General features: G+C 60.6%; 4 protein-coding genes across 4 annotated transcripts; 3 read left to right on the forward strand and 1 right to left on the reverse strand.

Moving 5' to 3' along the window:
- The first annotated feature begins 601 nt into the window (after positions 1–601).
- Positions 602–1846, forward strand: LRRC61 (leucine rich repeat containing 61). The gene has a single exon (XM_062568633.1). The coding sequence runs from the start codon at positions 677–679 to the stop codon at positions 1457–1459; it is 783 nt and encodes a 260-aa protein (XP_062424617.1). The 5' UTR covers positions 602–676; the 3' UTR covers positions 1460–1846.
- Positions 1847–2215: 369 nt separating this feature from the next.
- Positions 2216–5358, reverse strand: RARRES2 (retinoic acid receptor responder 2). Its single transcript, XM_062568634.1, has 5 exons — positions 5091–5358; positions 3827–3931; positions 3396–3500; positions 2897–3036; positions 2216–2426 (listed from the first exon to the last, which is right to left on the reverse strand). Exons 1-4 carry the CDS (start codon positions 5253–5255, stop codon positions 2923–2925), a joined length of 489 nt encoding a protein of 162 aa, XP_062424618.1. The 5' UTR covers positions 5256–5358; the 3' UTR covers positions 2216–2426; positions 2897–2922.
- A 6103-nt stretch (positions 5359–11461) lies between these two features.
- On the forward strand, positions 11462–27918 carry LOC134137620 (zinc finger protein 721-like). Its single transcript, XM_062570836.1, has 7 exons — positions 11462–12967; positions 15336–15444; positions 16209–16322; positions 16588–19327; positions 24879–25218; positions 25969–26804; positions 27711–27918. Exons 1-7 carry the CDS (start codon positions 12944–12946, stop codon positions 27715–27717), a joined length of 4170 nt encoding a protein of 1389 aa, XP_062426820.1. The 5' UTR covers positions 11462–12943; the 3' UTR covers positions 27718–27918.
- Positions 27919–37873: 9955 nt separating this feature from the next.
- Positions 37874–60524, forward strand: LOC134137621 (uncharacterized). The gene is made up of 10 exons (XM_062570837.1): positions 37874–40129; positions 41367–42095; positions 43385–43516; positions 44677–44870; positions 49102–49159; positions 49805–50701; positions 56086–56096; positions 56377–56481; positions 57442–57487; positions 59213–60524. Exons 1-10 carry the CDS (start codon positions 39601–39603, stop codon positions 59857–59859), a joined length of 3348 nt encoding a protein of 1115 aa, XP_062426821.1. The 5' UTR covers positions 37874–39600; the 3' UTR covers positions 59860–60524.
- Positions 60525–67296: the final 6772 nt, after the last annotated feature.

A 67296-nucleotide genomic window follows, 5' to 3' on the forward strand; every position in this document is an offset into this window, starting at 1 on the left:
AAGGGTGCTGAGCCTCTATACAGTTCTGAGCCTCTGCAGGGTGCTGAGCCTTCATGGGGCACTGAGCCTCCGCAAGGTGCTGAGCCTCCACAGGGTGCTGAGCCTCTGCAGGGTGCTGAGACTCCATGGGGCGTTGAGCCTCTGCAGGGTGCTGAGCCTCCATAGGGTGCTGAGCCTCCATGGGGCATTGAGCCTCTGCAGGGTGCTGAGCCTCTATGGGGCGCTGAGCCTCCATGGGGCGTTGAGCCTCTGCAGGGTGCTGAGCCTCCATGGGGCACTGAGCCTCTGCAGGGTGCTGAGCCTCCACATGGCGCTGAGCCTCCATGGGGCATTGAGCCTCTGCAGGGTGCTGAGCCTCCATAGGGTGCTGAGCCTCCATGGGGCATTGAGCCTCTGCAGGGTGCTGAGCCTCCACAGGGCGCTGAGCCTCCATGGGGCGTTGAGCCTCTGCAGGGTGCTGAGCCTCCATGGGGCGCTGAGCCTCCATGGGGCGTTGAGCCTCTGCAGGGTGCTGAGCCTCTATGGGGTGCTGAGCCTCCATGGGGCGTTGAGCCTCTGCAGGGTGCTGAGCCTCCATAGGGTGCTGAGCCTGCCCCCTCTCCCCGCAGAAGCGCTGGGGCCGCGGCGCGGCCGCCCCCGCCGTGAGCCCGGCGCCCCGGGCGGCCTCGGCAGCGGCATGGAGGCGCGGGCGGAGAAGGGCGAGGAGGCCGAGGGCGGGCGCATCACGGCGCAGCTGCTGAAGGCCAGCACGGGGGAGTTCGCCCTGGAGTCCATCCTGCTGCTCAAGCTGCGGGGCCGCGGCATCGCCGACCTGGGCTGCCTGGGCGACTGCGCCAACCTCGAGTGGCTCGACCTCTCCGGCAACGCCATCTCCCAGCTGGGCCCGCTCGCCGCCCTCAAGTCGCTGGCCGTCCTCAACCTCTCGTCCAACCGCGTCTGCAGCCTGGAGCCGCTGGGCTCCTGCGAGAGCCTCCAGAGCCTCAACATCGCCGGCAACCTGGTGAGCAGCCTGCAGCAGCTGCAGTGCCTGACGGGGCTGCGGCGCCTCGAGAGCCTCCGGCTCCGCGACGCCCTCGGACACCTCAGCAACCCCGTCTGCGCCGCCGGCGCCTACCGCAGCGCCCTGGGCGACATGTTCCCCGGCCTGAAGGCCATCGACGGCGAGCGGGTGTCCGGCCGCGGCAGCGAGCTCTACCAGCTCTGCAAGGACCTCGACAGCTCGCTGGGGCGCTGCCCGGCCGCCGCCGCGGAGCCGCCCCGCGCGCCCAAGCCCTGGGTGGAGGAAGGCTTCTGGGAGGTGCGGCCGGCCCGGCGCAGCTCCATCATCGAGGAAGCCTACCGGCAGTTCAGCGACGTGCTGCGGGAGTGCCGGGAGCTCGGCCAGCGGGCCGACGACACCATCGCCCAGGCGGAGCGGGCGCTGAGCCTCCGCGCTGACCCCAGCTCCTACGTCTTCTGACCCCCGCCCCGGCGTCAACGCCGCTGCGCCCCGCAGGGAGAGACCCCCGCCGCGCACCGCCGCCAGCCCCCGCGCGCCCCGGCTCGGTCCCCAGCCGAGGGGCTCCGAGAGGAGCTGGAGCAGCTCCGAGCGTTCCCGCTGCTGTCCACTGCCCAGGCATCCACCGGGATGCGGGAGGACTGCAGCTCCCGGCCGGTCCCGGGGCACGTGGACCCCGCGGGGCCTGGGCTGCGCACCAGAGCTCCCGTCCCTTCGCACGGACGCGGCAGGAGCGGCGATCCGCTTCCCCGGCGCCGTTAGGCCGGAGGAGCAGCCGTCCGACGAGGCGGCGAGGAGGGACGAGGCCGCCGACGGGGCGCGCGAGCGTCGCCGGGCCCGGCCGCCCGGGAGCGGGGGCCGCGCAGTAAAAGCGTGCTCTGCTCTGACACCCCTCTCCGCTGCTTCGTGCGGGGCCCTGCCCGCGCAGCTCCAAGCGGTCTGCGGCTCTCACCTCTGCCTGCTGCCGGGCTGGGACCCGTGGGTCCGCCGGCACCTTCATCCCTCCTTCCCCTGGGGCCGGGCGGGGGACAAGGCCGGCATCGGGGAAGGGTGTGGGGCACGCAGGGGTGGTGCGTGGTGCGTGTGGGGTGGTGCAGCCTCAGCAGAGCAGGGCTGGCCCTGGCAGAAAGCGCCGGGCTGGCGCAGCGATGGCGCGGCGGCATGGGCTGGGCCAGCCCCGGAGCCCCACAGTCCCGGGCAGAAATAACAGCAGCGACGGCCGGAGGCAGAGCCGGGGTTTACTGGTGCGTGCGGACACCGTCTAGGCAGAGGTGGGCAGGGAGGAAGCGCGGGCAGCGGGCGACCTTCCTTTCGTTGCACAGTGCTGGAGGGCAGCAAGCTCAGAAGGGCCGGGCTGGTCCCCCTGCGGCAGCGTCCTTCATCCAGGCCTGCATCCAGGCTGGCGGAGCCGGACCCGGTGCCAGCCGGCCTGGGGAGAGGAGACGCGGGGAGGTGCCGCGGGCTGGGAGGAATCGCCCCTGCGCGCGCGCACCGAGCCCTGTGCTGGGCTGCCGCCGGGGCCCGGGGCCAGCTCACCCGGAGGAGGCTTAGCCTGCTGCAGATACCCCGGGGGATTTCCCCCGGGCCAAGGGCAGTCCCTGGCAGGGCCGCCGGGTCCTGCGCGTGGACGGGGACCGGTCTGGCTCCACTCTTTGTGGACAAGCATCCAGCTCTCACCGTCCCGGCGCACCCCGAGCCCACGATGGCCCCAGAAGGGACCGCTGGGCCTGGAGACCCAGCCGTGCGTGTGCTCGTGGCCGGGAGGAGGCTGTGCTGCGCGCGGCACCGGAGCCGGGCAGGAGCCTCCTCGCGGGAGCAGGCGGCCCCTCGGAGGAGGGCGCTCCGCGCACCGCGCGCCCGGGGCAGCCGGGGCTCCCGCTGAGCGGCCCCGGCACGTACCGTGTCTGCACACGGGCGACGCCGGCCTAGGCTGGCAGCCCCTTGGAGAAGGCGAACATGCCGGGAAGGTAGAGCGAATCCGTCGCCTTGCCGGTCTCCTCCACCTCCCTGCACTCGGCTTCGTCTCGGTGCTTTATCTCCTGCGGGGCAGAGCGCAATGTCCCCGAAGGGCTTGGTGCTGCTGGGCACGTGCTGGCAGCGCGGGAGCGGGGCGCGCGGCGCTGCCCCTTGGCTCCCTGCCACGGGGTGTGCCGGCTCCCAAGCCCGTGGAGGCCTCGCGCGTGCCGGGGCACATCGCGGCCGCTCCGGCACGCCCCCGGGGCGCCGCTGGCACGTGTCTGGGCACCTCCGGGTTTGGCTCTGCGGGCGACGCGGGCGCGCGCCGGCACGCGCGGGCGCCGAGGAGTGAGCGAGCGAGCGAGCGGCCCGGTCCTGCCGCCCCCTTGGGCGCACACGCGCCCGCCACCCCCCACCCCGCGTCCCCCGGGGGGCAGCTCACCTTCACAGCCAGGTGGTGGCTGGGGCCGCAGTTGTAGTACTTGTCCAGCGCCTTGGGGACATCGCCTCTGTCGAACTTGAAACAAGCCACGCAGGCCGGCTTCCTCTGGGGAGGTAACACGGCCCGTCAGCGCTGGCCCCGAGCCCCGGCCCAGCCCCAGCCTCCCTTCCCCTCCCGGCGGCAGGACGCTGCTCCCAGAGCCCAGCCAGATGCCCTGGGCGCCGGGACGTCCCTCCCACGGCAGCAAAACCAAGGGCAGAGCCGGCGCAGCCCCGTCTCCGCTGCCCGGAGCGGGGAGGCGGCCGGGGAGGGAGGCCCCGGGGTGTCTCCGAGGGGGGAGGCGGGGGCGAGCCGCCGCGGTCCCGCGGCTCCAGGACCGGGAACCCCGGTCTGGGCACAGGGGGACGAGCTCCCGACAGCCCCGCGCTCACCTTGTTTTCTACCGTCTTGCAGTTCTCCTTTCTCACCATCCTCTTCCTGCAGGCTGTCTGCACAAGATTGACGCGCAGCTGGACAAACGTCCCCGAAGGGTCTTCCTGGTGCGAGAGGGAGAAGCTCCCCTGAGAGGCGGGAAGGGGCCGCACGGAGGGGCTGGGCTGAGGGAGCTGCAGCCGGCAGCGGATGAAGGGCTCCGCTGCCTGCGCGCCACGGCGCTGAGCTCGCCCCGCGCCCGTGCCGGTGGGCAGCACCACGCGTTCGGGGGCTCCGGAGGAGACCTGAAGCCAGGTTTGTTTGGGGGCTGCTCTGTGAACCATGGAGGCAGGGCGCGGGCAGGACTGAGGGATAGCCCAGAGCGCAACGGAAAGGCTAAATGAAGAGGAGCAATTTTAGGAGAGACGCCCGCCCCCCGCCATCGCTGCTGCTGGCTCGGTCACGGACACCATTTCTACCTGCAGCAGAGAGAAGGGATGGGACATCTGCGGAAAGGAGAGAGGTGGGAGCTGTCTGGGCTCTTGCCGCTGCACTCTGAACTCCTTGGGAACTCCTCGGGCTGTGGCGGTGCCGTGAGTCGGGCAGGGGCCGGCAGCGCCCGCACCACGACCGGGGAATACGCGCCGCGCCAGCCTGTCGCGGAGATGCAGGCATCTCCGAACCGGTCCTCTGCCCTCTCGCTGCCCTCCCCCCCTTGCAGGCAGCCCCCAGGGCCACCCAAGACCCGGCACCCCTGCAGCAGGGGACACAGCCACGGTCTCCCATGGGGAGAAAGCCCAGTCTCTCCCGGCTGTGCCTGGGAATCATCCCATGGCCAGGCACCCGGAGACACTCGATCCGCTTCTGGCCACGGCACACGGTTAATGAGTAGCCGAGCTCTGCCACTCAGCGCCACGTGCCCCCACCGATCTGCCCACCTGCCCCAGGAGCCCGAAGCCGACGTCTTTGCTGCAGAGCCGTGGCACCGGCCAGGGTGTCCTGGACTCGCGGTGCCCAGCCCGCGCATCCGTCCCTGCTCCCAGAGTGGCTGTGGGCCTGGGGGACCAGGCAGGGGTCTGCAGGGAGGCATCCGCAGCCCCACGGCGCGCTGCCGGGCTCCGGCGCCCTCAGACCCCTCCAGCCCCTGTGGGCCGCCCCGGCTGCTCGGCAAGGCTGCCACGCGGCCGCCCGCCTCCCTCCCTGCCTGGCCCCAGGGGTGCGGGGGGCGAGCGGCACCCCGGGCAGGGGCAACGGCGCTCTGCAGCCCCGGTCTCTGGCACTCACTCGTTCGACAACTCCTTCCACGGACTGCTCCTTGAACAGGAAATGCACGTTGCTCCGGCTGTGGAAATAGTCCAGCACCTCCTTCACAACGCGCTTCTGCAGCGGGGACTGGCTCGCGGCAGCCAGGGCCATGAAGCCCAGGGACAGGGCTACCAGGCACTTCATCCCTGCCGTAAGGGTCTGGCAGGGCTGTCTGACCTCAAAGAGCCTCACTGACGGACCCGCTGTTGATTTTGGTCTTTCATTAACTGATTTCCTGGGAACTGCCCCTTTCCGCCCCTGGGCCAGCCCCGCACTCTGCCTGTGCAGCCCCCCCGGCCGGAGGGACGGGGAGGAGGGGCCGGGCACGGCCACCACTGCCGTTCGGCTAGACGTGTGCAGATGGAGAGGAGGCGGGAGGTGTCCCAGCGAAGCGCCAGACGGCACACGGCGTGCCTAGAGCCGCCCTGCCGCGTCCAGCGGAGCCGGGCAGCAGCGGCTGCTCCTCACCTCCCTCCTCACCCCTCCAGCGCAGCGGCCGTCCATCAAGAGTCGCTACATCCCTGGATGCTCAGCACACGCAGAGCCACGTGCCAGCTTGTGAGCCAAGTGGGAAGAAGAATTCAGAGGATGCAGAGCTCCTGCCTTGAATAGAAGAGGAGCTTCAAGGCTGGTGATGGGGAGCCAAATGCCACCAGCTGCTGGAAAGGGCATCTGGGAAGCATCGCTCACGCCTGCCCTGCTCCGGCTCTTTTTCAGCATTTGCTGCCGGAGCCAGGACATGAGGGAGATGGTGCTTTGGTGAGGGAGGTGCCCGTGCCCGGCAGTGCTGCACCTCCCCGGCCCCCCAGCCAGGACCAGCAGGGCTCCGTGCAGTGGCATGGCGGGGGCAGGCTGTCTCCCCCACTCCACGGAGGGACGCAGGGACGTCTGCCCGCCCGCACCGCAGGCCGCATCAGAAGACAGAACAAACGCCCGCCCGGCCCCTTCGGCCAGCGGCGTGGCAACCACTGCGCCCTCCGCACCGTCTTCTCTGGCTCTGTGCCCTGCCGAGCACATCCCGCTTTGCGGTTTTCCCACCCTTTTTGGCAGCACAGCCTGATTTTTTCTGTGACTTTTTCCCAAGAGCTGAAGACCCAGTTTTATCTGAAAACCAAGACTCTCCTCCCAGGGAGCCCAAGCACACGGCGCAGCCCAGCCCGGCCGAGGCCTCCCGGGCTCTCGTCTCCCGCCGAGCACCGCGCGGCAAGCGGGCCGGGCCGGGCCGGGCCGGGCCGCGCCGCAGGAGGCCAGGCCCCGCGCCCCGGGAGCGCCGCAGGCCCGAGGGCGGCGCGGCCCCGCTCCCCTGCCTGCCCCGGCCCGCTGCCTCCCGCGAGGCAGGTGGGAGCCCGCGGGGGCGAGCGGCGCCAGGGCCGGGCCGGGCCGGGCCTCCCGGGGCGGGGGGCGCCGCGCCCGCCGCGTCCCGGTGTAACGGTGAATGGCGCCGGGCGGGCGGGGGCGTTCTGGCACATCGCGGGAAAATCTATGACGGCCGGGACGCTACACTGGCGCGCTGCTTCCGGTCCGCTCTATGGTTCCGGCGCAGCGCGGTCCGGGCCTCCCTACGGGTCACACCGCGGGACATTCCGGCGGCCCCTCCCACCCTCCGCCGCCCGCCGGGCGACGCTTCCCGGCAGGCGCCGCGCGGCGCTCTCGCGAGACTCCCGCCGCACACTACGCGTCCCGCCGTCCTTTGCGGGGGGCGGGGCGGGGCCGCCGCCGGGCCAGCGCGTGCCGCCGCCGCCGCTACGTCATCACGTCGCGGGACGTCGGCGGCCCGTGAGTTTCCCCGGGGAGGCGGCTCCGGGGCCTGGCGGGGGTCGCCATGGCAACGCGCCCCGGGCCGCGGGGCGGGGTGAGGGCCCCGGCATGGCGGGACCGGGCGGGGGGGGCGGCCCGAGGCCGCGGCCGGGCCTGGGCCTGGGCCTGGGCCTAGTGAGGGGCCCGGCCGGGGGGACGGGGAGGGGCGGCGGTCGGAGGGAGCCGGGACCGGGGATGGGCCGGAGGGTAGAGTGAGCAGGGGCGGGGGGCGGCGGGACGGGGACGGGGACGGGGACAGGGACCGGGGGAGGGAGCGGGGCGGCGCGACGGGGTCAGGGACCGGGGGAGGGAGCGGGGCAGCGGGGCGGGGTCGGGGTGAAGGAGCCGGGTGGCAGGACAGGACAGGATTGGGGTGAGGCAGCTGGGCAGCAGGATGGGGTTGGGGCGAGGGAGCAGGGCAGCGGGACGGGATGGGACGGGATCAGGGCGAGGGAGCCGGGCAGTGGGGTGTGATCAGGGCGAGGGAGCAGGGCAGCGAGACGGGATGGGACGGGATCGGGGCGAGGGAGCCGGGCAGTGGGGTGTGATCAGGGCGAGGGAGCAGGGCAGCGAGACGGGATGGGACGGGATCAGGGCGAGGGAGCCGGGCAGTGGGGTGTGATCAGGGCGAGGGAGCAGGGCAGCGAGACGGGATGGGACGGGATCGGGGCGAGGGAGCCGGGCGGTGGGACGGGATCGGGGCGAGGGAGCCGGGTGGCGGGACGGGATCGGGGCGAGGGAGCAGGGCAGCGGGACGGGATGGGACGGGATCGGGGCGAGGGAGCCGGGCGGTGGGACGGGATCGGGGCGAGGGAGCAGAGTGGAAAGAGTGGAAGGATGGGATGAGATTGGGACGATGGAGCAGGACAATGGCATGGGACAGAACCAGGGAATGGGCCAGAGGGCAGAGCGAGCAGGGGCAGGGGGCTGTGGTGGGCAGCGAGATGGGCCCGGTATGATGGGAAGGGACCAGGGACCAGGGGAGGGAGCGGGGTGGCGGGATGGAACAGGACCAGGGTGGGGGAGCCAGGTGGCAGGACAGGACGGGATGGGACTGGGGCGAGGGAGCCGGGTGGCGGGACTGGGACTGGGACCGGGGCGAGGGAGCCAGGTGGCGGGACGGGACTGGGACTGGGACCGGGACCGGGGCGAGGGAGCCGGGTGGCGGGACGGGACCAGGACCAGTGCGAGGAAGCAGAGTGGCGGGATGGGACAGGGTGAGGGGCCGGGGTGTTGGGATGGGGCGGGATTGGGATGAGAGGCCTGGGAGGGTTTAATGAGACAGAGACCAGCACAAGAGGGCCAAGGCCATGGGATGGATTGGGGCAAGGGAGCTTGAAGGAGACAATGGCAGAGGGATGAGGATGAGGGCACTGGGGCAGTGGGATGAGTTGGGGAATCGGCCTGAGGAGACCTGGACAGGGGGATGGATTGAGGTGGGAGAGCGGGGGCAGTGGGATGGGACAGGGATCGGGGTGAGGGGGCCGGGGCAGGGGTGTTGATCAGGGTGAGGAGGCTGGGGCAGCAGGATGGATTGGGAGGGAGCTGGGGCAGGGGTGTGGGACAAGGATCTGGATGCGGGGGACAGGGCAGTGCAATGGGAAAGGGATCAGAGTGAAGGAGCCAGGGTAGTGGGATGGGATGGGATGAGGGCGCAGGGGCAGTGTGGTGGATTGGGGTGAGGGGGCCAGCACAGAGACGGAGATCAGGATGAGGGGGCTGAGTCAGGGGGGCAGGCTGGCGGTCTGGGGCCTCACAGTGGGTCGGGTGAGGGGGAAGCTGTGCCTGTGCAGGGTGGAACAGGGCCCGATGAGCGGGCCGAGGCTCGGGAGGAGCTGGAAGTGTGACCTGATGCCTGGCAGTGCTGGGTGCCTGTAACAGGAAGGGCAGTGCTTGAGGGGTGGCAGGGAGCTGGAGATGAGCTGGGAGCGGTGAGCCTGCAGAGCAGCAGAGTGGGGCAAGCACGGGGCGCAGAGGTCGGCGGGGAGGAAGGTTCCCAGGGGTGGGGAGGGCCGTGAAGAGGGCGCCGGGGCGAAGCGAGGAGGGGCGTCGGGGTGGAGGTGACCCAGGAGGAGGCCGAGGGCGGCGAGGGGGAAGGCGGGCTCCCCGGCCACTGCAGCAGTGAGGTATGTGGGGCCGAGAGGAAGGAGGAGGGGGCTGCGGCTGCTGCTCCTGCCGCTGCTGGAGCTGGTGGAGTGTGGTGTCCCTCTGCGTGTCAGGCGAGGTGCCCCTCTGGGTGCAGATCTGGGTGCTTTTAACTGCAAACACAGAGCCCTGAGTCTGGGAGTAGTTACTCCCCTTTGGGAGGGGTGAGGTGGGGTCTGCACAAGGGTCGTGCTTGGATTTTTCTCTCTTGTTCGCTCCTTCTGCCATGACCTTGATCTCTCTTGACCTTGATGCTGTGCTGCTGTTTTGGGATTGAGCTATTGCTTCCAAAGTCAGCAGGACAGAACTTTTTTTGACCCAGATCCAGGTGAACTGATCTTTTCTGCTCACTGGGAAGTTCTGCTCAGGTTTTAAATGCAGAAGAGGCTTTTCTAGTGCAATTTGCCCCACTAAGGCACTGCTAACAGCTGCAAAGGCAGACGTGCTGCTGGAGGTGGTACAATGGTGGGTGGTGAGCAGGAACCTGGGGACGGATTTGAACACCCATCATCTGTGGGCAGGTGTCAGGGCAGCCTGCTGTGCAGCAGTGGCACATGCGTGAACTGATCTCCTGCGGGAAGGATGGCAAGCTCCGTTATGCCCATCGTGCGACACTTCAGCTCTGTAAAACATTGTTGGGGGTGTACACCGTCCCCTAACAGTGGCTTTCTGGCTTTGTAAATTACTGGTGGTGGCTGGCAGCCCAGCTGGCAGAAGCTGGGAGGCAGCCTTGGGAAAGGGGCACCCCACGTACTCCTCGTGCTCTCTTCCTAAGTATCTGCCGTTCTCGGGGAGCATGTAACTTGCCACGGCCCTGCTGCACACGCTTTCCTTGATGGCCCGGGCAGGGACATCCCAGCACCTGCGAGGACGGCCTCATGGTCTCTGTGTCCTCCCATGCCCTGCCACGGGTCCCGTACCACCGGGTTGGGAGAATTACAGCTCGGGAGCCCCACCTTGTTTCCCTGCCTTCGTGCTTTCCTCAGAGCTCTGGTTATGATGTATTTGCATTCAACGGACAGGCAAAAAGAGCACTGAGATTTTCTGTAGTATTAGAGGTCTGGTGTCTTACAGGAAGATACAATGAGTTATGAATGAACATTGTGAAGATTGAGACACAAATGCTTACGGAAAACCATGAAAATTGAACATAAAATGTATTTATCTTACTGACCAGCAGCCCTCCAAACTGCTGGAAAGTGCTGTGCTAGCAAACTTGCTTTCCACAAAATTGATGTTGTGCCGGAAATCTGCTGAGTGCAGGAGTCGGGCTTTGCGGCCTGAGCTTAGAAGCAGGCTTTCTTGGTAGGCTTTTTTCACTGCCATTGTGGTCGTCCTGATCAAAAGCACAAATCAGCTGTGAACAGTTGTTTTAAAACTCTCCCCTTAGTTTGTGGAGCGTGGCGAGCGCGCAATCTGCGCGGTGGCTCGTCAGCCTCCCGCAACTGCAGCAGCCCCACAGGTAGCGGGAAGAGTCCCGGCCCCCTTTCCCACCTGTCTCCGCAGCATTTGTCTCCTCCTCTCAGAGCCAGGCTCGTCGCTGGCTGCCTGCCAGCCGGGAGGCCGCTCTGAACCGAGCTCTGTTGTCTTTGTAAACAGATGCAGGGGCCGGGGGGGGGGGGTGGATTTCTGTGTTTTCATTACCAAGTTCTCTTGCAGTTGCTTTTTCCCACATTCCTCCCCGAAGTGACCCCTAAGTTCGCTTCTCCCCTCTCGTGCACTCTTTGCAGGCTTGGCCCAGGGCTGGGCAGGGGCTTGTCGGTGCCGCTGGCGCGAGGCGGCGTCCAGACCCCTGTTCCCGGCCAGCCTTGGATAAGTCATCCCCTTACACGTCATTACCCCGTTTCTTTGACTGTGACCTAAAGCTGGGTATAGAGCAGTCTCCAGGGAATTACGAGGTTCAGTTAGGCATGTATGCAAGGAGAAAAACAGATACGGAGACTCCATCACAGGCCACTCGTCCAGACTGATTTGCCCGTGGCCATTACCAGGCTGTCAGAGCCTTGTATATCTTTATATAATGGTAGGTGGCTAATGACTCCTGCAAACTGCGGTTTTGTGCCTGCAGTTGTGGCAGTTTTGTTCTGCTGTAGCCGTTACTCAGTGAAATTATCCCTGATGGTTATCTGAATCAGAGGATCTCAAGCCCTTTCACATGGTAAACTACCAGGAACAGTTCAAATCTAAATTGATTTTCGCATGGCATGTTTTCCGAGCTGCAGATGCCCTCAGCAGTGGAAATCCAGAAATGGTTTTGCTAAATAGGCTCGGGTGTTCATGGAAGCCTCCTGGTCAGCCCTAGGAGTGGGAGGGAGGTCCCTGCAGAAACTGTAGCCTGGCACACCTGAGTGAATGACACGTGACAGAAGGGAAAGCTGCCTCGATCAAGTCTAACAGGTCTGGCAGGACTTCTTCCCAGGGCTTTTAATTGCTCTCACAGAACCTGCTTTATTTTTTTAGCTCATGTTGCACTATTTTCATACAAAATTTCATGATGATTCTGATTTTTTTTTCTGAACAGTGTCCTTGAGGCATAAGCCTTGTTTGAGTATTTCTCTTTGAGGAAGAACAGTTTGCAGCAGCTGAAGATAACAAAATATAGAAAATATTGAGCAGAAAGCATAGGAGAGAGTTTTTGTTATTACTCGCTCTGGAGGAGCAGCAGCACGCTTGCAGCGCGAGGCAGGCCTCATCTCCGCTGGAGCACACAACACGCTGCGATGCCGTCCGAGGGGACGGGCCTGTAGCGCACGCCGCCGTTGCTGTCGGCTGCCTTTGATGTTAGAGTGTGTTGGAAATGCGATTTTTTTTTTGTAGGTGATATGAGATTCTAGTGATGTCCGTGGTGTCAGTCTGTCTAATTATCCCCTGCAAAGTGCAATTGCTTTTGAATCAGGCTTCACGTGCCAGATCAAAGTTGGACACATGCAAACCCTGGCTTTTTTAAAACATGATGTAGGATTCGTGCATGTGAGTGAAGGAGGGGTCTTACAATTGCTTTTAACTATATACATTTTCCCCTTAGAATATTGTATCCTGCTCAGGCCATTGAGAGAGGAGATAACAAAATAGCCACCTTTAAGAAAAGGCAAATGAGGTGTTCCTAGCTATTTTTCTCCATTCTGTGAGGTCAGGAAGACTCATTAAAACCAAAACCACACTGTAAGACTGAGCCAAATTGATTGCTGCATGCCTGCTGGGTATATCTCACTGCTCAGGCTATTCATGAAAATAAATTCTGCGGAGGGAGGCAGAGCGGAGCCTGGCTCGGCAGTGCCGTCCCCCGCCCCGCCGTGCTGCTGTGCAGGACCCATCTAGCCAAGTTGCGCTGGGGCCGTGCCTTTGCCATTCGCCCCGCTCTCGCTCTCGGGAGGGAGAGGCTCTTTCCCCGCTGCATCCCCCGCTCCTGGGAGCTGTAGTTTCCTGGCTCCCTCCCCTACCCCTGCAGCCTTAGGCTGCGCGCTGCATGCGGTAACAGGCCTCCCCGGTGCGGACTACAAATCCCAGTAGTGCTCTGTGCGCTGGCCCCAGGGAAGCTTTGCTGTAAACAGAGGCTCTGAATTCAGGCCAGACCCTGGGGTTAGCTCTGTTTTATTTTTTTTCTCTTAAAATAGCTGGAAGGAGGAGGGATACAAACATCAGTGAAGTCTCTCCCGAAGCAGCTGATCTCTCCCAGCTTTTCTCTGCTTGCTTCACTCCTGCGCATACCTCGCTGTTTCCCCCACTTACTAACTCTCCTCTCAGTCAACGCAGGGACCTGCAGCAGCCATTTGGAAGGAAGTTGAGGAAGATCTGAATGTGTGCCTGTGGTGGAAGGTGAAGGGAAAAGACAACAACCGCCCTGTGCTCTCCTGAGGACTGATGTCCTCTTCCTTCACAAGACTGGAAAAATGTCTGCAGGGGGTGCTCCCCAGGTATGGCCGGGGGGAGGAATTGTCAGCTGCTTGCTCTCTTGCCTGTGTCCGCAGACAGGAGAGGCAGTGTTGAGGGGTGACCTCTCTCTGCAAATTTTTCCCTGTTTTTCTCTGTCAAAGAATAGAGAAGTACACTCTGGGGTGGCTGGGAGGAACCTTTGATTTCTTCTGTGCCTTGATGTTTTTGTGGTGGGTGGCCTTTTGGCACTTTCTTGGGGGGGGGATGGAAACTCTTCTGGTGGTGTTCTCCTTTACTTGTTGTTTAGAAGTATCGTTATCCAAGGATGCTGCACTAATACTGTGCAAGTTTTTTTTTTCTTTTAAATTGCCACTTCCTAAAGTTGTTACAATAATCAGAACTTTGGTGTCTTGTGCCATCTGTTTTCTTTGTGCTCCTGCCAAGCTAAAGAGGAGTTTTGAGGGAGGGAGAGAGGAATTTTAGGGAGGGAAGATAGGAGGACATGATGTCAAGCTTCCCAGGGCTTGTTACAGAGGTTTCCTCCTTTGGTACTGATCCTGGCTGGATTGGGAAACTGCTCTGTGATCATACCCATCAGGTAACCCAGGCAGGAGATCCACTGGAGAAACTAGTGATCTCGTTAGAAAGAGGGTGGTAGGCATGTGGCTCCTGGCCTTAGCGGGCTCCACGTGAGGATTTCTGTCTGGGGATGCTGTTGCTGATGAGGAAACCGAAGCACAAAGGAATAGCAGCTTGCCTGTGCGGAAGCAAGTCAGTGGCAGGGTTGGAAATACCGCACAGTACCCTTGTGATACCTTCCTAGTCCTCTGCTCTAACTTCCCACCTGTCTGCCTGACTGTTTAGACAGCAAGTTCTCTGTCTGTACTCAGGTATGTCCCTTCCCTAGCTCGTTTTCCGAAGAAATTAGAGTTGTGTTTTAGCACGTTGAGTGCAGGGACTTAGGAACAGTTGTGTCTTCAGGCCCAATGTTATACACAGCTTTGCTATTCCAACTGCCTGGCTCTTGTGCCAGGGGGGCTACCCAGACAAAAACAGCCTCTCTCTGTCCTTCACCACCCAAAAAAGAAAAAGGAAAAAAAAAAAAAAAGAAAAAGAAAACCCCAGCTTTTCCTAACCTTTTGCAAGGGAAAAGGCCTGGGCTTTCTCCTGGTTGTGCTGCTGCGTATCTGGTGTGAGTGATGCTGGGCCAGGGCTCCTGCTCGTTGCAAATGCTGGTGATGTTTAAGGGTGTTAGGTTTTGTTTCTCCCCAGAAGAGCAGATGGAGTTAGTGAAATGGTAGGAGCCTTGCTGGGGCGTGATGAAGGAGAACAACTTGCTGGTGATCCTGTTGAGCAAGAAGCTCATTAGCTCTTGAAACGTGTGCAGGGCTGTAGAAGCAATGGTTCAAGGGGGTGGGAGTGCATGCTGAGGGTCTGGGTGTGGGTTGGTCATACCTGTACACCACAAGTCTGCCTCTGGGGCAGACCTCCTTGATAATGGTTTGTGAATGACAGAGGTGCTGATTTGAAAGGCCACTACATTCTCCTTCAAATCCATTTGCAGGAATCTGTTCCCCAAAGCAGAACTGGCACTTCCAATATGTGCAAGAAAATGCTTTTGCTCCAGGGCTTCCAGGGTGATGACACTGTTAATTTAACTGGTGCTCTCCAAAACTGCATGAGCAAGGACCTTCAGTGGTGTCCAGGGATGCCGCAGGTGCCGTCAGAATCTAGCCTGTGTATTTACACCTTTCCCAGCACAGGAGAAGGCTGTTTTTTGGCTGCCGCAGGCAACTGAGGACAGAGCATCCTGGATGGCAGGCGCAGTCTTTCCAGTGTGTGTTGCTTGGCAGGATGGTGGGAAAAAAATCCTGTTGCCTTTCAACTTTAAGAGCCGGGTGGTGAAAGCTGGCCCGGCCAGCAGGCTGCTCAGGGAATGATTGCTGATAGCCCAGCTTGCCATGCAGAGCCTGGCCTTAGCTGTGGTCACCGCGTACTCTGCAGAACAGAGTCGGTTGCACCCACCAGAGGAGGGACAGGAGGAGTCAGTGAACTGGAGATGTGCTACAGAGCCTGTCGGTCCTGCTTCACCTGTTCAGATCTACCTAGCTAGCGAGTGTCTCCTACAGTCTCCTGCCCCACTCAGAGGGGTTACCACAGATGAATCACTACTGCTAACCTGATGTGATTGCTGGCTGGGTGTGTGAAAATGTGGGCTATGGAGATTGTTCCCACCAGCAAAACTGATGTCCAGTTCCATCTCCTAAGGTCTTGTCTTTGGCCGTAGCTATCTGTTTATGCCCCTGACTAGCGATGCAGCTAGGTCTGAGCTGGTGAGATACTGAGCGTGTTCAACCTTTGTTAGCAACCGACCACCTGTTAAAATGAGTCTTTTTTTTCTTGGACCAGCCTGCCCACATCCTGAACCTGCTCCCTTATCCCAGATTGAACGAGGTGCCAAGAACTGGACATGAGCTGGATTCTGTTGGCGTAGAAATCCCATCAGATCCCTGCACAGGTGACTACCGTGAACAGCAAGCAACAGACGGGGTGTCAGCATGCAAGGCAAACAGATATAAGCTCAAATGCTTCACTCACTTGAGACAGATTTTTATGATACATTTTTGTATTCTGTGGAGTACAGTCAGTCCTGTGTTAGCACCGATTCACACTGATTGCTGCCAACAGCCACCGCCTCTTCACTGAGGCCGGGGGCAGGGTGGTGGGGAAGTAGAGGGTGAAGCACAGAATGTATGTAGGTGTGGGTGAGTGTGGCACAGCTGGGAGGAAAACCCCCAGCCTGGAGCTTGAGGCTGGTCATTCAGCCAGCCTCTGCTGCAGTTGCCCTGGTAGCAGTGTTTCTCTGGTAATGACTAAGACTTTCCATAAATTTGAGGTATTCAAGTTGTAATTAGTACATTTTTGTGGTAGACTTTGAAATACTATCGTGAATAGTGCCATATGGGATGTAAAGATACTTAGGTGAGCCTGTGAAAGACTTTGGAATGAAAATTGTTTTCCAAGGAATGGTGTTCTTTCCTCACCTTTCCCTTGAGTATACATTGCCGGGAGGAGGGAGTCTGATGCTTGTATTTCCTTTTATCTTTAATTACACTTCAGGCAGCAGAAGCTTAAAATAGATGAAAGCAATGCCCGGAGGCTTAGTTAATTTTAGCTTATTTGTGAATTAACACAGGCATCTCCAGCGTAATGATGTATATGCCAAATGCATGTTTTGCAGTGTGACAGTTCATGGTGACCAGCTCTTATCCCTTCAACCAGGCTACAGATTTTTCAAGCCCGGTGGTTTGTTCGGTATTAAACAGTCGGAGGAGCCGTACACTGAAGGCCAGCAAATGCAGGAGGAGAGCAAGATCCTCGTGAGCCCTTGTGCAGGTAGGAGCTTCAGACGTCTTCACAGAGGATGTGTGAGTGGTTGGATATTGGCCTTGACAGGGAATGTTCATCTTGAATGTAGAGACAAGGTGTTTGCAGCCAGTTAATTGCAATTTTGAATTGTTACTGCTGGCTGCCTGTGCTGCTCTGAGCAGTCAAGGGTGCAGTGGGCTCTGGGAAGGGCTTTGATCTCCCTGGTTGTTTAGGGTGTTATATACTGCAGCAAAAGACTCAAATTAATGTCTTGACTCTTTTTGAAATCCAGTTGAGCCTGGTCGAACAAATAAAGTTGAGCAGCAGGAGGAGAAGCCTGGGTGCACTGCTGGCTCCCTGGAGCTGTATCCCACAGCCACAAGCAGTTCCAGCCGCTGGTTTCACAGTGGGCAGCGTGCAGCTGACCGGGTGGGCATGGAGAGAGATGGTGCAGTTGGCCTCAGCCAGGTCTCTGCCAGGGTTGCCTGCTGGGTACCCCAGCTCGGGGCTGGCCCCTTCAGGTGTGCCCAGTGCGGGAAGGGCTTCCGCCAGAAGCAGAGCCTCATCACACATGAGAGGATTCACACTGGAGAGAAACCCTACAGGTGTGGGGACTGTGGGAAGAGCTTCAGCCAGAGGCCCAACCTCCTGACCCATCGACGTGTTCATACGGGGGAACGCCCCTTCCCATGCACGCAGTGTGGCAAGAGCTTCAGTCAGAAGGCCAACCTCCTCGCCCACCAGCGGATACATGCTGCTGGGGAGAAGGCACTAGCAGGGGGTGACCAGGAGGACGGCACGTCCACCAAGCCGAAGCTCCGAACCCAGCAGAGAAGTTACCAGGAAGACACCCCCTTTGTGTGCCCTGAGTGCGGGAAGAGCTTCCGGCAGAAACCCAACCTCATCACCCACCGGAGAATCCACACTGGGGAGCGCCCCTTTACCTGCTTTCTCTGTGGGAGGAGCTTCAACCAAAAGACCAACCTGGTGACACACTACCGCGTGCATACGGGGGAGCGCCCCTTCGCCTGCACCCAGTGTGGCAAACGGTTCACCCAGAAAACCAACCTGGTGACACACCAGAGCACCCACACGGACGTCCGCCCCTACCCTTGCGGACAGTGCCAGAAATGCTTCAAGGACAAAGTGTCTCTGAAAGCACACCAGAAAACTCATGCTCCACGCCAGCGGAGATGCCCCGGTCGGAGTCCGGCTACAGCCTTGCCTTATGGGACTGCGCCCACGCTGCACCAGCCAGGAGGCCCGGAACAAGAGACCCCGTTCAATCCTATGCCACCGCTGCCTGTTCAGAAGATCCCCGAAAACCAAGAGCTGTACTCGTGTACGGAGAAAAGCTTTCCCCCAAAGGAGCAGCTCCTGCCGCATCAGCAGCCCTCGCTGGGGGAGCCGTCTTTCCCTTGTGTGCAGTGTGGGGAAGGGTTTTGCCAGAAGGTGACTCTCCTAAGGCAGCAGCACAGTCCTGCAGTGGAGGCTCCCAGTGGGTGTGCGACCAGCTTCAGCCACGGTCAGCATCTCCTGGGGCACTTGGGGGTGCAGCCTGTCCTTGGAGATGGACCACCCCCTGCTCCGCCTGCCCCTGGGGCAGAGAAGCCCTTCATCTGTAACCAGTGCGGCAACAGCTTTGGCTTGTGGTTGTCCCTTGTGGCCCATCAGAAGAGTCATGTAGGGCAAAAGCCCTATCAGTGCCCTGACCATGAGAAAAGCTCTGGTGATGAGCTGTCCCCCAAAGCCCCACCTGAGAAGCAGGTGGAAGGGAGAGCCTGGGTGTGTCCGGAGTGCGGGAGAAGCTTTGTTCAGTACGAGCGCTTGGTGAAGCACCGGCAAAACCACAGGGGCAGAGGGCCCTACCGATGTGACGTCTGTGGGAAGAGATTCAGCCTGAAAACCAACTTGGTGACTCACCAGCGCATCCACACCGGGGAGCGCCCCTTCACCTGTGGCGTGTGTGGACGACGATTCAACCAGAAGGGGAACCTGGTGACGCACTACCGCACACACACAGGAGAGCGGCCCTTTGCCTGCACCCAGTGCGGCAAGCGCTTTGCCCAGAAGCCCAACCTTATCGCCCACCAAAAGACCCACAGTGGGAGACAGCCCTTCACGTGTCTGGAATGCCCCAAGCGCTTCAAGAGCAAGCTCTCCCTGAGAGTCCACCAGCGAGTGCATGCTGTGGAGCGGTCCCCAAGCGAGCCAGTCTCGGGGCAGACACCCAACATGCAAGCTCACCCTGGGAGCCCATATCCCTGCTCTCTCTGTGGAGAAACCTTTGAGGAGCATGGAGATCTGCAGCTTCACCGTCAGGGCCACGCTGGGGAGCGGCCGCACGCCTGCGCAGAGTGTGGGAAGCGCTTCCGGCAAAAAGTGAACCTCGCTGTTCACCAGAGGACCCACACAGGGGAGAGGCCGTTCCGCTGTGCCGAGTGTGGGAAGGGCTTCAGCCAGAAGGCCCATCTCCTCCGTCACCGCCGGACGCACGCGGGGGCCATGCCACCCTCTTGCTGCGAGGGAACCTGCCCGGCGCATCAGGAGGAGCCAGATGCCAGCGCTCCCCTGGGGAAGGGATCTGAACCTCCCAACATGCTCCTGTCCCCCTGTTCCAGGGGAGCTGCTCACGGATCACTGGCTCGGGAAGAGCTTCGGCCGGGAGTGCAGCCCCCAAACAGACCAGATAGCCCGTCCGGGGCAGCAGACATCCTTCTGCAACTGATGCAGGAAGATCATCACCTAGTGTCTGGCTCTCACCATCCGCAGGAGGGACCCGCTGGGCAGTGCCCCTGTAAGTGCGCAGAGGGTGGGGAAAGCTTGAGTGAGAAGCCAAATCTGCAGCCACAGTGCTGCTGTACTGACTGCATGAGCCAGCGGCAGCTGCTTCTGAAACCCCAGCACGACTGCAGAGCGGAGATCTGGTGCAAGTACGGCGGCTGTAGCAGAAGCTTTGAGGATAAGAGAGTCCTGAGAGTGCCTGAGAGAGCACATGGCGAAGAGAAAACCTCTCCGTGCCCAAGCTGCTTGTAATGTGTGCACACCTGAACAAACTGCCATAATCCTATCTCTGAGCAAGGGACTAGACCTTACTGCTCTTGCACTAAAGACACCAAACCTAAATAGGGCAGTGGCTCAAACCAGAAGCCAAATTGCTAACCAAATGAGGACAGTGCAGAGGCTGTACGGGCCTCGTGTAGGGAAAGCTGCAAGTCAGAACTTATGCTGCCTCCCAGGACATGGCAGTGGTAGGGACTCGGAGGACTGTGGTGGTTCAAGGGACCAGTAACAGCATGCTTTTCAGAGCAGAGTACCCTACGGGTGAGTATTGGATGCAATGAAAGTATCGGTCATGAAGCGGTTGATGGACCCTGATGCACAGTGTGAGCTTTCCATCTTCTAAATATGTCAAATTTATAAAGAGGATGGAGCTGAGAAGCAGGAAACGATAATAGGACTGTGGATCTGCAGTGTTTGCTTCTACTGGCTGCTGCATGTGAAGATCCTGACCATAAGGAGTTGGGGGAAGAGCTTGGGATCCTGTGTATTGATTTAAGAATAATTTCTGTCATGCAGCAGGCCACGCAGAAGCGCGTCTGCAAGTTCCTGGGTCCAGGTGCAGCTGGATGATGCCCAAGCACAGTCCTGTGGTGTGCAGACCCAGTGACAACTGCGGGGCAATGAAGGGCCCCTGTGGGTCAAGAGCTTCTGACAGAACCCTCCATCCTTATCTTACGGACTGGATGTCTTTCCACGGGATGTTTCGGGGGTGGAGAGCTGACACCTGCTGCCAGTTGTGGGCAGAGGAAGAACAGCTTCACTGAACATGAGTGAGCTGAAGAAAGCAAGAAGTGCTGGGGAAAGTTGCTGGATCCCTTCTTGCCTTAGAGGTGAACCTCTGCTGATGTCCCCCAGACAGCAGAGCAAGATCCAGCCTGTGGCTTTCCCAGGGGGTGGAGCGGAGAAAAGCTGGGAAAGGACAGGTGGTGGGGAAAACGGCTCAAAAATATCTAGTCGCAGGTGGTCACGACTGACTTAGCCACAGCTCTCATTCCAAAATGGACCATGATAAGCATCTCCTCTGTCCCTGGAGGAGATGATTCAGGGTGAATATTGGGGGGTGGGGAAAGGGGAATGTAGCTTGTGCTTCTCTACTTGCTCTTTGGATAATCTTTCTGACTAGCACCTCTTTCTGATACTCAATTATTAACTTCTACATAGATAACCCAGAAATGCCGGGGGAAGAGGTAGTGTCTGTAGTCTGCCAGAGCCTTTCCGGTAGCTTGTGGTGGTGTCTGCCTGTTTTTTCATCGGTGTTGAGTGCCCCTGAGCCTCAGGGGCTCCCCGCAGCAGCAGAAGGTAGGGTGCTGTGTGAGACGGAGGTTGTTTGCTCGGGCTTCCCTGGCATCGCTGGTTCGCTCACGGCAGCGACAGAGCCGACGCTCCTGGATGCGAAAGGAGGGAGCCGCTTTGCCAGGCAGGTGGCGGAAGGGTCGGCAGTGGCCGGCCGTGCTTGAGAAAGGAGAACTCTTTTGCCTGAAAGCTGTTTTTGCTTTGAAGTGCATTTTACATAAAAGAGGAAATGAATCTTGCCTGCTGCATCAGAAAGAAACCATCTTTCTATTGTTCCTCCCTCTAGCATGTAATGAACTGCATAGTTCTCAGCCCTAGCTATGGCAGTAAGAACCATATCTCGCTTTGCTAGGCTGCAAAAGCCCCGTGGCTGCAACAGTTTGGCAAAGGCCTTCATGTGAAAATACGCAGGGCGCCGTTGATGGGCTCTTGCGCGAGGGCTCTGGGGCGCTCGGTGCGTGTGGCCGCTCCATAGCTTTTTGGGGTGCCTCTCCCAGCCCCACTGCAGGGAGGGGGTGCTGCAGGCCGCGCGGCCCCTCAGAGCGAGGGGCTGGGGGCTGATCAAGGGCCCACAGAGCTCCGGGGGGCTCGGGCTGGCCGCGGCCCGCGGCAGGAGGCGGCCGTGCCGGGTCGCTGCTGGCCGCGGCTCGGGCTGCAGCCGGGGCGGGCATGGCCCGAACGAGCGTGGGGGGAGCTGCCTGGTGGGTTCCTGGCATCCGAGAGCGTTAGTGTGGTCCAGCAGCGGGGCGGGTGCACGCCGGCCCTGCGCCCGCTCCCCGCCCGGCCTGCCGCGCGCCCCGGGCTCGCTCCCTGGGGCGGGTGCGCTGCCCTCCTCCCCTCTGCCCAGCGTCACACTCCAGCAACATTTCAGGTCCTTGCAATTCTATTTTTTGAGGTTATTTAAAATAAAAGCTTTCTCACAGCAGGTTCTTGGCTCCTCTTTCCTGGGAAGCGTTGGTGGGGTCTGCCCAGCAGGGAAGCCCTTCAGATTAAATCCAGGCCTGAGCTTAGGCTCAGGTGAACACGTTTCTGGCTTGGTCTCCAACTATTCCTGGCCTCCCAGGCTGGAACCGCTTCCCTGGGCCGTGTGCCTCCTTCCCCGGCTGACCCAGGGGCCATGCGTGCCGCGGCTTGGCCCCACGGCGCCACCCGGCCCCACGGCAGGAGAGGGCAGGCTCCCTGCGCTGGCGGCTTCCTCCATGGCCTTGGCCACGGCAGAGGTCTCCTGGGTGCCCGCCGGCTCCGCCGCCCTGGCAGGCAAGGGCTGGGGGGACCGCGGGTGCCCCCTGCCCCCCGGCACGGAGGAGCATCGTCTGGGTTCAAGTCGGGCCGGGCAAATCCCGCCAGTGCTGAAGCCCAACAGCCGCCCCCTCGGGCCTCACCAGCATCGTTCCCCAAACCCAGCCCGAAGCTCCCGGCTCCTGGCCCCGCGCGAGCGCGCGCTGGGAGGAGGAAAGCTGCCGCGTGGCTCCTTCAGCGCCCGTGCGCTTTGCTTGTCCTGTTTTGTTGCAGTTTAATTTATAGTTGTGCTACTGCAAAGCTGCTTGCAGAAGCAGTCCTGACTTTTTGCATCTCTTAGCAAAAACCTCTAACAGCAAAAGGGAAAATGTGCCGGACTGTCGGCAGAACTGGTGGGTAACCCGGGCTCGTGGAGCCAGGAGAGCTGTTCCCGTTGCCTGGGCCGCGGCGGCTCTCTGCTTCCCGCTGAGTGCTGCTGCTTTCCTCCGTTGGCTGGGTTTCACCCGTCGGACAAGCTTGGGCGTAAACAGCAAACCTCCAGTCCGGTAATTTCTGCAGGTTTTTAGATCGGTGCAGGCCCCTACCCCGCGCATCTCCCCGTGCCGGCCGGCCCGCCGCGCACCTCGCGGACGGCGCGGGAGCCGAGCGGGGCCCCGCGGTGCTCTGCGGCGGACGCTGCCCCATCGCAGACACGGGCAGCGCTTCCGCTCCGCGCAGCCCGCTCGAGCGTCGCGAGGGCGCGCGTGTCCACGAGGGAAACGGCCTTCCCGCCGCCCCGGGCGGCACGGCGAGGGCAGCGTCCCCACCCGCTGCCCGACAGAGCTCGGTCGCCCCAGCCGCAGCGTCCTGCAGCCACGCGGCTTCTGGAAACGCAGCGCCAGGAGCTGCCCGTGGGCAGAGCCGGGGGCCGTGAGGGGCCGAGCGCGGGAGCTGCTGGGCCGTAGGCGTGTGGAGCTGGAGGAACGGGAGGTGGCTGCCGGTGAGGGAAAGGGGTAGTGATAAAATGGCTGGTCCAGAAAAAGAGCTCTTTGTTCCTTTCTGCCGGAGGCGGGATGCGCCCAGCGACGCCGGGAGCCCGCTCAGAGGGAAGAGCCTGCAGGAAAACACGAAGAATGCACGGCTGTCGGCGCTGCGGCGCGGGGCCGAGCGCCCGTCTCACCCGTGCTGCAGCGCCAGACCACGGTGCAGCGAGCCCCTCGGCGGGGACAGCACTGGGTGCTCCGTGCATCCCCGCGGGCACATGGGCACGGTGCAGCGAGCCCCTCGGCGGGGACAGCACTGGGTGCTCCGTGCATCCCCGCGGGCACATGGGCACGGTGCAGCGAGCCCCTCGGCGGGGACAGCACTGGGTGCTCCGTGCATCCCCGCGGGCACATGGGCACGGTGCAGCGAGCCCCTCGGCGGGGACAGCACTGGGTGCTCCGTGCATCCCCGCGGGCACATGGGCACGGTGCAGCGAGCCCCTCGGCGGGGACAGCACTGGGTGCTCCGTGCATCCCCGCGGGCACATGGGCACGGTGCAGTGAGCCCCTCGGCGGGGACGGCGCTGGAGCGGCACTGGGGGACCTGCCGCGCTGGGGCCCCCGCGACCCGCAGCAGAGCTGACGCCCGGGGCCGGGGCAGCTCTGTGTCCCGCTCGGCCGGCGCAGCCCTGCCGCTCGCCGCCTCCGCGAGGAGCAGCGCGGACGCGCAGCAGCCCGCAGGCGCCGGGCTCCCAGAGCGCCGGAGAGGCAGCCGGCCGGCACGGCACGGCCTTCCCTCGGGAAAGCGTCCTGCCGTCCCGTTGGGAAGGGGCAAACATCCCGCCTTGCTCCGTGGCCGCCGTTAGCGGCTGCGCCCGTGTCCCTGCCCACTGCAGCAGAGCAGCCCAGGGCAGGCGCTGGCGGGAAAGGACTTGCCCTGAGCCGTGCGTCCCACCGCGCCGGCCCCGGGCCGTGGCTGCGGAAGCCAGCAGCAGCTTTCGCAGGCGCTACGGAACAGAGGTGCTGATGGGGCCGTCGCCACGCTGGCTCTGATGCAGCGGCAGCAATGTCGGCAGACGGGTGTCCCGACCGACGTGCCGCCCTGCTCCCAAGAGCGGCTGGTGCCTCTTGCGGCTTCCCAGCAGCCTCATCCAGCAGTGCCTGGAGAACGGGGGCAGGGGGAGGCTCTGGGGCAGCAGGGTGAGGGGTCTGGGGGGCTTCGCAGGGCTCCTTCCTTTGACCCTGCTGCATCTCTCCGGCGTGCTTTCAGCACTTAGGGTGCAGGCTACTGCGGCCGCGCAACACTCCGGTTATGGCGTGGAGATCTCCACCGCTCGCGGATGAGCTGGCAAGGGCTTTACTCTGCGTGTGGGGTCCCTCCCACCCCGCCACCGTCCCCACACGCCACAACATGGCGCGTGCCCCCGGCTGCCTCTGCGAGCCGGCTCTGCCCTGGGCTGGCTCCGGGAGCACCCTCTGCCCGCCGGGCGGGTGGCGGGAGCCCGCACATGCCCCCTCGGCGCCGCGGCTGCCCCGGCGAGGCGTCCCCGTGGCGGGCGGGTGCCGGAGCGGGCGGCAGGGCCGGTGCGCCGGGGAAGGCGTCGCGGAGCCCCCGCTCTGCCCGGGGTCCGCGCCGCCCTCCGCGTGCGCACGAGCCGGCGGAGTCGTTCCGGGCCTGCGAGACGTTGTTCCTCCCACTCGGGCTGCAGTGAGTCAGCACCTCGTGGCTCACGGGTTTGCCAGCGCCGGAGCCGAGGTGATCCCGGCTGCGGGGGCGGCGCGGGTGTCGGGCCGGGCCCCCGGCCCCCGCCGCGGGAGCAAGCGCTGGATCTGCCGGCGGAGCAGCCGGCCGCCGCGGCGCTCCGGGAGGACTACAGCTCCCAGCAGCCCGCACCGACCCCGGCAAAACCCTTTGTTTTCGGCTCCGGCTCAGGTTGCGCTATGAAAACCCTTTGTTTTCTGCGCCTCCGCCCCCACCCCGCGCTCCCCCACGCCGCGCGCGACGTTGTCGCGCCTCGGGCTGCAGCCGCGGCGCCGGCGCACGCAGCGAGACCGCAGCCGCGCGTGGGGCTCGGCGGGCTGCGCCGCGCGCGGGGGCCGTTCCTCGCCGCCTGCCCGGGCCGGGCGCCCTTTGCCCGGGCTGCAAACCTTGTCCCCTCGCAGGGACCTCGTCCCCCTTCGGGGCCGGCGGGCGGGAGGCCGGGGCGGGCGGGCAGGGCCGGGCAGGAGGGACAAGCTCGGGCAGGCGCGGAGGGAAGGAACAGGCGGCTCGTGGCTGTGCGTCAGCCGGGCAGGAGGAGCCACGGGGCTACAAAGAGCCGGGACCGGAGCGGGCGGCCAGGAGGCTCCCGGCGGGCGAGCGCGGGGTGGGTGGTGGCGAGGGGGCGGGGGGAGCCGGGGGCGGCTCCGGGGCGGGGGGCGGCTCCGGGCAGGTCGGTGCCGGCGGCGGCCGCGGCCCCTCCCGGCAGCAGGAAGCGCCGCGGTCACAAGCGGGAGCCGCGTCGGGGATGCGTCGCGTCTGTGCAGGTAGGGGCGGCTCTGCGGGAGGCGGCCCGGCCCGGCCCGGCTCTGCGAGAGGCGGCTCGGCTCGACTCGGCCCGGCTCGGCTCTGCGGAAGGCGGCTTGGCCCGGCTCGGCTCGGCCCGGCTCGGCCCGGCGCGGCGCGGCGCGGCGCCGGGGGTGGTGCGGCGGCGAGGCGCAATGCGGCGCATCCCGGCTCCGGCCCGGCGCTGCCCGCGGCGGAGGCGGCGGCGGCGGCGGGGGCTCCCGGGGCGTCTCCCCCCCACCCCCCACCCCGGGCCCGACCCTCCCTCGCGAAAGAGCCGGGGGTCGCCGGGGGGCCCCGCTGCGGTGGCCGCGAGCAGCCTCAGCCCCGGGCCCTGCCCGGCGGCGAAGGGGGCGGTGCGGCTCCGTGGGCGCCCCCGGCACCGGCGGGGGCTGCGGCCGGGGGGCCCTGGGCCGGCACCCGGCGCGTGTGCACGTCTCCTCCGCGGCTGCGGCAGGCGCCGTCCTGCTTTTGGTCGCTCGCTCGCCCGCAGCGGGCCGCAGGCCAGCCCCGGCGCGGCCGGTTCCTGCGGGGCACCCGGGCTCGAGCCGCCTCTGTCTGTGCCCCCCAGGAACGCGGGTGCCGTGAGCCGGACGGTGCGCCCATGACCGACCTGGCGTCGCCCGCGGGTGAGAACCCCTTCGCCTTCCCCGGCGGCGAGGAGAGCTTCGGGGAGGAGAAGGTGCTGGTGATCCACAGCCAGGCGGAGGAGGAGGCGGAGAAGGAGTTCAAGTGCATCCTGTGCGGGGAATGCTTCGGCCAGCAGCCCAGCCTCACCCGGCACCAGAAGCACCACGCCGGCGAGCGCGCCTTCATCTGCGCCGAGTGCGGCAAGGGCTTCAGCCTCAAGCACAACCTCATCATCCACCAGCGCATCCACACCGGCGAGCGCCCCTACCAGTGCGGCGTCTGCCAGAAGAGCTTCAGCCTCAAGCAGAACCTGCTGACCCACCAGCGCATCCACAGCGGCGAGAAGCCCTTCTCCTGCGGGCAGTGCGGGAAGTGCTTCCGGGAGCAGCGCTTCCTCCTCAACCACCAGCGCACCCACGCCGAGGACCGGCCCCGCGCCGCCGCCGCCCCCGCCTGCAGCCGGTCGCCGCGGCCGGAGGCGCATGAGGAGAGCCGCGGCCTCGGGGCGGCGGGCAGCCCCTTCGCCTGCGCCGAGTGTGGCAAGGGCTTCAGCTGCAAGAGCAGCCTGGCCACGCACCAGCGGACCCACACGGGAGAGCGGCCCTTCGCCTGCCCTCGCTGCGGGAAGACCTTCAGCCAGAAGGGCTCGCTGAAGATCCACCAGCGCACGCACACGGGCGAGACCCCCTTCACCTGCGCCCAGTGCGGCAAGAGCTTCGCGCAGAAGGTCAACCTCACCACGCACCAGAGGACCCACGGGGCAGAGAAGGCCCTCACGTGAGCCCTGCGCGCCCCGCGGGAGCCGGGCCCGCCGCGCGGACCTCCTGGGGTCTCCTGCCCTGCCCTGCCCTGCGCGGGGGACGCCCGCTCCGGGTGCTTGCCCTCGGGTCCCGCTCCCTGCAGCCCCTCTCTAGGCACCGGGGCACCGCTGGGCTCCCCTGCTCGCTCTTGTCTCCTGCCATCGGAAATTTAGTTCGGGAGGGGGGAGGGGGGGATTTCAGGTCTTGAGTCATTCCTCCAGGATACGGAGGCACGTGACGGCCCCGTCGGAGCAGCGCGGAAAGCCTGGGGCGCGTCTCTGCGGGCGTACAGCTCAGCCCTGCCGCGCACGCAGACATCCCCAGCGTGACGGGGTGAAATCAGTCCCGTCTCTGTCCGGGAAATCCCCCGGCCTCCTGCCCCATTCCTCACCCCCTTCCCCTGGGTCGGTCTTCTGCTGGGGTTTCTCTGCTGACCGTCACCTGGCCGATCCTGCGCGGCACGGAGCACCTCCAGCGCCCTCCCAGCCGCGTGGATTAGACCTTGATGGCCTGATTTTTGTCCCTGTGGGATGCCTGTTGCCCATGAGGGCTTCAGGAGGATCACGAGCAACGCGCTGCCCCTGGAGACCGAGTTGTTCCCCGAGGAGGAATTCCTTCGCCCTGTCTTGGCGTGGGAGCACCGCGGCCCGGCTGGCGCTCGCCCCGGCGTGGCTCTGCCGCAGCCCTCGGCCCGGCCACCCGCCCGCCCCGAGCAGCCCCGGGAGGGGTCTGCGGGGCCCCCGGCCATCGCCCCCCTCGTCCCCGTCCCCCTTAGGGCACCGGTGGCCTCCTGGGGTTTGTGGCCGGGCGAGGACGGTCCCGGGGAGGGATGCGTGCCCTGACCCGCGCGCGGGTTAATCTCCCCCTCTGCTCGTTCGCTCAGGGAATGACGGCCGTGAGCGTGCGGGAGAAGCTGGACCTCGCGAGGGACGCGGAGGCGTTTTTCAGGGAAGGGGCTCCGCCGCCGCGTGGCACCGGCCCTCGGCCCCGCTGGGGAGAGCAGCGCCCGGGAGAGCGAGCGGGGTCTCGTCCGATGCCTGCAGAGAGCCCGAAGCGGCACGGAAATCGCGCAAAATAAAAAATAAAACAAACCCCAAAGCCTCAGAGTAGAGACCCTTCCGAAGCAGCGGCAGCTCCGGCCCGGCGCAGGGACCGCGGCGAGCCAGGGCGGCGGCGGCGGCGCTGCGGGGAGGGGGCTCCGCGGCCCCCGGCGGAGGTAAGTTCCCGGAGCGCGCGGCGGCGAGCCGGCGGGCGGGCGTCGCGGGGGCGGCAGGGCAGCGTCGCGCCGGGCGCCCCGCCGGCAGGGGAGGCTCCGCTCCGGACGGAGACCCGGCGCGGCCGCCCCGGCGAAGGCATCGCCCGCGCCGCCGGAGATCGCCCTGCGGCGGCTCGGCCCCGGGACGCCGCGCAGTGCCGGGGCCCCTCGTCCCCCCGCGGGGACCCGGGGAGCTTCAGCTGACGTTGAGAGAGGAGGCGGGAGAGGAGGGGGTGCGGACGGGCCCCCCCGGCGAGATGGAGCAGGAGGAGGAGGAGGAGGAGGAGGAGGACGGCCGCGTGCGCCGTGTCGCGTCGGCGTAACGCTCGGAGCCCGCTCGCCCGCGCCGCGCCGGCCCGTGTCGCTTGCCCTGGAAAACCAGCTTCCCCCCGCCGCCGCTTCGCGCTGCTGATCGGCCCCTGGCGTTTCGCGCCGCTCCCGCGAGGAATGAAGCCGGACTGGTTGGTTTCCCTGCCCGTCCTTCGCGTTGGCCCCTGGGGCTTGTCGCTAGCCGTGCCTGGCGCCGGGAGGAAGAGCGGGGAAGAGCCTTGCTCCCGGAGAGGCGGCGCCGGGATGGGTCCCCCCCCGGCTGACGAGCCCCAAGAGCGGCTGCCCGCGGGGCCCGGCTCCCGGCGGAGGAGGCTCCGGAGGGCGCTGGAGCGGGGCTGCCTCGTGCACGGCCCCGCGCGGGGAGCGCCCGCCGCCCCGCGCTGCCGCCCCTTTGCATGCGCGCGAAGCTTAGCACGCGCCCGGCGCTCTGCAGAACCGAGTCCTCGTGCCCGGGGCGCCCCGGGCAGCCGGAGCGCAACAGTGGCCGCGTGACGGCCCGCAGCGCGCCGCAGCCCCCGCGCTCCTCGCTCCGGCTTCCCCGCGAGCCGGGGCGCGCGGCGGCGCAGCCGGGCCCGGGCCCCTGCGGAGGACGCTCGGTCCCCACGAGCAGAGCGCGGCGGCAGACGGCCCTGCGGAGCGGGAGGCCGCCGGCGCCTTCGGGGCTTCCCTCGAGCGTGCCAGGGAGAGCGGTTTGGCCAGGGCGGTAGCTGCAATGCCAGAGGTCCGCGAAGGAAGAGCGGAGCCCGAGCTGCCCCCTGCGCGGAAGGGGAGACTTGAGCAGAAAAACGCCTTCTCCAAACCCTGGGATGTTTGTTCTCCCCGAAAAACTCCCGCTCTGCACAGAGCCGTCTCCGGGCGGTGGCGCGGCGCTGGGTGCTCCCGCCCGGGCCCGCGGCCCCGCGGGCGCTGGGGCCCTGCCCGCGGGCGCTGGGGCACGCCGGGGCTGCCGTGCCGCCTTCCCGGCGCCGGGGCTGCCGCGCCGCCGGAGCCCGCGAGGCCCGGAGCTCTCTCCGGAGGCTCGTTGCCGCTTGGCGAGAAGCGAAGACCTGTGCACATAACTGCGCAAAACAAACCCGTGTCCTGTCCCGTCTTTCCGGTTGTTCCTTTTACCACTGTGTATGTGGAAATGCAGGTACTTCTGATATGTATTAATTAAATTAATTAAGCTTGGAAAATGCAGCGTCTCCGCTCTCACTGGGATTTTCCGGATTACCGTGAGGTTTTGTCCCGGTTTTCCAGGGCCTGTTGGGCTGGCGCTTTCTGCGGGAGCGTGTCCCCCCCCGGGCCGCCCTCCGGGGCAGCGCAGCCTCGCGGGGCCCCAACCTCATCGAGCAGCGGGGGGTCCGGGGGGCAGAGCTGGCGGGAGGGACCCGTCCGCGCCGCCCCTCCGGCGGTAGAGGTGGAGGTCCAGGACGCGAGGTCGGGGTCCGGCTCCGAGCCGGAGCTCCTTGCCGCGGCCCCGCGCTGCCGGGGCTCGGGGGGCCGGCGCGGCCGTGCCGGCGGAGCGGCAGCCTCCTCGCGCGGGGCTCTGCGGACGCCCCGCGGCAGAGACGGGCAGCGCCCGGCCTCGGCGGCGTCTCCGCGGCACGCGCCGGCCCGTCGCAGGCGGCGCACGGCCGGGCTCGTGCAGCCCCAGCGGCGGTCGGCTCGGGGGGCAGCTACGGCACCCCCGCGGGGAGGGAGGGAACGGGGAGCGCGAGGGGCTGGAGGAGAGCGGACTGGGAGAGGGGAAGGTGGCTGAGGAGGGGTCCCGCGTGGCGCTCCCCGGCGGGGACCTGCTCCTCGTCCTGGCCCACCTGGGCAAGCGTCCCTGCCGCCTCCGGCCAGGCCCCCGGGAAGCCCCGCTCTCCGGGTTGTAGGGCTTCCCTTTCAGCCCCAGAGGTTTGCACCCCACAGCCCCCAGGACCTGTCACCAGCTGGGATCTGGAAGTACAACAGAAAGCTCACGCCACGGAGCTCCCTTCGTGGAGGTCGAACTTCCACCGTCTGCTCCTTCTCCGCGTTAACCCCGGCACCCTGGAGGGGTTTTAGACCCGCTAAGTCAGCGGGTCGGGAGGAGGAGGGCTGTCTTGCTGCTCGCTCGAAACGCAGACAAGGCCCTGGGGCCAGCAGGTACTCGGGGCTGCCGCGGTGGGACGCGGCGGGAAGTGCTCTGCAGAGCAGAGGACGCGCTTGCCGCAGGGTTTTGGGGCCCCGACCTGTGTCCCTTCCGCAAGAGAGAGCGAGACGCTGACGCGCGCGTGTCCGAGGAGGCGGTTTCTGTTCCCAGCTCCTCTCCTGGGGCTGTGCAGGAGAGCTGGGCTCCCACACAACCTGTGCACGAAACAGCAGGTTTGCTAGCCCAGTCTCTGAACGACCCCTGCCACCCCGCACCCAGGACAGGGCACGGAGGAGGGATGGACACAGCAGGGTGGAAGGAGAAGAAAATTCAGGACAGTAATCTAAGCACACGAGAGCTCCCGTCACCCACAAAACCGTCCACAGAGCATCGGCAGAGTCCCCCAGAGGGTCTGAAGACTGTCCACTGTGCTTCGAAGCCCTTCGCGCCGCATTCACTGCTTCCAGACATGGCGAATGGGGACCTTTCTGGGATTTCAGTTTTCACCTCTCTCACTGGATAATTTGTTCATACAACAGCTTGGAGCGACTGCTGGAGCAGGCAGGAGGCAGCAGGAGATCCCAGGAGGATGAAGCATCTGGAGCTGTTGAGACATGGAGGGAGGGGGCGCGACCCTGCTGAGCAGCACGAGGGTAGGTGAGGGTCTTGGGACAGCACCATGGCACGTGTCGTTCCCAGCACTGCAGAGCTACAGCCCCATCCGTGCTATTAGGAGGGCTGAGAGCAGGCCAGGACCCCTTTGGCCTCTGCATGCAGTATAGTGACCCCCACCTGGCCAAGAGGCTGGGACGTGGTCCCCCACGGCTCTCTCCTGGCTCAGCCTCCGACCCCAGCGGAGACCCAGGAAAGCGTATCAGTCCAGCTAGCTCCAACCCCACTTCCCTCCTGCCAAAGCGGGGATCAATTCGCAGTAAATAAGTGGGCAGCTTATGCCTGGCGCTGGAAGCAAACCGCTCTGGGTTTCCATTCATCACTGCTCCCACCCAGTGCGTGGTGCCCATCGGTGCTGGGCTGCAGCCATGCCTCTGCTCTGGCACCTTACAGAGCTCCAGCCATTGCACTGGGAAGGCGCTTCCCAACGTTGGCCTCCAGCTCCCTCCTCTCTCCACAGTTCCCCCTCAAAGTCCCCCAGTTCGGAGGAATCCTGCACCACCATGCAGCCCTCAGGGCTCGGGACTGGCATCTGAAGTCATGTCCCAGCCTGCACTCAAGCCCTCAGGTGGTGGAATGAAGCTTCCACTCATGAAGCCACCGAGCCAGGACAACTTTGTCAGCAAGCTGCAAGAGATTTCCCTTTCACGCCCGTTCCAGGGCTCAGAGCAGGGTTTCCAGCCTCAGAGATGTGACGTTTGCTGAGGTATTAGGCTCTCGAGTCAGCACACATTTATTCACAGGCTCAACTTGAAGCTGGCAGACAGACTCCAGCTAGTGAGTAGCTACACAAGGCCCTTCTAGGATCCTGGTCCACCAAGGCAGAGCAGGAGGGACCAGGTCAGCCCACAGCTGCGGCTGCTCTCCCACACGATCCTAAACCCTCCTGCTTCTTCCCACCCAGCAGACAAGAAAATCCCCCACAGGACACTGCCTTGGCTCTGGCCTCGGGAGCAGAGCTACCAGTCCCAGCAGAAGAAAGTTGGAGGCGCTTCTCCTGCCTCGATCTCTTTTTATTGATTTTGGCTCATTTCCCTATTTTCTTCTGAGAAAACGCAATGGCAGAAGGAACAAACCCAGTCCTTCAGACAAAATCCCTATGGTAGGTTGTATCCATGGGGAAGGCAGAGTGCTTGTGCTGTAGCGTCTGGTGCGTCAGACGTGTTTTTGTCACCAGAAAGGCAAGCCAAGAAACTCCTGAGTGCACAAAAGGTAAAACCAGAGACTGACCAGTAAACTGCAAAATACTCCCCCAGTGATCCGCGGGGCACAGTGTCGGCAGCGTACCTCGGGGCAGTGCAGAGAGCTCGTCCCGACGGCCGTCGTGCCTGTAGAGCTCTGCCTCGGACAGGTATTCTCGTTGGCTGCAGATGTGGTTGCTACTGACCAGCGGCATTGTAGTAGTGGCTCAGATCACAGACTCACAGAATGGTTGAGGTGGGCAGGAACCTCTGGAGATCATCTAGTCCAGCCCTCCTGCCCCAGCACGGTCATCTAGGGCAGGCTGCACAGGACCACGTCCAGACAGCTTTTGAACATCTCCAAAGATGGGGACTCCACAACCTCTCTGGGCAACCTGTGCCAGTGCTCTGTCACCCTCACAGTGAAGAAGGTCTTCCTTGTGTTCACACAGAGCTTCCTGCATCTCAGTTTGTGCCTGTCACTTCTCATCCTGTCACTGGGCACTACTGAGAAGAGTCCAGCCCCATCCTCTTGACACCCTCCCTTTGGGTACTTATACGCATTGATAAGATCCCCACTCAGTCTTCTCTTCTCCAGGCTGAGTAGTCCCAGGTCAGCCTCTGCTCATAGGGCAGCTGCTCCAGTCCCTTCATCATCTTAGAGGCCCTTTGCTGGACTCGCTCCAGGAAATCCATGTCTTTCTTGCACTGGGGATTCCAGAACTGGACACATGCCTCCCTCAGCCAAAGCACAGTCCCACCCTACAAGACGCTGCACCAGTGCATGCTCTTTGCCCCCAGGCATGGGCCAGGTTTGGTGTGTTCACCTCACAGGCAGCGTTCACACGCCTCATAGCCTGGAATATCAACAAGGCTCCAGATCTCCCTTCTCCAAAGGAGAGTAACCCCCCACCTCCTTCCCTGGACCCCACAGTCATCTGCTGTCACAGCCCTGAAGAGCATTTGTGTGTTCCTGGAGATGGCACTCTGCAGTCCAGCAGGTCTCATTTGACCCTCCTCTTCGTGCGGCTGCCCTTCTGCTGCAGAGAGAGGGAGATCTGGAGTTCACTGCAATGGCAAGAGACCTATGAATCACGTCTAGGTTAGCAGCAATGTCTGCAAAGAAGACAGAACTGAAACCTGCAGAACCTGACTCTCGTCTCTGGCACGCAGTTAAAGCCAGCAGGGTTCTAGGCAGCTGGAGAACAAGACACCAGACACAAGCTCTGGCCTGAGACCAACGCGCCAGCCTGGCAGAGACCCCACACTACCTGTTAATGTTCTTCCCGTCCTCCCTCCCAGCCATTTAGCCACCAGGTGAACAAAGGCAGAACTGTCCTGCTGTGTTTCTCTGCAGAAGCAGCCGGTCTCTCCCCGAGGCAGGAGCAGGGTGGTTTCACAGGTGGCCTCGAGGTGGTCTCCACGTTTGCAGGCTGCAGAGCGCTGAGTGCTTGAGGCCCCTGTGACGTGACAGGGCACAAGAAGAGGAGGAGGGAAGGGAGGCCACGGGCCCCGACTCCCCCGCCAGCCTGCAGCGTTTGCCAGGGACAGCCCCAGCCCTGGGACCCTCCAGCCCCCCTTCAGCAGCAACTCAGCAAGGTTCTGCAGGAACCCCACTGGCAGAGGGACGATGCTCCCCGCTGAGGAAGAAGCTGGTGCTCCTCTCAGCATTTGATACTGCTCTGAATGCCACCCTTACGAAGGCAGAAGAACATCAGGTTTTAGAGGTTTTAACTCAGCTCTGCCCGGGCAGAGCCCAAAGCAGGCTTGGCCCACAGTGCTGCTCAGCCCCAAAAAGCCCAGCTTGTGCAACAGGCCAGTTGGCACCCATGCAGCTCCAGGAATTTGTCCCTCCAAGCTCACTGGGCAGAGATGAGACCAGCCCCAGAGAGCAGTGATGGGGCTCAGGTAACATCATGCTTGGGGCTGTGCCTCAGCTCATGTCTAAGGCAGCAAAGGCACACAAGCTCCTCAGGCCGTGGGTCTGCTTGGCCTAGGAGGGCTCCAGACAGCACACCAACATCCTGGGCTGCCCCGCTCCCCACCCACCCCACAGACATATGTGGGGCCTCCCATCCCCACAGGGACATGCATAGGGCTGCCCTGCCACCTTGTAGATGTGCTTGGGGCTCCCTGCCTCACCTCCCCGGCACACTGGGGACACATGTGGGACCACCATGACCTCACACTGGGGATGCATGGGGCCAGCCCATCATCCCAGGGACAGGTATCCTGATACCCCAGTACCTCCAGTACCCTGGCACCCCCAGTAACCCGGTATTCCTGACAGCCTGGCACTCCAGTCTCTCCTGCATCCCTGCTACCCCAGTTCCCCAGCATCCTGAACCCTGCAGCCCATTTCTCCAGTACCCCACCACTCCTGTACCCCCAGCACTTTGGCACCCTAGCACCCTGTTACCCCGGTTCTTTAGCACCCCAGTACCCCCATATCCCTGTACTCTGGCATGGGTGAAAGGGGCAGTGGGGGATGAAACAGGACAGAGGGGTGCTTCTCCTGGCACAGGCCACTGCTTCCCATGGAGGTCTAACGTCCTGCATTAGACAGGGCTGTAGGTCCCAAAAGCAGGAGTGAAATGTGCATCAGGATGTCATGCAGATGGTTTGAGTGAGTGACCCTGGCAGAGCGATGGATGTTCTCCTGTTCACCCACACCAATAGCATGCCAAGGCCCTTCCCCCTGCCGTCCCAACACCCTGGACTGACCACACACAGCCCCATCCCTGGCAGTCCCAGAACCTTGGTCTGACCATGGAGACCCCACCTGATGCTTCACTCAAAAGGTCTAAGGAACAACTTGTAAATCGCTCTAAGGCCCTTGGTCTCTCTTTCACAGAATCACAGAATGGTTGAGGTTGGCAGGAACCTCTGGACATCATCTAGTCCAACCCCCGTGCTCAAGCAGGGTCACCTAGCTCAAGCATGTTAGGGTTGCAGCCAAGCAAATTTTGAATATCTCCAGAGAAGGAAACTCCACAACCTCTCTGGGAAACCTGTTCCAATCTTTCCCCTGCTCATTTTCTCCTCCCCCCTGCTCTGTGCAGAACATAGTCTGGGAGAGGCTGGAGCCAGGCCGGCATCAGCAGAGGGGTACTGATCTGCCCCTTTACAGAGGGGTATCTATCTGTCCCTTGCTTTGCACCTGACACTGATGACCGCTTCTGGCTCTAATCGGTTCATGTCATGAACTGTCGTTCAGCACATGGACAAGTGCAAAGGGAAATGCACCATCCACACAGCATCCATGACAGATCCCAGGAGACCGCTAGGTCTCCCATCCATGGAGCAAGAGCTGGGCAGGCAAGTTCTCGTATATGACATGGGAGCTTCCAGACATTGTTGTTAACCCCAAAAGTTCAAGTCTAAAGCTGCAGCCCAGAACACACAGTTCTTCTTACTCCTGTGGTGTCCAAAGGGCAGAGGCTGAGTATTTCCATGTCCTTATTCCATTGACCAGAGAGTAGAAGGGTAAAGAGGTATCCCACTCCGCGTTTGCACAGCTCCCCAGCACTAGCATTGTCTGGGACTCTCCGTACAGCTAGAAGTTTCCTGCTGGCTGGTGGAAGGTTGTTTTTATCAGCAAGGAGCCCAACACCAGCCTCTGCAGGGGCCATAGCACTGATCCTGATTGCACCATCAGACAGTAACAGCGCAGCAAGGCCCCGACCCCATCCCAGGAGGGATTCATGGCCTTGCTCTGCCTTACCAGGAAGAGGGGTTCCTTCACTCCAGCCAGACAAGCTCAGCCAGCCCAGCCAAGCTGGGAGACAACTGGGAGAAGGGCAAGGGGAGAGGACATGGGGCTGCAGACAGGGTCTTGATCTCCAGAGGGATGGGGGAGCAGAAGTGTCCCCCGTGCTCCCCACACCACCGTGCTCTTCAGAGCCTGCCCTGAGCTCCCGTTCCATGTGTGCAGCCAGCATCTCCCAGTGACCTGACAGCTTGTTTGCAAAGAGCAGCCCTCACACCTATGTGCAGCTATGCACGTGCTGGGTCTGTAGTGCCCGCACATGCTGCGGGACCTGGGAGGAGCAGAACTCACCTGCTGAGGGGCCTGGACCCACTGCTGAGCCTCAGAAGTGATAGACATGGAGAGACTTTGCTGGGCCCTCCAGGGGACCAGGCTGTTTTCAGCTGGGCAGCCAGTGAATGATGCAGGAGCGGGAGGAAGGCAAAGACCTCTCAGGCACAGCGGGAGGTTTGTTCTCAAGCCTTTTATTTAACATCTTTCTCTCGGTAGCCCACAGCTGAAGGGTCTTGTGGTGGTTTGTCAACCATCAGGCCTCAGAGAGGAGAAGCCTTTAGGGTCACTCGTGACACTCTTGAAGTAAGAGAAGAGGGATGGAGGAAACCAGTTTTGCCTCAGACTGCTGCCAACATGCATCAAGAGCTTTTCCTCCTGGCTCCCCACTGCTCCGGGCAGGGCAGACGGCACCGCAGCTCCATTCCCAGAGGCGGGAGCTGCCACTTCGGGGGAGCACATGGAGCACAGACCCAACGGGGCCTCGGCTGCGCTGGCACCTCCACCCCACGGCCCAGGGCACCAGCCTGCCTGCCTTCCAGCATTTTCTTTTCTTCCAGCTCGTCAGTAGTTACTTAGCTGATCAGTTAATGAACGTGTCTCTAGGATGTAAAGGGCAACACAGAGAGGCCAGGAATTTTCAGGCTCGCTGTATGCGCATGAGGCAAACTCCTGCCTCTCTGCGAACCCTGAGCAGTGCAAGAGCTGGAGCATTTCTGACAATCCCATGTCAGGACTGAGCATGAAACCAGCCTAGAGCAACCCCACTAGACATGGCCTCTGGATTTAAACAACAAAAAAACATTGGAATAAATGCGCTTTCTGTACCAGGGCCATCCAAGTGAGGCATGGGGGGAGGGAGGGGAGCAGTGTCAGCTGATCCCTGCACCTTACCTAAAAACCACTCTGGTCCCATGGGATGTGAGGAAGGTAGGGAGAGGGGACATGCAGCCAGGGACCACATCCTTTGCACCTGAGCCAGCATCGCAGCTGCGTGCCAGACCCACTCAGCTGACGTGGACACTTCAGGTCATGCATGCGTGCGGTGCAGCCCACGCCCTGGGGCCCCTTGGAGTCCCCGGCATCCCTGGGGTCTCTGGTTCTCTGAGACCTTGAGTCTCTGGAGTTCCTCAATCCTCAGGATCTCTTTGCTCCCGGGTCCCCGCGTTCCCCGTCTCCAGAGCTCCCAGGTTCCCGCGTTCCCGGCCCCTGAGTCCTGGCTCTCCTGGCTCCTGGGGACCCAGAGCCCCAGGCCCTGGTGTCCCCGCATCCCGGCTCCCGAGCCCCCGGGCTCCTCCGCTGCCGCTGCCGCGGGCCGCCCCTGCCGTTCCCCGCGCCGACAGCGGGTGTCGCGGCTCCGCTCCGGGAGCCCCGCGGCGGGCGCTGCCCCCGGCCCGGCCCGGCCCGGCTCGGCTCGGCTCGGCCCGCCCCGCGCCCGCCCCCGCCGCCCGCACTCCCGTCCCACAGGGCAGGTGAACTGGTGCCGGCGGGGTCCGCGGCAGCACAGGGTGGGGAAGCGGTGCCAGGCACGGACCGGCATCGGCACCGGCACCGGCACCGACACTGGGCGGGGACTGGGGGCCGGGCGGCTAACGGCGGCGCCGAGGCCAGCTGGGTGCGGGACACAGGACGGGTACCGGCGGCCAGGCGAGTGCGGGGACCGGCAGGTACCGGGGCCGGGCGGTACCGGGGCCAGCGGGGACCAGCGGGGACCAGCGGCTGTGGGGCGAGCTGGGGACCGGGCGAGTACCGGGAACTGGCAGGTACCGGAGTGGTGAGACCGGGGTGGTACCAGGGCTGGGCGGTACCAGGGCTAGGCGGTACCAGGCCAGCGGGGACCAGCAGCTGTGGGGCGAGCTGGGGACCAGGCGAGTACTGGGGACCGGCAGGTACCGGGGCGGTGAGACCGGGGTGGTACCAGGGCTGGGCGGTACCAGGGCTAGGCGGTATCGGGGCCAGCGGGGACCAGGGGCTGTGGGGCGAGCTGGGGACCAGGCGAGTACTGGGGACTGGCAGGTACCAGGGCGGTGAGACCGGGGTGGGTGTTTACTGAGGGCAGATACCGGATCAGGTACCAGGGCCAGGCAGGTGCTAGGGGCCAGGCAGGGGCCATGGGTTTGGCAGGTACCAGGAGCAGTGGGACTAGGGCAGGAAATGGAGCGAGTACTGGGGCTGGGTAGTCAGCAAGGCAGGTACTGGGGCCAGGTGGGCATCGGGGGTGGCGGGGCCAGGTAGGTAACCAGGGACCAGGTGGGTACCATGGGCAGCAGTGTAGGCACTGGGGCAGGTACTGGGTCTGGGCGGTCAGCTCTGGAAATGCAGCAGTGCATACGTGGCTGGGTCACATGCAGCTCCAAGACTGCTCGGTGGGGCAGCCACAGCTTTGCCTCCTCCTCCTCTGTGCCACTCGGCACAGTGTTCCTCTTTCAGTGCATTCCCTTCTTTTCTGTGAGAAAGAGGTTTGCGGAGGTCATCAGGTCACAGGAAATTTTGCCTCAGACCCTGCTGTGCCAGTCAAAGCTTGACTTGGCTCTCCAGTGCCGGGGCACAGTGGCAGGGCCTGAGCTGCCTGAGCTGGATGTGGAGCTGCTCATCCCTGCTGCAACAAGGGTTGCTGTGAAAGCAGGCAGGGTCTTAGGTCTCGTCTTCCGGGGACCTCTGCAAACATAAGGCACCTCATGGGGTCCCAGCCCCCCCTGCAGTGGGGCAGCAGCTGACCATAGGCTGAAAGCCACAGTCATTGGCCCCAGCCCATTCCCAAGACCCCCCAAGAAGGCCCAAGTCCTTTCTTGCATCGGGTTGGTGGATGATGGAAGAGGTTTGAGGGCAGGAGCTTGGGAGACTCATCAAGATGGGACTGAGGGTGTCAATTAGGAGCTGTTGCTGCAAAGTACGAGACAAAGCAACAGTGGGAAGACAGCAGAAAGAATGGATCTGAGCCCAAATGGGAGCAAGGCAACCTCTGGGACATGCCAAAAAGGAGAGAGGAGATGGGGAGAAGGAATACCATAGCTGACCTTGTGCCTGGAGTTTGACACCAAGAACCTTGGTAAAGACGTTTCCTGTGAAATCAGTCACTGCGTGATACTCTCCTCCCCAGATTCCTGCTGTCCAGTATCTGAGACTCAGCTGTGCTTCTCCACTTTGGGAGACCAAGAAGGAACGAGGCCGGATCAGGTGACTTTGAGAGCTGAGACTATGACATCCAGCCAAAAGGAAGAGGTGAAGGGTAACCTGCCAAACCAAATGCCTGATGCAAGTAATGAAGAGCAGCAGAGGCTGATTCAAGCTTCTGGGGACAACTTTTGTTCTTCCAACACCCCCATACGTGAGACAGAGCCAGACAGGCCAGTTAGAGATCCAAAGGGATCCCCTCAGGCAGTGCGGAAGGACAGTCCAGTGCAGCACAGTGTCTCATACACCTACACGCATGCTAACCAGGACACACTTCAACGGCTGAGGAAATGTAGCTATGAAGAGGAGGGCAGGGAGAAAGACAGGCCAAGTCTTTGCAAGGACCAAGAAGGAGAACAGCTAACTAAACCAAAGATGTGGAAGGTGGAAAACCCAGAATGGGAACAGGTCAGAAGTGAAAATCCTGAAGAACCACGTGAAGACCAAAGAGACAACACTGAAGAGCAGGAAGGGAACACAGAAGAAAAGTACAATAAAACACAACTGACAAAAAAGAAAGACAACCTGCAAGATAATGTGTCCGCAGGTCAAGGTGAGTTTATGCTTAATAACATATATTGATGTGGAACTGGGATCCAAGAGACACCAGAGCTTGATCTGATGTTCTACATGCTCCAGTCCTGGTGACACAAGGTTCTGCATGCATCTCACTGCCATAGATAGGAGATAAGGAGGGGCCATCATCATGTCCAGTGCTCCACAGCACCTGCATGGGGTCAGGACTTGGCTCTTCCAACAGCATGTGGTTTCTGTGCACGAAGGGGTGAGGCTGGCCCTGCTGTAACACTGCAGCATACTCTCAGAATTAGGATTAAAGTATTCTAGTGTTCGTCATCCCGTTGTAGATGGATGCTAAAGACAGCTGGCATTAGAGTCCAACTCCTTCCTATACAGTGTCATGGCCGAGTGGAAGTTTTTGCTTTCCGTACGTGCAGACTGTTCTTCATTAATCAGATGAAGAGGGGACCTGGGCTGCTCCAGGGTAAGGACAGAGCTCACACAGAAGGGAGGAGAGTGCAGAACCCCCTGACTGTCTGGCTCACAGTCCTCTGCACCTACCCCCTAGCACAGTGCATTTGAGATCCCTTTCTCTCAGCTACAGGGCATCATTTCTGGAGTGGGCACCCCATAGAGGAGGTGGAGACTCTAGGACTTCAAATACTAAATCATGGTTGACTCTCTTAACTGAAAACACAACGAGCTTTTCTGCAGATATCTAGCTTGCTCTAGGAACCACAGGTGAAATTCTGTGGCTGCGCTATAAAGGAGGTCAGCAGGATTTTGGTGGATGTGGCCATCAAGAGGGCATCAAGAGGGAGGGAGAATATGCTTTTACTGAACCACAGCTTTGGCAAATGTCGTAAGATGAAGGGGATAAAAATGAACCTCCATGTCCTCTTTGCATCAGTGTCAAGCTGAATCTTGTCAGGATGTTGCAATCCATCTTCTCACTAACTCATGGCCAGATAGGTTTATTTCTAGCAGTTTATTTTCTGTTTCTTTATTGCTACAGATACAGATTCCCCTTTCTGCTTCCCTGTTTATTTGCTGATTGTGAAAATGACCCAAGCTGATGGGAATCCATGGCCCTGGGGCAGGTGCAGACCCTGCAGAGGGACGCTTGGCCCTCGCCTCACACAGAGGGTTTGCACGGCTCCCATCCTGAGAGAGGATAGCTCAGTGCCTGCAGAACAAGTCTACGGGAACCCAGGACAGGACACCAGATAGAGAATCGGGTGCGCTCACGGTCTCTGACTTGTTTCCCACAGGCTCCAGCAGCAGGGAGCCGGAGGAGCTGCGCATCATCCTGGTGGGGAAGAGCGGAGTGGGGCGAAGTGCCACCGGGAACACCCTCCTGGGGCGGGTGGTCTTCAGGTCCTGCCTGATGGCCCAGCCCGTGACAATGACCTGTGCCCAGGCGAGCAGGATGTGGCGAGGCAAGCGGGTGGTGGTCCAGGACACCCCAGCCATTTTTGACAAGTTGCTTCAGGGTGAGCAGCTGGCTGAGGAGAAAAGGCGTTGCCTCGAGTTCTTCCAGCACCCCTGCGTCCTGGTGCTGGTGACCCAGCTGGGCCGGTACACAGAGGAGGACCAGAAGGCAGAGAAGGAGGTGCAGGAGCTTTTTGGGAGGGAGGCCATGAAGCACATGATGGTCCTGTTCACCCGGAAGGAAGACTTGGGGGATGGCTCCCTGCAAAAGTACGTCACGGGTACCAAAAACAGTGCTCTCCAGAGATTGACTAAGGCATGCAGGCAGCGATACTGTGCTGTGAACAACAACGAAACAGGGCCAGAACGGGATGCCCAGGCCGACGAGGTGCTGGAAATGGCTCTGGCAACAGCGCGTGGTGAGGAGGGCCAGGCGCACAGGCACAGGGCCTGTAGAGCAGAGGCATCCCCAGGATGTGGACAGGCTGTAAACACATTGCAGAAGCCACATCAAAGTGAGGAAATGCCTACGCAATCAACATGGGAGTATATTTTCTGTTGCAAAGCATGTATTTGAATTCCCACTAGGCTTACAACGAAATAAGGAACTTCCCATCACCCTGAGCAGGTTCACAGGAGCAGCACCCCCATACAGCTTGTGAGGCAGACCTGATCCTGATGTGAACAGCAGTCCACGATCTTCCCGTCTGCATGAGGCAGGAGCAGGGCTGGGGCCGGGGCGCCAGGGGAGCTGCCGTGGGGCCACCTTCACGTGCGGCCGGGCAGCACGCATTTCCCCTCGTTCCTCTCCATCACAGTCAAATGCCCCCTGCACAATCCTGTTAACAGCGGCAGCCGGAGCCCACACAACGCGTTTCTGCTCGCGGGTTCTCGCTGTCTGCATCCCTCGCACAGCAGCCACGGGCAAACTTGAACTGCGGGGGCTTTCCTGGGTTCTCTCACCACCCACGCACAGGGCCACAACGGTGATAACGTAACCTATGAAGTTGAAAAGTTTGTGCTGGTAGCATCACCATGCAGAGATTTCTCAGATCGCTCCTCTCCTGGGCACCCTCTCACGGTCTCCCGCCCTGCGCAGGGGTGCAGTTTCCTTCTCTTTAAACCGGTCCCTCGTAAACACTTTCCACCCCTTGCAGAGTGAGTCTGAAGGGTCTGGCACAGACGGTCTGCGGGAGCTGTGCTTACAGCTCCCCGTAAGCTCCAGTGCGATGGCCATGCAGCAAAAGGAACTGCGTACTGCAAAGTGCCTCCTCATCCTGGACTTGAGCATCCTGTTAAAATGCCCTGCGAAGGAAGCTTTTGTTATGTTATTAGTAGCGAAGTGAACAGTATGCTGTTTTAACAATTTTATCAAAGGCTGATTTAAAAAATCCTTTCTCCAGTTGATCTGTAATTTCTGGGGTGGGTCCTCTGCTAAAACCAGTTTTAAAAGTCCTGGCTATTTCAGAACACATTTTGTCTTTTAGATGCACGGCCCAGGCTCATTTGGATAATATGTCTATTGCTGTAAAGATGTGTGATGCCATCACTATGCTTGGAAAATCCTGCACGCCCACCAGACCCGCCTCCGCTGGAGATGCACCTCTGGCATGCTCACCTTACTTCTGCTAAAGCACTTTGCAGCTGGCTTGTGTAAGATGTCAAATATCCTGCTTTGTGAACCACCTCTGGCCACCTCGTTTCTGTTCAGATCACCCGTTCACCTTTTAGCTGCTTTAAAAAATCAGTTTATACCTCCAAAGCTCTCCACCTCCCCAGGAGCACAGTGAGTGCAATAGGTGTGTTCAACAGCATGCTGCTGGTCCCCAAATGTGAGGCCTCATGATGAGACTTGCAGGTTTAGCCCCCGGTCCTCAGCATCCCCAGCTCCCTCCCACCGAGCCGTGCCAGAACTCGTGCCGCAGGCCGGGATGGAGACGCTGGCTGAGAGCTCACTCAGCAGCGTGGACAACAGGACGTATCAGGCAAGGTGAGGCGACGTAAGCAGGCTTCTCTGGTGTCTGCCGAGCCCAGGGCGCTGCAGACGACAGCGCAGGCTGCCGGGAGCGGGCACCGAGCCCTCCCGGGCCCCGCGCGGTTTGTGCCTGCAGCGGTCGTCCCCATCATCTGCCCGCTCTGACCGGGGGGGGGGGGGTCACCTTCTAACAGCTGGACTCGTAAAATGGGCGCATGTCCGTGATGGAGCCAAGCGTCTTCCCGAGAGCACGCAGAGGGTCCAGCCCCGAGCGGGGACTGCCCGGGCCGAGGTCACCCTGCTCCAGAGCCGTGGCCAGGGTGAGGGACGCTGGGCCGAGAGAGCAGAGCCCGCGTCCCCGCAGAGCCCCAACGCGTGCCAGCGCTCCTCAGCGGGGTGTCCACGCCGGCAGCGCTCCGCCGGCCGGTCCGGCGTCGGGGCGTGTGGCCGAGGGCTGCACGGAGCGCGGCGGGGGGGGGGGGGGGACAGCCAGCCCCGTGTGCCCCCAGCCGCTGCGTGCGCTGGGGGGAGCAGTGGCCACGGAGAAGAGGCTGGGGGGGGGGGAGATGGACCCCAGCGAAGAGGAGGCGTAAGGGTGGGGGGGAGCACGCGCCAGCGGGATCTCGCCCAGCCTCGCACCGGGGACGAGTTCCCGGGTGATGCTGCGAGCACCACCTTGCAGCCCGCCTGCCCGGGCGCCCAGCCCTCGCTCCCGGCGCCGCAGGGGGCCGCGGGCACAGGGACGGTCCAGGAGGACACCTTTGGGTGGCAGCTCTCAGAGCGGCTGAGGGGTCCCAGGGGCGCAGCCCACCCTGAGCCAGCCTGTCCCAGCGCTGCAACGCGATGCCTGCGCCGAGGGGCTGGAAACTCCCCGTGCAAAGGGGAGGAGCGCAGAGACGAGGAGCCGGGGCCACCCCGAGGCACCGAACGCAGCGGTGGCCGGGCAGCACGCGTGGTTGGGTCTTCCTGGGTCGCAGCAGCGGCTGCTAGCCCTGACGTGGTTTCCTGCGGGCTCTGGCGACAGCAGCCGCAGCCCTGGTGGTCCTGGGGCTGCTCCACCTGAGAGCATCTCATCCACAAACCACTCTGGGACTGCCGCAGCCGGGTCCTTGCCCTGCCAGCACGTGCCCTGCTGCACAGCCCTGCGCCTCCCTTCGGTGTCCTTCCTCCCACAGCTGCAGCTCGTTCCAGTTCCACTTCCTGCAGAGCTAAACCGAAAGCAGCGCGGGGACTGGAGCCGTTTCTGCCCAGTGACGCCCCGCTCCCGGACTGGCCATGCCCAGCACCCGCCTGGGAGCTCAGCAGGGCTGCCGGGAGACCTTGCTCTCCCCCTCTGAAACAGGGTGCTCTACAGTGCCTGGACATACAGGTACGTGACGCTTTTTTTCACTTCTTTGCAGATGTGTGGACATTGTGTAAGGCAGGCTGTGGGGCTGGGCATTTTCCTGAGAAGCTCTTGGCTTCCAAGGAAGAAACACAGCGAAAAGACAGCTGTGGATCCTCCTGAAGCCTCCAGAAAAAAAGCCAATGAGCACAGCTGTGAAGAGCTTTAGGATGTCCTCCTGGAAACTGTTAGATGAAAGCTGTGCTGATCTGTAACCCTTTCAGGAACTCGTTTCACTCCAGAGCCCGGGGAACTGCAGAGAGCAGTGCTCAGAGGCATCACGCTGCTCCCCGCTTGCAGAGCAGTACTGCAAGCAGCCGGTGCCTGGGCAGGACAGGGATGTGGCATGTCTGTCCAGGGAGCTGGGAGTGGGGCAAGGAAGATCCTTGCTGACACCACACTGCTTTGCTGCCCCAGAGCCCCCTGCCCTTTGGCTCTCTTTGCTTGGTCATCCCTTTTCCACAGCTGGTGCTGCTGAGCTCTCTGCACTGCCCACCTCCTTGGCTGAGCTCTCCTGTCCCCATGGAGGAAAGGGTCCCACAAAAGCCATGTTCTTGTTAAGCCTAGACCATCTTGCACTCCAAGGGCGGAAATCAAACAGCCATTGCTTATTGAGAAAACAGGGCAATGACTGCTGTGTATCTGCGGTGGGAGCAGTGCTGGGAACAGAGCTCTCACGTGAAGCCCAACACTGCCTGGGAGCATGCCCACAAGCTACAGCCAAAGCCATGCCAAGGACCGTCGTGGTCCCTCCGGCACCAGGTGCCCACCAGCACCACTGAATTTCCTAGTCCGTAAGTGGACACGGCTCCTAACAAAGGACTGGGACCTGCCAGCCTCTCAGAGCCAGCTAGGGCCAGCTCCTGCCAACCTCCTCCCCATTGGGTCACACAGCGGGGTCACCTAGAGCATGTTGCACAGGACCCTGTCTGGAAGACTATGAATAACTCCATGGATACAGACTCCATAACCACTCTGGGCAACCTGTGCCAGTGCTCTGTCACCCTCACAGTAAAGAAGATCTTCCTTACGTTCACACAGAGCTTCCTGCATCTCAGTTTGTGCCCATTGCTTCTTATCCTGTCACTGGGCACCACTGAGAACAGTCCGGCCCCATCCCCTTGGCACCCTCCCTTCGGGTACTTATACGCATTGATAAGATCCCTGCTCAGTCTTCTCTTCTCCAGGCTGCCCAGTCCCAGCTCTCTCTCAGCCTCTGCACATAGGGGAGCTGCTCCAGTCCCTTCATCATCTTAGTGCCCTTTTGCTGGACTTGCTCTAGTAGCTCCATGTCTCTGTTGTACTGGGGAGCCCAGAACTGGACACAGGACTCGAGATAGGCCTCCCCAGGGCTGAGGAGAGGGGCAGGATCACCTCCCTTGACCTGCTGGCAACACTCTTCCCAATGCACCCCAGGAGACCATTGGCCTTCCTGGCCACAAGGGCACATTGCTGGCTCATGGTCAACTGGTCATCCACCAGCACTCCCAGGTCCTTCTCTGCAGAGCTGCTCTCCAGCAGGTCAGACCCCAGCTTGTACTGGTGTCTGGGGTTATTTCTTCCTCGGTTCAGGACCCTGCACTTGCCCTTGTTGAACCTCAGGAGGTTCCTCTCTGCCCAGCTCTCCAGCCTGCCCAGGTCTCTCTGAATGGCAGCACAGCCCTCAGGTGTATCAGCCACTCCTCCCAGCTTGGGATCATCAGCAAACTTGCTGAGGAGGCACTCTGTCCCCTCATCCAGGTCGTTGATGAAAAAGTTGAACAGGATGGGACCCAGTCCTGAGCCCTGGGGGACACCACTAGCCACAGGCCTGCAGCTAGACTCCACACCACTGATGACGACCCTCTGAGCTCTGCCTTTCAGCCAGTTCTCAATCCACCTCACTGTCCACTCATCTAATCCACACTTCCTGAGCTTCTCTAGGAGGATGTTATGGGAGACAGTGTCAAAGGTCTTGCTGAGGTCAAGGTACACAACGTCCACTGCTCTGCCCTCCTCTACTCAGCCAGTCAGTCCATCATAGAAGGCTATCAGGTTGATTAAGCAGGATTTCCCCTTGGTGAATCCATGCTGGCTACTCCTGATCACCTTCTTGTCTTTCATGTGCTTGGAAATGGTATCATCCATGACCTTTCCAGAAATGGAGGTGAAGCTGACGGGCCTGTAGTTCTCTGGGTCCTCCTACTTTCCCTTTTTGAAGACTGGAGTGACATTGGCTTTCTTCCAGTCCTCAGGCACCTCTCCAGTTCTCCATGACCTTTCAAAGATGATGGAGAGTGGCCTGGCAACAACATCCGCCAGCTCCCTCAGTACCCGTGGGTGCATCCCATCAGCGCCCATGGATTTGTGGGTGTCAAGTTTGCCTAAGTGATCCCTAATCTGATCCTCCTCAACCAAGGGAAAGTCTTCCAGACTTTCTCCAGACTTTCTCCAAACTTTCTCTCTTGTTTCCAGGCTCTGGGATTCCTGAGGGCTGTCCTTAGCAGTAAAGACTGAAGCAAGGAAGGCATTCAGTAACTACCTTCTCTGTATCCTTCATCACCAGGGTCCCCACCGCATTCAGCAGCAGGGCACATGCTTCCTAGTCTTCCTTTTGTCACTGATGTATTTAAAGAAGCTCTTCTTGCTGTCCTTGACATCTCTCGCCAGATTTAACTCCAAATGAGCCTTGGCCTTCCTAGTCCCATCCCTACACACTCAGATGATGCCCCTATATTCCTCCCAAGTGGTCTGTCCCTGCTTCCACCTTCTGTGTGCTTCCTTCTTCTGTTTGAGTTTTGCCAGGAGCTCCTTGTTCGTCCATGCAGGTCTGCTGCCCTCTTTGCTCAGCTTCTTGCTCATTGGGATGTACCATTCTTGAGCTTGGAGGAGGTGAACCTTAAATATCAATCAGCTCTCTTGGACCCCTATTCCTTCTAAGGCTCTATCCCATAGGATTCTTCCAAGTAGGTCCCTGAAGAGGCCAAATTTTTTTCTCCTGAAGTCTAGAGTTGTGATCTTATTTTCAGCCTGCTTCATCTTCCTCACGGGATCGTGAACTCCACCACCTATCTTACGCTCGCTGCAGCCAAGGCTGTGCCCCAATCTTCACATCTCCAACCAGCCTCTCTTGTTTTTAAGTACAAAGTCCAGCACCGCACCTCTCTTTATTGTCTCCGGTATCAGAAAGTTATAATTAACGTTCTCCAGGATCTTCCTGGATTGCATGTGCCTTGCTGCCTTGTCACTCCAACAGATACTGGGGTGATTAAAGTCTCTCATGAGAACTAGGGCCTGTGATCATGAGGTTACTTCCAGCTGTCTGTATAAGGTTTCATGTACTTCTTCCTTATCAGCTAGCCTGTAGCAAACACCCACGACAGTATTGCTCGATCAAGGACTGGTTTAGTTCAGTTGGTTAGAGTGTGGTGCTGCTAGTGCCAAGGTCGCGGGTTCGATCCCTGTATGGGCTATGCTGAGGGTTGGACTAGATGATCTCCAGAGGTCCCTTCCAACCTTACCATTCTATGACTGCATATCTATGACTGCACTCATGCTAGTCTTCCCCTTAATCCTTATTCATATGCTCTCAAACAGCCCATCATCCACCCCTAGACAGAGCTCCATATATGTCCCTGAATTTGTCCTCGGTTGTCCCAGCTCTTCATACTCCTCCAGGAAGCTGAGAACACTTCAGACAATGCTACTGCTCCCAGCCCTGCATGTCCTGATAAGCTTATCTGCAAACCAGACAGAGAAAAAAGAAATTATTTCAAAGAGAAAGTTTCATTTCTAATGCAGACTTTATCTTCTGCCTCTCAGACTTTCCTTTTTACCAATATGGATCCTGCAACTGCACTGTCATTTTCTCTCACTGGTTGCTCCCATTGGACCATTCGTCTCTCCATGTCCCCCTCTCTGCCAGGTCTGAGCCACTACTGTGGCCTGCAGGGCTCTTCTTGTGCTCCCATGTCACCAGCACCCACAGTCCCCAGGGACAAGCACTCTTTTCCCTCCTCCTTTAACAGGGACAGACTGCCTTCAGCACTGGGAGCTCAGCATCATGCTAAAAGCCATTGCTCTTTCCACTGTTACACGAAGACAGGTGTCCTGAACAATTTAAGCAGAGTGGAGAGATACTAAAGCCTGGAAGGAAATCTCTTGGCCTGCATGTGTGTTTAGTGTTGTTCTGCCTATGCAATCTGTAATGAATCTCCAGCACCACCCTTTTCCACAGGCAGTCCAGCAAAACATGACCCAAAACCTCCCGCAACAGGATGAAGAGGCGTGGCACGGTAAGGGAACAAGTGCAAGTTACTGTCTTTTGCTATAATCCTCTCACAGCTGGGAGGTCCTATTTCCTTGCATGACCAAAGGAAATGCCAGAGGCCCCAGGGTTTGCTGGACAATTTCTTGATCAGTGGGATTTTTGTGTACAGCCCCCCAGGACTCTGAATCACCTGTGGAGGTAACTGTCCCTGCACTGACTGAGGAAAAAGTCTAGTGACAGTTTATTTTGCTTTCTAGCTCACAGGGGCTGCACAGAGTTGATGGGAATCCGGTCTCTGTGTCTCTGCAGAGATCTGCAGCCTCAAGGTACTTGCAGGGCTTAGGTGCAAGACCTCTCCATTTGGGTGTGAGGCTGTTTGGAGACGAGCAGCAATGCAGCCTGCCGCCTGGCCTCAGCTTAGGGGCTGCAGCAAACTAGCCCTGGGAATTGGCGTTGCGCATTGCTCTCAGTTCTAGGTTGCTGGTGGGACACCTCTGAGCCCTGCCCCTCAGGACAGCACATGCTCGCGACAGCATCCCCAGCACAGGGGCACCCACCTGCCACCCCTGCCCCCTGCCCCCGCTGTTTTGCAATGGCCAGAGCAGAATCTCTGGTGCTTCTTTTGTCTCTGCTTTGTCTGAGGTATCTTTACAACTTCTGCTCTGCATAGGTTTGTACAAAGACAAGCGAGCGGAGGAGACAGAGCTGAGACTGGTGCTCGTTGGTAAAACTGGAAGTGGGAGAAGCGCGACAGGAAACACTATCCTCAGGAGGAGGGCATTTGAGTCGCAGCTGGCGGTGCGGGCAGTGACACAGAGGTGCACAAGCGCGAGCACCGTCTGGCAGGGCAAGAGGATCGTGGTCACCGACACGCCTGCCATTTTTGACACAGAGAGGTACAGCACGGAGTCCTACCAAGAGATTGCACGCTGCCTGCTGCTGTCTGCACCAGGTCCCCATGTGCTGGTGCTGGTGACCCAGCTGGGCCGATACACAGAGGAGGATAAGGTTGCTGTAGCGAAAGTCTGCCTCATCTTTGGGCAGGACGTCATGAAGCACACGATCGTCCTCTTCACCCGGAAGGAAGACTTGGGCACCAGCTCCTTACATGACTATGTGATGGGCACTGACAACACAGCTCTCCAGAAACTGATTCAGTCCTGCAGGGGCCAGTACTGTGCTTTTAACAACAGGGCAACTGGAGCAGAGCAGGATGCCCAGGTCAGAGACCTGCTAGAGCTCACTCAGACGGTGGTGAAGAGGAATAAAAATTCCTATTACACAAGCGAACTCTATTCCAAGGCCTTGTTGGTCCTCAGAGGGAAGGAGAGAGATTTTGAAGAAAAATGCAGTGTCTTTGGAAGGAAAGTGGAAGAACAGCTCCAGAAAGACCAACGGAGAGCATGTTGCCGTTGCGTGGTGCGCAAGGTGGCAAGACCAGCGTACAGCATTTTATGCACAGTTTGTCATTGCATATTTACAGCGATTATGTGGATGGCACGTTTTCTACGTCGGGTGTTTCGATGGGTGAGTGGGGAGGTTGTATCACTGTATACTCACTTCTTCGGTTAGCACTGCATGAGTTTATATTGTCTTACTTTTTCCCTAGCAATTCATAGATTCAGAGAATCAGAAAGGTTGGAAGGGACCTCTGGAGATCATCTAGTCCAACCTCCCTGCTCAGCAGGGTCACCTAGAGCGTGTCAGACAGGGTTGCATCCAGGTGGGCCTTGAAGATCTCCAGAGAAGGAGACTCCACAACCTCTCTGGGCAACCTGTTCCAGTGCTCTGTCACTCTCACAGGGAAGAAATTCCCCCTCACGGTCAGGCAGAACTTGCTGTGCTTCATTTACAGATCCCATTGCCCATTGCCTCTTGGCCTGTCACACGGGGCAACTGGAAAGAGTTTGGCCCCGTCCCCTTGACACCCTCCCTTCAGGTACCTGTACACATTGATAAGATGTCTCAAGACATCAAGACATCAAGACATCAAGACTGATGCCTCAGTCTTCCCTTCTCCAGGCTAACCAGGCCCAGCTCTCACAGCCATTCCTCACAGGGCAGGTGCTGCAGCCCTCTGATCATCTTCGTAGCTCCATGTCTCTGTTGTACTGGGGAGCCCAGAACTGGACACAGGACTCGAGGCCTCCCCCGGGCTGAGTAGAGGGGCAGGATCACCTCCCTCCACCTGCTGGCAACACTCTTCCCAATGCACCCCAGGAGACCATTGGCCTTCCTGGCCACAAGGGCACATTGCTGGCTCATGGTCAACCTGTCGTCCACCAGCACTCCCAGGTCCTTCTCTGCAGAGCTGCTCTCCAGCAGGTCAGCCCCCAGCTTGTACTGGTGCCTGGGGTTATTTCTCCCTAGGTGCAGGACTCTGCACTTGCCCTTGTTGAACCTCAGGAGGTTCCTCTCTGCCCAGCTCTCCAGCCTGTCCAGGTCCCTCTGAATGGCAGCACAGCCCTCAGGTGTGTCAGCCACTCCCCCCAGCTTGGTATCGTCAGCAGACTTGCTGAGGAGGCACTCAGTCCCCTCATCCAGGTCTTGGATGAAGAAGTTGAACAGGATGGGACCCAGTACTGAGCCCTGGGGGACGCCACTGGCTAAAGGCCTCCAACTAGACTCTACATCACTGATGACGACCCTCTGAGCTCTGCCTTTCAGCCAGTTCTCAATCCACCTCACTGTCCACTCATCTAACCCACACTTCCTGAGCTTCTCTAGGAGGATGTTAAGGGGAGACAGTATCAAAGGCCTTGCTGAAGTCAAGGTACACAACGTCCACTGCCCTCCCTTCATCTACCCAGCCTGTCATTCCATCATAGAAGGCTGTCAGATTGGTTAAGCAGGATTTCCCCTTGGTGAATCCATGCTGCCTACTCCTGATCACCTTCTTCTCCTCCATATGTCTGGAGATGACACCCAGAATGAGCTGTTCCATCACCTTTGCACCACGTTGCTTAATAACACAGTTGCTTTTCATTTTGATGCTATTACAGTCTTTGCTCTGTGCTGTGCCCCAAGCCTCTGTTGGAATAAAACAAATGTACAAAGTGAGAGGCTACTGACTCATTTGTATTTGCTTTCTAGTGAGGGACATTGTAGTGTCAATGAAGGAGTGAAAGAATGTGTATAAATGTGCAGGACCAGTCCAATAGCAGCATATCCTCTAAATGTCCCTGTACGCAGACACTGGACTTTTCAGAGCAGCGCTGGTTTCTGCAAGCAGATCAAGCAGAGCTGTCTCCTGCTTTGCTTTGGCAGCTCCAGGAGTTCCTCTATGACTGATTGCAGGAAAGGGAAGAGAGAACCAGAACACAGAGGTGGGTGACCTAGACGTGAGCAGGCCTGTGACATGAGGCAGCAGCCAAGAACTAAACCCCCGTGGTGCATGGAGATCATGGCAAGGCAAGCACCGAGTGGGATTAAGGTTTGTATCACAGCAGGTTTGAAACTTAATACCACTGTGGCACGTTTAGGGAAGATGCAAGCAAGCTGCAGAGCTGCAAAGCTACTGGCACTCAAGCCTAGAGATACGGTGACAGCATTTCATCTGCCAAGGCAAACAACCCTATCCAAATTGTGGAAGCTGCTGTGCACCAGCAAGCTCTGTGCTGGTAGCTGCACGGCACTGCCTGAGGAGAGGGAAGGTCTGGATCCTGCTCTTTTCCTCAGGACCTCTCTCTGCCTTGCAGCGAAGAGTTCCCAGAGGGTCTCTTCTCCTCATGCATACTGTGTGGTCTGTCAAATGCAGTCACTGCATTGGAGAAAGCCCAGAGAACAGCCCCTGCTGTGCCCTCCTTGGTTTTGCACAGATCCAGCAATGGGCAAGGGGAAGAAGAGACAGGGTTCTGCCCTGTATGGCAAGGCTGGGAGTCCAAGTCCAAGGTGCAGCAGTGCTGGAGGTGCCAGAGCAGCTCAGGCTCTCCCTTATCAGTGTGGAGGTACAGCCGCAGGCCTTTCCTGGCCTCTCTCACTTGTTTGCTCTGCACCAATGTGTGAGCTGATGTGCTCACAGACACCCTGGTGGAACAGACACGATCTGTGGGATCTGTAAAGCTCTGGTCCCTCAAAATACTTTCAGTTGTCCATACAGTGGGAATGCCATCAGGGCTGTCCTCAGGTGTCTCAGACATCCCTGTGGGACATGTAGCTGTGGCACTGGCCCAACAGGCACATCTTCCTTGCTGGAGTAGAGTGTGGCCACCAGCCAGGGAACCCCAGAGCACCTACCTCAGGAAAACTGTGGCTTCTCCACAGTGCACTCATGGACAGCAGCATTCAGCCGGTCAGACAGTTGTGGTCAGTCCATACCAGTGATCAGGTCACTTCTCAGTGACACTTCCCCAGACAGCACACCACCTGCAAATTCATATCCTTTCTCATCAGCCAAGATAAACACCAGAGCTGTGCCTCAACCAGCAGGAAACTGAAGGGTCTTTTCCTGGCCGGAAGGTCAGCAAAGGAGAACAGGAAATGGAAATGCAGCCAGAACCTGGGAGATTGTGCTCAGTGTAAATGTTCAAGGGCAGTTCTTCCTTCCTGCCCTCTCATGTGATGAAGCCTGGGTGTCAAGGCACAGGGAAGCCTTCCTCCGTACTCAGGACACTGGCTCTCCCAACACAATGTCCATGGACACCTTGCTGGCCTCCAGCTGGCTCTCCTCAGCACCCTCATGGATGTCAGACTGAGCTGCAACTCCCTCGCTGTACAGTACCACCTACCCCAGGACCTACCCATCCCCAGTATTGGGGGAAGTCCTGTCCTCTCATAGGATCAGGGCACAGAGATAGGAATCCAGCCCATGGAGGCCGGCCCCCAAAGAAGGGAAGAAAGTCCTGGAGGTACCAGTATGGGTGGTGAGAGGACCACTGGCTGGAGTGGCTGAGGAGCATGTCACAGCCTCTCTGGAACTGGAAAAGGGATAGGACAAACTGCAGGGTCCCCTTACTGTCAGTGGGCTGAGCATATCTTGCTCCATCCAGAGCAGGCTTGGTGGGATGATATTTGAGATCCACAAACTGCAGGGTCAGTTGGGCACATCTTAGTTGTGTTGTCACAGCAGTAGCCTGCTTTGGGAAGTCCTCCACAGACTGATGAAGAGAGAGGGTGGAGGACATCACAGACACAGAGTGGTTAACCCAGATGTCAACTGGGACAGGGACCAGGGAAAGGAGGAGTGCACAATGAGAAATCCTGTGCTCCCTAGTGTCTTCCAGGTTCTTGTAAACTGGTGTTTTCAGGGAATTTCAGTTAAATTCTAGCCAAGCCCCAGGAAGGCCAAGGTAAATACTGACATTTCACTAGTTAGCTTAACAAAAAGCCTCTGTCCTGTTACTGGCAGTGGTGATGCTGCATTTTCTGGGCTGCAAAGCGATGTGGTGTAGACAGTATCAGTCACAGAAGAACATACATCCATGAGTCCAAGGCTCAATGACACTGCTCTGTCCCAAGGGCACAGACCCTCCCAGACCTTGAGACAGAGGCCCTAGGTTGCTCACGCCTGGAGCACCAGACCCTTGCTCGACTGGCATGGTCGCTGGGGCAGCTGGTTACATGGATGCTGGAGCACCTGGAGCCAAGCTGGGCAGTGCAAGAGAGCTTTGCTTTGCCCATAGCACCAAGCTATTCCCTGCATCATGACCTTTCACAACCAGAATTCCAGTCCTCCAGAGCTTCCTAAGTAACCTAAAAGGTAACTGAATAACCGCCTTTGCATTTTTTTTCTGCTGTCTGCTCATGCTGCTTGCTAACCCAAGGCTCTGATATACTGGTGTAAGGTTTGCTCGCTTTGGATCTGTCTGGGGAGGTCCTGGAGACCAGGAGAGCAGCGGGTTAGAGCTCAGGGACTGAAAGTGTGTGTGCAGGCACCTCAGGAATGGGAGCTGCCTTGAACAGGATATGGGCATGCACTAGGTGCTCAAGCTGTCCAAGGTATGCGCCCTATGCAGAGGAAGATGGGCACCATAGATGTCTAGGGACATGTGAAAATGGCCACATCCTGGAGGCAGGTGCCCAATGGGTAGGGTAAGGAGGGGAAACAAAAGGTAAGATAGACTGGTCACACCTAGCTGGGTAGGAAGTGGGTGGAAAATACCCCCAGACTGCAGAACTTACTAATTTTATTCTTGTTTTACAATATCTGAAACCCCAGAAAGTTTTCACAGGAAGAAGCCTATGTCAAGTGAAACGTCTATCTCATCAATAACAACATCTCCAGATTCCAGTTTCAACTGTGCAGAGAACTCTTTAGGCAGCCTGAGGTCTCTTGCTCTTATTCACACCTCCATAATTTCCTGTAACGCTGAACAACAAGACTTCTCACTATTTCCGTTTGTTTATGTGCTTCAGGTACCATAAGGGTAAACCACATCCTGCTGTAGAAGCTCAACATCTCTCTTCTCACAAGCAAAGAGAGACTCTGCACATTGTATGCAAGGCCCCAGCTGGCATAAAGGGTGGTGGGGTCACAAGACTGAGGAGCTGAGAAAATACAAGAGACTGCAAACAGAAAGAGGGCAGACAGCAGCCGTCAAAGGAGCTGGAGAAACCCAGCAAAGTGCCCTGAGCAGTGTCCAGCGCCTCTCCTGTAAAGCACATCTCCTCCTGCACGCAGGAGACGAGAGTCACCGCAGGAAACGTCGCACTGTGAACAGTTGCGAAGCCAAGGCTGCCTGTGACGCGCCAACAGAGGAGAGAACCTTTCAGATTCGGGGATTAGTCAAGATGAACTCACAAGATCATCATTTGTCAGGTATAAGAATGTATTAGAGCTAAGTACTCTATTCCCACGATGGACAACACTAAGCAATCAACATTAAGGCAATCTACAAGCATAATAAAGCTAAAAAGTGTAGTAAAATATTTACAGTAAGATAATTGATGTTTTCCCTGGCAGGTAGCACCAGGGGCATCCAGGTGCTGATGGGTGGGCTGTTGGGTCCACAGGCCAGCTCATGGTGAGTCCATGTCCACGCAGAGGTATGTGGCTTACCTTCTCTTATCTTTCCTGGGCTTAGTTCATTTTCTGCTTAAACAGTGCCAGACACAGTCACACAAGGAATAGATGGCCTCAGTCCATAACAGTATGGCTGGGGCCACGATGGCTTCTTGGAGCAGCAGGAGACAAGCAGCAGCCCCGAGGTGAAAAGGTGTGGGGGCCATAGTCACCCCCATAAGAGACTCCACAGCTAGATCCAAGAACCGGTAACCTTGAGACCGGGCCTTCCCTGAGCGCAGCGCGTGGGCCTGAAGGCACCGTTCAGGAAGGCTGCTGTACACCTGAGCACGATGCTGAAACCCTCGTTTGCCCAGGCCTACGGGGCGATCATCCTGGAGCAGCAAGTTTCCTCCAGGAGTTGCCCAGACCTTGGCACCACGGCCCCGAGGAGCCCAGCCCCTGCTGAAACCACAGACCCTCCAGCTTCTCCCCTTTCAGCCCTCGGGGTCTCGGCACTGGGTGTTGCTACCCAGCCCTCTGCACAGCTGTCCCAGTAGGTCATCTCACCCACGGTACGTCGGCCTTGGGAGAGCGGGGAGCAGCAGAGATGACGGAAGGGAGTAGGAAAACAAGCTCCGGAGCATGGCCCGCCCGGGAAGCGATGGAGACCGCCTTGGTGAGCGCTGCTGTGCTGTGGGACCAGACAGCCACGGCGGGCAGGGCAAGAGGGCTCCTGCCTCTGCCCTCCCGTGGGGCTGCAGTCTACCGCGGTGTCAGAGACACGCCAGCAACGCACGAGCTTCCTCAGGCTGCCCCACGCCCGCGGAGAGCGTGAGAGCGGCCGCGGGGAAACGGGCATTCGGGAGCACAGGGGCCTCCTAGCACCAGGCCAGCTCCCGCGGGTTTCGTGCGCACAGCAGTTTCGTTTCTGCAATCTAGTAAGAGCCACAGCATTCTTGCCGATCAGCACGGCGTTCTCTAGGACAGCGGCAATCAGCCAAGCACCAGGTTACAAGTCTCTGCTGATCCTGGGTGGTAGTGGGGGGGTCCCTCCTTCTGGTGCAGAGTGGGCTGACACGGCTCTGCTGCGCACAAACCGCGCGGGGCGGAGAAGGGACCCTCACCCTCACCCTGCCGGAGCCCCACGCCGCGCTGAGCGCAGGAACGACACGCCTGGGCGCCGCGCGGGCTCCTTCTGCCCTGCACGGAAACGTCCAGGGCTGGTCCGCTCCCCCGCGGGCTGCCGGCTCTGCGTCACCCCCCTCCGCCGCCACCCCACCGCTCCCCGTCCCTTGGGGGAATGGGACCACGAACAGAAACAAGGGAGGTTCTGCAAATCACACTTGAAATCTCTCTTCTTCCAGGCTTCCCACCTAACTGGACTCATTATGGCAGAAGGAATGCCCTCAGGTGAGCTTTTTACCTGGTGATCTTAGCAGGCCAAAGGCTGACTCTGCTTCTCTTTGAATTCATTTCGGTGCATTGCTGGTAAACGTAAAGCCAGGTTTGCATTTACAACTCTGCTTTCCACCCATGTGCAATTCACATGCAAAGAGGAAAACTTCAGCATCTGGGATGATGTTTCTGGGAACAGCACAGGCTCAAGGATTTCCTGAGATTGCCTCACACCCTCCCACCTCTAGCACTGTGTGGCCTGAGAGCAGGGACAGATGGGGTAGCTGTTGTCCAGTCACTGCAACCTGACACCATGTAGGGTGTCTGGGGTATATGCTCCGAAACCCAGTCATTTTTGTGCCTGTTTCATGGAGCCCATAGGCTGTTCTAGTGCAGTGCCCAGCTCATGCTGAGAGGAAGCAAAATTCCTCTCACACTGACGCTTGGGGATGTGACCAAACTGGGGCCACGCAGCAGCAGGAAGGGGACCTGGTGCTGCGTGAACTGCTGCACGTATGCTGCTGAGCATATGATTTCTTGGAAGAGCCAGTGGCTTAGCATAATTCACCTCAGCCTGCCCTTTCGTTTCTGCTGCGAGCTCCCTGAGTGCGGAGCAGCTGCAGGACACACTTTTGCTTGCACTTTCTACTCTCGGGAGGAGACTGGGCGTTGCTCAGCCTGGGGCTGCAGAGGCCCTTTGAGGAAGCCCTGACCTGAGCTCTTCTGGGGCCCGTTTTCTGCTAATGGCCCTTCGGGGTGCCTGCTCAGGCTGTGGGGACGTGGGCTGCCCACAGCACGGGCTCCGGGCTGGAGGGGAGGCAGGAGCCAGCTGAGAGGCCGGTTGGTGCTTCCTCACGTTCCTGGGGTGTCACACCAATGACTGGCTAATGCCAAACCCAGAAGAGCTCCAGGGCAGAGTCCTGGCTCGGACCTAGCAGGCAAAGGCTCCCAGCGTGGGGAGGGCCTCCTGGGGCATGCTGCCCTGGCCCCCGACCTGTGCTGGCAGCACAGGGGTTCAGCTCACCGGCAGCCTTGGAGCGCAGCACCGTGCACAGCTCAGGCCCTGGGCTGGGGAGGGCCGTGGGACAGACCCGTGGGGTGTCCAGACCACGCAAGCGGCCCCAGCGCCAGCGCGGTGGGACCGTCACGCACAGCCAGGGCTCTGCCTGGCTGCCCCCGGCGCTGCGGCTGCTCCCCTGGCTCGGGCAGTGCTGAGCTGTAGCTGCTGTCGCATGTCGGGCCCCTGGAAGAGACGCGGACTGGCTGGCCGCAAGCGCGGAGCACCGCACCGGGAATGTGGCCTGGGCCCAGCTGGCGCTGCGAGAGGGCTCTGCGCAGCCCGCTCCTTTCCAGCCCTGGTTTCCTTTTCCCTTTTTCTTCCCCTCTTCTTCCCCCCGCCCCCCGCCCCCCTTCCAGGGAGTCTTTCAATGAGGACAGCTTTCGTTTGGGTTTTGGTTCCTTCCAGAGCATGAACTTTCCTTGTTGGTAGGGCTGGATTGATAGGCAGGGTCAGCTGGGGCTGAGCAAGCCCTGTTTCGCCTGCCTGGACATGGTTGCAGCCCTTGTCCTGTCCCCCGTCTTGCCAAGGAGGGATGTGAGGGAGCTTTTTCTGCTCAGCATGGACAGCTCTGCCTGACGGCGTGGCAGGGCACCAGCCCCGGCGTGCAGCTCGCAGGGAGGGCTGTCTGTGACAGCACGGGGCTGTGGGCCTTAGACCTGTGTCTCTGATTGCTCCTCCAGGGCCTGAGCTGAGAATCCTGCTTGTGGGTAAAACTGGCAGTGGGAAAAGTGCGACGGGAAACACCATCCTTGGTTATAGTGCTTTCCCTTCCAAAGTAGCAGCGCACTCTGTAACAAAGGACTACAGCAGAGCTGAGGGAGATTTCAAGGGAAGAAAAGTTATTGTTTTTGACACTCCTGGCCTTTTTGACTCCAAGAAATCTAATGAAGCCACCGCCAAGGAGATTAAAAAGGCAGTTCACTCCCTCTCCTCAGGGGTCCACGCCATTCTTCTGGTGGTGCAGCTGGGCCGAATCAGTAAAGAAGAGATAGAAGTAGCAGAATACGTAACAAAAATTCTGCATACTGAAGCACAGCGTTACACAGTCCTCGTATTCACCCGAGCAGAAGAGCTTCAGAAGCCAGAAGATATCAAGAGTTTCGTAGAAAGCAGTGAGTTTCTTAATGGGCTGTCAGCAAAATGTGGATGCCGGTACACTGCTTTCAACAACAGGGCAGAAGGAGAGCTAAAGGATAAGCAGGTTTCAACGTTGATTACTATGATCGATACCATGGTAGAGGGTAACTGTATCGCTCCGTGCTACACACCAGAAATGCTGGAGAAAGACGCACGGTCGTTCTTTGGAAAGTTTTGCACTATACTTTAGCTGGTAAGGCTCTGTTGGACAGGAAACTTCTTTGCTGTGCCTTTCCTACTGCCCTCTGAAGCTCCAGTTTCTCCTCCCTTTCCTGATGTTACTTTCTATCCCCGTCAAAGTCGTACTTGGACGTTTTCCTGTGACCTTTGAGTCTCATTTCCTCATTGGCTCCAGGAGTGCAACAAGCGTGAGATGAAATGCAATTTCCCTCTGCTGCTCTCTGTCTGCATGTTCACCTTGTTAGACTGTTGGACTAAAGCTGTCTAGAGTTAGTCGCTTAGTGTTCCTTACGTAGCATTAGTAGCTAAGTTGGCTGAAGCTTTAGGCCTAAGCTGTGACCTTGCTTTTGTAAAAGTAGAGCCAGACAACTATGCAAGAAAAGTTACCACAAAGACTGGTTCCCAGGGCCACGAAGGGAGCAAAAGATCCATCAACAGCTATGCGGAAGTGCGATAAGAAGTAAAGGACACACCTGGAAACTACAGAAAGGAGCAACCAGGAGCTGGAAGAGCCTGAACTCCAATATCGCCGTTGGTTCTGACCTGTCACGTGAAGGGGGGAGGATTTAGCTCGTAAGGGTGTAACTGCCCAGGGGTCTCTTTGCCCCTCTTTGGAGGCACCCAGCTCGAGCTGAAATTGCTGCCCGCGTGTCATTAAAACTTATTTCACTCTGATTTAGCTTTGAACTTCTGTCTCAGCGGGAACCTAGGGGCCGACCCTGTTGCGGTGGCCAGCGAGCCTCGTCTTCCACAACACACCTTGCTCTGTGAGCAGCTGTCGTGTTGGGGGACCGGAGATGTTTGCTCACTGGCCGAACACTAGGTTGGCTGGCTTTCAGCACCCTCGCAACGATGTTCCCCTTACGAGGTCTCAGAACACGAGCGAGCTAAAATGAAGGGAAACATCTGATCTGGAGGTCTCCGAAATACATGCACAGGCTTGCCTGAAGTTGCGCATCTGAAGGGTACCTGTGCACAGGGGAGGTGCACCCCCAGAGGCAGGTCCGGCACCCCCAGAGGCAGGTCCGGCACCCCAGAGGCAGGTTCGGCACCCCCAGAGGCAGGTCCGGCACCCCAGAGGCAGGTCTGGCACCCCCAGAGGCAGGTCCGGCACCCCCAGAGGCAGGTCCGGCACCCCAGAGGCAGGTCCGGCACCCCCAGAGGCAGGTCCAGCACCCCAGAGGCAGGTCCGGCACCCCAGAGGCAGGTCCAGCACCCCAGAGGCAGGTCCGGCACCCCCGGAGGCAGGTTCGGCACCCCCAGAGGCAGGTTCGGCACCCCCAGAGGCAGGTCCGGCACCCCCAGAGGCAGGTCCAGCACCCCAGAGGCAGGTCTGGCACCCCCAGAGGCAGGTCCGGCACCCCCAGAGGCAGGTCCAGCACCCCAGAGGCAGGTCTGGCACCCCCAGAGGCAGGTTCGGCACCCCCAGAGGCAGGTCCGGCACCCCAGAGGCAGGTCCGGCACCCCCAGAGGCAGGTTCGGCACCCCCAGAGGCAGGTCCAGCACCCCAGAGGCAGGTTCGGCACCCCCAGAGGCAGGTCCGGCACCCCAGAGGCAGGTCCAGCACCCCAGAGGCAGGTCCGGCACCCCAGAGGCAGGTCCGGCACCCCCAGAGGCAGGTCCAGCACCCCAGAGGCAGGTCCGGCACCCCAGAGGCAGGTCCAGCACCCCAGAGGCAGGTTCGGCACCCCCAGAGGCAGGTCCGGCACCCCAGAGGCAGGTCCGGCACCCCAGAGGCAGGTCCGGCACCCCCAGAGGCAGGTTTGGCACCCCAGAGGCAGGTCCGGCACCCCCAGAGGCAGGTCCGGCACCCCAGAGGCAGGTCCAGCACCCCAGAGGCAGGTCCGGCACCCCAGAGGCAGGTCCGGCACCCCCAGAGGCAGGTCCAGCACCCCAGAGGCAGGTCCGGCACCCCCAGAGGCAGGTCCGGCACCCCAGAGGCAGGTTCGGCACCCCCAGAGGCAGGTCCGGCACCTCAGAGGCAGGTCCAGCACCCCAGAGGCAGGTCCGGCACCCCAGAGGCAGGTCCAGCACCCCAGAGGCAGGTTCGGCACCCCCAGAGGCAGGTCCGGCACCCCCGGAGGCAGGTCCAGCACCCCCAGAGGCAGGTCCGGCACCCCCAGAGGCAGGTCTGGCACCCCCAGAGGCAGGTCCGGCACCCCCAGAGGCAGGTCCAGCACCCCAGAGGCAGGTCTGGCACCCCCAGAGGCAGGTCTGGCACCCCCAGAGGCAGGTTCGGCACCCCGGAGGCAGGTCCGGCACCCCCGGAGGCAGGTCCGGCACCCCCAGAGGCAGGTCCGGCACCCCAGAGGCAGGTCCGGCACCCCGAGAGGCAGGTCCGGCACCCCCAGAGGCAGGTCCGGCACCCCAGAGGCAGGTCCGGCACCCCAGAGGCAGGTCTGGCACCCCCAGAGGCAGGTCCGGCACCCCAGAGGCAGGTCCAGCACCCCCAGAGGCAGGTTTGGCACCCCAGAGGCAGGTTCGGCACCCCCAGAGGCAGGTCCAGCACCCCAGAGGCAGGTCCGGCACCCCCAGAGGCAGGTCCGGCACCCCGGAGGCAGGTCTGGCACCCCAGAGGCAGGTCCGGCACCCCCAGAGGCAGGTCTGGCACCCCCAGAGGCAGGTCCGGCACCCCCAGAGGCAGGTCTGGCACCCCCAGAGGCAGGTCCGGCACCCCCAGAGGCAGGTCCAGCACCCCAGAGGCAGGTCTGGCACCCCAGAGGCAGGTCCAGCACCCCAGAGGCAGGTCCGGCACCCCCAGAGGCAGGTCCGGCACCCCGGAGGCAGGTCCGGCACCCCGGAGGCAGGTCCAGCACCCCAGAGGCAGGTCCGGCACCCCCAGAGGCAGGTCCAGCACCCCAGAGGCAGGTCCAGCACCCCAGAGGCAGGTCTGGCACCCCCAGAGGCAGGTCCGGCACCCCCAGAGGCAGGTCTGGCACCCCCAGAGGCAGGTCCGGCACCCCCAGAGGCAGGTCCAGCACCCCAGAGGCAGGTCTGGCACCCCAGAGGCAGGTCCGGCACCCCCAGAGGCAGGTCCAGCACCCCAGAGGCAGGTTCGGCACCCCCAGAGGCAGGTCCGGCACCCCAGAGGCAGGTCCAGCACCCCAGAGGCAGGTCCGGCACCCCCAGAGGCAGGTCCAGCACCCCAGAGGCAGGTCCAGCACCCCAGAGGCAGGTTCGGCACCCCAGAGGCAGGTCCGGCACCCCAGAGGCAGGTCCGGCACCCCCAGAGGCAGGTCCGGCACCCCAGAGGCAGGTCCGGCACCCCCAGAGACAGGTCCGGCACCCCCAGAGGCAGGTTCGGCACCCCCAGAGGCAGGTCCGGCACCCCAGAGGCAGGTCCAGCACCCCAGAGGCAGGTCCGGCACCCCAGAGGCAGGTCCGGCACCCCCAGAGGCAGGTCCGGCACCCCCAGAGGCAGGTCCAGCACCCCAGAGGCAGGTCCGGCACCCCAGAGGCAGGTCCGGCACCCCGGAGGCAGGTCCGGCACCCCAGAGGCAGGTCCAGCACCCCAGAGGCAGGTCCGGCACCCCAGAGGCAGGTCCGGCACCCCAGAGGCAGGTCCGGCACCCCCAGAGGCAGGTCCGGCACCCCCGGAGGCAGGTCCGGCACCCCTCCTGTGAGAGGAGGGACGCTGAAGGGAGGTGCGGGGCTGTGCGGGCAGGACACGTGCCAGGAAGCCGAGGGCCCAGCCAGAGGGCTGTGCGGATGGGCAGCTCTCGGGTGGGAGCTGTCCCAGGAAAGCCAGGGCTGCGGTAACTGTCACCACAGCCCATGGGAACTGAACTGGGGCCCTGCGAGGACCAGGGCTCTGTCCTCCCAGCCCGCTCCTCGCTCCAGCCATGGCTGTGGAGCTGAGCAACCTGGACCCAGGCAGCCCCCGCCCCTGGGGCTGGAAATAACCCATGCCCTTGGGAGGGTGCTGGACGGCCGTGGGCCCTTGCCTGCGTTACCAGAGACGACTGCTGGAGCGTGGGTCCCCCCAGGTGCGGAGCGGGCCAGCGATGGTGTCGGAGTCCAGCGCTCTCTGACTAGGGTCTTTCAGGCATTCAGCACGTGGAGGCTGCAATGCTTAATATCAAAATTTACTGCAAAGCAGAGGCCGCCCCCAGGCCCCTCGGCGTTGAGGGGAGTCGTATCTGCCTGCGCCGCAGCTGCGGTCCGCCGCTCCCTCCCTGACTGAGCTCCGCGGGCACGTCGCCCTGCCCGTCTCCTCTTCTTCTGCCGCGGGGTTTAGCGGCCGGCCGCGGACGCGGTGATTTCTGCTGGCCCTTCCTGTTGGCTGACGTGGACGTGCTGCACTGCCGCTACAGACACAAACCGCGTGGGGCCCAGGGGGAGCACGTCGGGAGCGTCAGGGCCTGCTCCCCAGGCACCCCACCGCTCCGCGGCCCTCGGGGGAGCGGGGCCGTCCTTCAGCGCTGTGCCACGCAGCGGAGGCAGCGCTGCGGGCCGCGCGCGGGCCCAGCTCTGCCCGGGCCCGCTGGACCCGTGGGGACAGGCGCTCTGCCCAGCCGACACCTGCTCCCGCCACCGACTGCCTTGGCAACGATTGCTGACTTGTGGCGGCTTCGCCTTCCTGCCTGGCTAGTAAAGTCCCACAGGAGCGTCCGGCCAGCAGCAGTTCCCCAGCAGCGCCCCGGACGTCACCTCCCTGGCCGCAGCCCTCTGTGACAGTTCCTGGGGTCGCCCCACCAGGCCTTACCCTGCAGGAATGGCTCTGCAGGCTGGGACAGCACTGCCTTCCGCAGGGGCCTCTGCCAGGCCGCAGCGCTCCGATCAGCTGCCTGGCACGCCAACAGCGCGAGAAACAGCTTCCTTGGCCGTTACGGATCCGAAACTCCCAAGTGAGGATGTCAGTGAAGTGAGCCCAGGAGGATGGCACTTCCGAGCTGGGAAGAAGGTAGCTGGGAATCAGCAAGAAAGCAACCGAGAAAATCCCTGGCTGCAGAGGGGAAACTCGTTGCTGGATGATTGTTGGACTCCTGTTTGTTGACCAGTTTTGCTCTGGTGGGGAGGGGAATGGGAGAACCAGACATGGCATTTGGAAGTCTACAGCATGTAGACAGTTGCACATTCGTTACTGAGAAATCAGGGTAATCCTGGAGGGAGTCGCACAGAAATCCAACCCATCCTGCTCAGCACCAGCTGATGTTCTGGCCTGGGTGCTCTCCAGTCCCATCCTGTTTCCTGGAGTGGCTGTGGCTGCAGATGAGCGTAGGACACCACATGAGGCCTGGCCTGTGACACAGGGAGAATATCTAAAACCATCAGTCCCACTCCGGCCCTTTTCTCTGTGTCCAGCCGCAGATGATTCCTCTTCAGCTGGAGACCTGCTGTCACCCAGACACTTGGTCCTCGTTCTGCCTGGTGAAGTGCTGAATTCCTGCCCACATGGAGACCTCCCCATCTTTCCAGACCCCTTTTGCTTGCTCAGCATTGCCAGGAATTGTGATATTTCCTCCAAAGTGCTGGCAGCTCTACCATGTTGACACTACATGAACACCCAAATTGCATAGCATCTTTAAGGATATCCGGTCAGCGGTGATTTAGCATAAAAGATAATAAATTAAATATATGGATACACAACCTTAATGAGCAGGAGATTAAATAGAGACAATAATGAGGACCATAGTGGTCAGGTCATGATTGGTGGGCTGTTAGGGTGACTGTAACTTTGGAGAGGGTCACTCAGGACTTTGTAGCTGATAAGAAGAAAACAAATTTATCCTAGGGCTCATAGGAAAGAGCTAACCTATTACAGGAAAGTAGAAGGAGTCTGTGGGATTATGTAGATTTATTATGGGTTATTTAGGGGAAGGATCAAAGGCAGGAAAAGAGAGAGATTAAAGTGGGCTGGGCAGGAACAAACATGGGAAAATAGAGGGAAAGGGAGATAATGTTGGTAACGTGAACAGTTTCCCCACCGCAGTGGGATCCAGCAAGGAGCCACTGGTACCTCTGAGAACTTGTCCCTCCCAGGCCCTGAGGACGTTATTTCAGCCCTGGCTGTTCCAGAGGATTTCAGGTAGCTTTCAGCTGTGAGGGGAGCCAGGCATCGTCCTGGCTGCACATAACACTCCTACTGCACAGGGGCTGTGGGCACTTGTGTGATCTAGACACCCCATGGGTCTGGACTGTGGCTGCCTCCAGGCTGGAGCTCCATCGTGTACCCTGCTGCAGGGTGAAGGCAATCGCCAGAGCTCCTGGCAAGCTGAACGCCTGTGTTGTCAGCATGGAGGAGTCACTGAGGGGGGGAGATGAGGAGCCCTATCTGTTGAGATCCCCTCTCATCCGTTGGGAGATTAGTGCCTGGCCAAAGCTTCGTGCACTTTAGGTGAGGCAGCGAGTGGTTGCATGAACCACCACCAACAGGAGAACTTGTACTTCATAGAGTTGACTGGACTGATCTGCAATGCACACTCATCAGCAAAGGTTTTCTGGATGCTTTTCCCTGCCCTCTGTGGCTGACTGGTCACACAGTACAACAGCGCTCGCCAAGGATGTCTCCATCACTTCCCGGGTAGGCCACGCTCTTGCAGGGTCTTTTCCAGCTGGCTGGGTTGGCCTGCACAAACTCAGGCCTGTGGCATCAGGCCTCTGCCTGTTGAGAAGAAACAGGGCTCAGTTCTCTGCTGAGAACCAACCCTTCCTGCGGGCAGAAAGGGAGAGGCAGGAGCACCCTGCTGAACACCAGTCTGGTGGCTGGAGCACTCTTTACTGGAGGAGATGATAGTCTGGGCCAGTATATTTTTCAAAGCTAAGCCATTTAGAGAGGTCTGGAGGGCTCATAAACATCCTAACCCTGAGCTTACCCAGGAATGTTATCTTCTGGCCTGGACAGGAGGAATTCCTGGGGAGGAATAACCCCATGCACCAGTACAGGCTGGGGGCTGACCTGCTGGAAAGCAGCTCTGCCGAGAAGGTCCTGGGAGTGCTGGTGGACAACAAGATGACCATGAGCGAGCAGTGTGCCCTTATGGCCAAGAAGGCTGTCAGCAGGTCGAGGGAGGTGATCCTTCCCATCTGCTCAGCGCTACTGAGGCCACACCTGGAGTGCTAGGTCCAGTTCTGGGCTCCACAGAATGAGAGACGGAGGTTGAACTAGATGATCTCCAGAGGTTCCTGCCAACCTCAACCTTTCTGTGATTCTGTGACAGAGACAGCTGTTCAGGAAGAGAGATTTTGCTCTGCATGTGAGTTTTCTATGTTGGTGAAAATTCAGCTGAGAACGGGAACTCTGTGGGTATCTGAAACTCCTCCAAAGGGCTAGGTTTCAGGAAGAAGAATGAGAGAAAGAGGAACTTGTCAGGAAGCATGAGGAAACACCTGGGCACTGCTGCAGTGAGGGTTTGAATCAGGCTTGTGTAAGAGGAGTGGGGAATGAAAAGAGAAATGATTTGGGGAATTCAGGCTGGACTGATCACTGACTCATTTTAGCATGACA

The sequence above is a fragment of the Rhea pennata genome, chromosome 2, assembly GCF_028389875.1.
Source record: "Rhea pennata isolate bPtePen1 chromosome 2, bPtePen1.pri, whole genome shotgun sequence".
Lineage (NCBI taxonomy): Eukaryota > Metazoa > Chordata > Aves > Rheiformes > Rheidae > Rhea > Rhea pennata.

What these genes read in the sequence shown, in the direction of transcription:
- LRRC61 (XM_062568633.1), top strand. Translation starts at nt 677, where the DNA reads ATGGAGGCGCGGGCGGAGAAGGGCGAGGAGGCCGAGGGCGGGCGCATC.
- RARRES2 (XM_062568634.1), bottom strand. Translation starts at nt 5,255, where the DNA reads ATGAAGTGCCTGGTAGCCCTGTCCCTGGGCTTCATGGCCCTGGCTGCC. An exon ending in GCAAGACGGTAGAAAACAAG is followed by an intron (nt 3,501 to 3,826) that starts GTGAGCGCGGGG and finishes TTACCTCCCCAG; the next exon opens with AGGAAGCCGGCCTGCGTGGC. An exon ending in GCCACCACCTGGCTGTGAAG is followed by an intron (nt 3,037 to 3,395) that starts GTGAGCTGCCCC and finishes TCTGCCCCGCAG; the next exon opens with GAGATAAAGCACCGAGACGA.
- LOC134137620 (XM_062570836.1), top strand. Translation starts at nt 12,944, where the DNA reads ATGTCTGCAGGGGGTGCTCCCCAG. An exon ending in CTGCAGGGGGTGCTCCCCAG is followed by an intron (nt 12,968 to 15,335) that starts GTATGGCCGGGG and finishes TTCTTGGACCAG; the next exon opens with CCTGCCCACATCCTGAACCT. An exon ending in CCTCGTGAGCCCTTGTGCAG is followed by an intron (nt 16,323 to 16,587) that starts GTAGGAGCTTCA and finishes TTTGAAATCCAG; the next exon opens with TTGAGCCTGGTCGAACAAAT.
- LOC134137621 (XM_062570837.1), top strand. Translation starts at nt 39,601, where the DNA reads ATGACATCCAGCCAAAAGGAAGAGGTGAAGGGTAACCTGCCAAACCAA. An exon ending in TATTTTCTGTTGCAAAGCAT is followed by an intron (nt 42,096 to 43,384) that starts GTATTTGAATTC and finishes TGAGACTTGCAG; the next exon opens with GTTTAGCCCCCGGTCCTCAG. An exon ending in GGCAGAAGGAATGCCCTCAG is followed by an intron (nt 57,488 to 59,212) that starts GTGAGCTTTTTA and finishes TTGCTCCTCCAG; the next exon opens with GGCCTGAGCTGAGAATCCTG.